Source organism: Triturus cristatus, chromosome 5_1 (genome assembly GCF_964204655.1).
Source record: "Triturus cristatus chromosome 5_1, aTriCri1.1, whole genome shotgun sequence".
Classification (NCBI taxonomy): domain Eukaryota; kingdom Metazoa; phylum Chordata; class Amphibia; order Caudata; family Salamandridae; genus Triturus; species Triturus cristatus.
The window spans coordinates 947,870,454-947,942,542 of NC_140587.1; positions in this window are offsets into that span (position 1 = coordinate 947,870,454).

The following is a 72,089-nucleotide window of genomic DNA, read 5'->3' on the forward strand; positions in this document are numbered from 1 at the left end:
CATACGTACTATGGTCTGGAACGGATGAACACATTGAATGAGTATAGACTCATATGTATTTAATTCAGAAAGTTCAGCAGGAATAGCATCCAATTCTAAATTATTATGTACAGCTCTGGTCGGCATTCTATTTTCCTCTAACTTGTTGTAACAGTATTTACAAATACGCTGATCTTCACCCAATTCAAAACAATTTTCAAGAAATATATATGTGGCAAAATCCATCCACTTATAATTATCTTCATTTTCACTCTTTCTGTAGAGATCAACATTCCTAGTTTGTTTTCTATAATGAGTTCTGCGGCAACAAATACAAGTAACATTTGGTCTTTCATTAGAGACTATTGCAAATTTTGTTATGTGATCATTAAATGTCTTACTTACAGAAGGTTCTACATTCTCTTCCACTTCTGCCTCATTTACTGTGTCCTTCTCTGCACTGTTTTGTTCAGGACCAAAGTAACAAAACTGAATTTCATCAACAACCTTCTCTACATCTGATACCGTTCCTCGGAACAGAGCCCTATTCAATTCATTTAACTTTATTGCTGGACTTTTGGCAAAATACAACCGTCTCACAAACTTTCTCATTTCAGTATGATGAACAGCCAGCATCCTAAAATGATGGAAAACACTATTGCACACTTTTCTAGATAGACAAGCCAGAGAATGACCCTGCAAACCAGTATTCTCTCTCACTCTGCATGGATCCAGACTTTGAAGCACCTTAATCTTCTGTTTTACACTTTTTTTACTATATTCTCTTAGAAACTCTCGTAATCTGTCAATAGATTCCTGACGCACAGTGCAAATACTACTACAATTCCAAGTGTACACTGGGGCTTTAGGACGTCTCCCCATTGCCTCATCTGCCATCACTTGTACCTCATCTCTTGGAACCATAATCTCCTTCTCCATTATGCAACCATTTTTTACTTCGTATGAACGACCTCTGGTGTCAACTGCATGCAGCAAACTATTACTTTGAAAATAGCTCTCTTCATTAAAAAAAGGTTCACTACTTGAACTATGCATCCACTTTCCTAAAAACACTTTACAAAAGTTTGTTCTGTTCACTACTCTTTTGCTTTTGCTTTGTGATTTCAGTACATTAACCATTTTATCTAATGTACGCATCCTATTCAAAATTAATATGAATAGTTTCCTTTTTAATTCTAATGCTTTTGCTGCAATGGCTTCAATTTCTTTTTTTCTCTTGTAATATTTTGCCTTTTGCTTATATTTCTTCACATCCTTTATCAAATTGGACATAACTCTTCTCTGAAACATTTTTCTACGTATCTCTTTAAACGCTGTTTTTCTGTTTATGTAAAACTTTTCAATTGCAGAAGGTATATTTGCATTAACTAAATTCTCATTTTTTTGCTGTTCTCTATGTTTTGTTACATTCTTCCCAGGACAGACATTTTGTACATTTTTCTTTGTTTTGAATATTTTGTTAAGAAATTGTTTTTTCTGCTTACCAGAAGATTTTTTCTTTTTCCCAACATGAGCATCTTCTACTAACTTTGGTCCTCCAGTTGTCTTCAAATATAGTTTTTTTTTTTGCGTTTTTTGAACTCGAGATTTTGTAGGCATCTTAAATTTTGTTCACTGTTCTTCAGCAATACCTGAAAAAAACTAAAAAAAAATCCTTTATTGTATTTAAATATATTACTACATTTCTTTTCACAATAGTCACAAAACAAAATTTCTTTGCCAATTTGAATGCACACAAACTGCTCTTTTTTTTGGGCAAGTGAAAATCTCTTTTACAAACTGTCATATTATGAAACCACTTTTCAGATTTTTTAAAAAGCCCATGTCCAGAGTGCTACACTCCAGCAAGGGCAACCAGCCTTAGTGATGCTGAATGTATTTGCATTACAGACTTAAACCTGAAAACCCCACTGGCTTCTAAATACTGTGCATGACTATACACGGCAAGCACATGGGTGTGTGCTAAGACTCTGCTTCTTCCCCCAAAAATTCGCTCCCCCTTTCCATCTAATGCAACTGTGAAATCACCAGAGCAAGACGCATTAAATCTCTGCCTATAATTCCTCTATGCACACAGAGTCATGTTTTCACATTAGTCCCAAAACGAAATTTCTTTGCCATTTTGAAAGCACACTTACTGCTCTTTTTTTTTCGGGCCAAGTGAAAAACACTTTTTACAATTGGAAATCACTTTTACAGACTGACACATTATGAAACCACTTTTTTTGATTTTTTTAAATGCACATGTCCAAGCTGTTTTTTCAGACCACCACCATGTGTATTCTCTGTGACTGCCTACACTCCCGCAAGGGCAACCAGCCTTAGTGATGCTGAATGTATTTGCATTACAGACTTAAACCTGAAAACCCCACTGGCTTCTAAATACTGTGCATGACTATACACGGCAAGCACATGGGTGTGTGCTAAGACTCTGCTTCTTCCCCCAAAAATTCGCTCCCCCTTTCCATCTAATGCAACTGTGAAATCACCAGAGCAAGACGCATTAAATCTCTGCCTATAATTCCTCTATGCACACAGAGTCATGTTTTCACATTAGTCCCAAAACGAAATTTCTTTGCCATTTTGAAAGCACACTTACTGCTCTTTTTTTTCCGGGCCAAGTGAAAAACACTTTTTACAATTGGAAATCACTTTTACAGACTGACACATTATGAAACCACTTTTTTTGATTTTTTTAAATGCACATGTCCAAGCTGTTTTTTCAGACCACCACCATGTGTATTCTCTGTGACTGCCTACACTCCAGCAAGGGCAACCAGCCTTAGTGATGCTGAATGTATTTGCATTACAGACTTAAACCTGAAAACCCCACTGGCTTCTAAATACTGTGCATGACTATACACGGCAAGCACATGGGTGTGTGCTAAGACTCTGCTTCTTCCCCCAAAAATTCGCTCCCCCTTTCCATCTAATGCAACTGTGAAATCACCAGAGCAAGACGCAATAAATCTCTGCCTATAATTCCTCTATGCACACAGAGTCATGTTTTCACATTAGTCCCAAAACGAAATTTCTTTGCCAATTTGAAAGCACACTTACTGCTCTTTTTTTTTTCGGGGCAAGTGTAAATCACTTTTACAGACTGACACATTATGAAACCACCATGTGTAACTACAACAAAAACAATTCCCATTTCTATTATTCATTTCTTAAGTTACCACATACATACCCTCTCAAACTGTAAACTCACCTTTAAAATTAGTTAGTTGTGAAAGAAATGTGACACTCAAACAGCAGATTATCAGAGCCAGGATCTCTGTTGTGTTCACCTCTCTCCTCTCAGCAGAACCAGATAATGGCAAACTTTCCCTCTATTTTTCCACACATATACATGTAAGTTTCAAATCTCAGTGCTTCCCCCTTTTTTTCAAATGTAATCACACATTTCTATTGGTTGAAAACCAACCCTTTTCCAAAAGTACCCTTCCCCCAACTTGACTTCTGCCTAGTACCCTTCCCCCAACTTGACTTCTGCCTGCTACCATAGCAACAGCTCATGGAACACTGCTGTGTGCAGTTAGGTCAGAAGTTCGACACACAATGTTTCAATTCCACAGAGCAAGAGTGCTTGACTTTTCAAACCTAACAGCAAATCCATAGTACTGTTCTTTGGTTACACATTTTTTTGTACCAATACAAAACATGCTTCTATTAATTTTCACATACAGCCTAGTTTTTATTCTAGAATGGTATGAAACAGCCAATCAGTTCTTTTTGTTTTGAAAAAAATATGTATGCCTCCATTTCCAAACTGTCTTTCTTTTCATATTGCCATTCTACTGAAAGACACCTCCTGAGTGCATCCAGTTCTCCTTTGAAGATGTTCACAGTGTGGATTGTAGGGCACAGCTATGTCTTCTGGAGTGAAAAGTTTGCAGAGAAAACAGATATGGTGAGAGACCTTGCTTTGCCAAATGTAGACATTAAATGGATTGGTCAGAGAGGGTTAAAGTGGCACCAATTGATGCCATTGGTGAAATCCTTCATTCAAATCCAACACCCTGACCTCATAATAGTGCACTGTGGTGGCAATGACCTAGGCACTTTGACTGGGGTAGGTCTGGAAATGCTTATGAAGGACACCTTTGCACAACTGTTTTCACTTTTCCCTAAAACTGCCTTTGTGTTTTCCAACATATGCTAAAGGCAAAAATGGAACTGGTCCAATCATTTCTGTCCGCAGATTGACAAAGCAAGAAAGCACGTCAACAAATCTGTTTCTGCTTTCCTCCGTGACTATGGTATGGGTGCCATTTACCACAACAACTTGCGTTATGACATGCAAGACATTTATAGAGGAGATGGTGTGCACTTCAATGATGAAGGGAACAGAGTCTTCCTCTTGAACCTTAGACTCTGCATCGGTACTTACTTGTAGGTACCACTAAAAAAATGACTTCATAAACACAACGGCTCTTTTTAGAGCCCCCTAATATCTATACACTTAAATCTGATTTTCATTTATTTTTTTATTTTATTTTTTTACCGTACGCTTACCGTAAGCGTACCCCGTGATTTTTTTTAAAAATCAATAAATGTTTTTTTTGTACTTTTCTGTCCTTCTTTGACCCCCTTACAAATGTTAGGGGGTCTGTAACTCTCCTCATTGCCCCCTTTTCTTGTTTTCACTCTTTTTTTTTCAGAGTGAAACACAGAAAATGGCGGCCGCCGCTTCCTGGTTTCGGCCGATTCGAATGTTTACTAAGATCTAAGAGCCAATCAGAATCGCGCTCGCGCACGCCACCGTACGCTTACCGTAAGCGTACCCCGTGATTTTTTTAAAAATCAATAAATGTTTTTTTTGTACTTTTCTGTCCTTCTTTGACCCCCTTACAAATGTTAGGGGGTCTGTAACTCTCCACATTGCCCCCTTTTCTTGTTTTCACTCTTTTTTTTCAGAGTGAAACACAGAAAATGGCGGCCGCCGCTTCCTGGTTTCGGCCGATTCGAATGTTTACTAAGATCTAAGAGCCAATCAGAATCGCGCTCGCGCACGCCACCGTACGCTTACCGTAAGCGTATGGTAAGCGTACCGTAAGCGGGCTCAGATATATATATTGATTTAAAGGCTATTTTCTCAGAATCTACTGAACAGATTTACACCAAACCTACAAAAGGCACTTCCTTGACCTAGGGACTACCTCTCTGCCAAATTTTGAGTAATTCTGTTCAGCCGTTCGGGCTGTAGCTCGTTCTAAAGGTCCTATGGGAAAATGCATGGGAAAAACGCGTTTTGGGACCCCCCTTTTATCTCAGCCCCCGCTTGATGGATCCCCCCGAGACTTTCAGGGTAGGAGCGGAGCGTAGCGCCCCACCTATTTTGAGAAATTCGCGAGGATTCGTCGACCGGCGCCAAAGTTATTCAAAATAGAATGTTGAGGTTTTCCTATGGAAACGTGGTCCTAACTATAACTACCTACTGGCGACCGCCAGTAGGTAATATATATGTATATATATATATATTACCTACTGGCAGTTGCCAGTAGGTAGTTATAGTTAAGACCTATTTTCCATAGGAAATCCGCAACATTCTATTTGGAATAATGTTGGCGCCGATTGACGAATCTTCGCAAAATTTTCCAAACTTTTGGCCAGCTCCAGTCCGCTCCTATCCTGAAAACCTCACGGTGATTCGTGAAGCGGGGGCTGAGAAAAAAGGGTGTAAATCCGTTAAGTAGTTCCTGGGAAAATTAGAGTTAAAAAGATAGATATATCTGGGCGGAGCCTAACCATACATATCATCATGAGATCTGATTGGCTGTCAGTACTTCATCCAAGAAGTGTTGGCAGCCATCTTGGAACCAATATACATGATAGCACCTCATTAAAACGCATTGCAGTTAATAGAAGGTTTTAAGACTTTAGTTACATCATAAATCATTTGTTGATGGTACCATACTCATTTTAGGAATTGTGGTGTGTTCTAAGGTGATTTTACCACGTGAAAAAGCCTTCTGCTGTGATATCATGAATCATGTTTGAGAGAAAACTATTTTCTCATGCTTTTCCCGCAGAGGTTTGGAAGGTGATCTATAAGCTAAACTGAGAGCATATTTTCTGTAAATTCACATTATCTTTCTCAGTCATGTGAGAATGAAGTCTGACATTCTCAGTAAAACATGTACATCCAACAAGGGCAGAGACTGTTAGTTGATTCATTTGTGTTCTATTGCAGCTTCCCAGAGTGTTCTAAAGAATAACTAAAGCGCTAACAGTCCTACTTATGACAAACCTATTGCACACCTGAAGCCATCTTGATTGGAATAAAGTGGTAACTCTTAAAACATTTAATTTAAAAAGGAACAAAATGAGGGGGTTCATTTTGCCATAGAAAGTATGATTAGTGCTGCAGAAAGAAAAATTAGGGCACATTTTGAGTGACTTCTCAAAGCCTCTTCCATTTCATTCAAAAATTCTGACATGCAGACTGAAACATGCACTTTCAATACCAGCAGCAGACTTCCCTGGTGAGCAGTAGCTTTACTACAGTGATCTAATAAGCAGCTAGAGTGCTAACATTCTGAATTGATGGCAAATGTGTGACACATCTGAATGCCTTCTTGATGGAATCAAAGTAAAAAACTGAAAGTATTTCCTACTGAGGAGACTGTAGTAAATGAGGAAATTAGGAAACTTCATAACAAATAAGTCTCCCAAAATGGCCACCATAGACAAAAGAGCCCAGATGTAACCTAAATATCACCCAGATGTAGCCCAAGTATAGCCCAATGACAGAATGTCCCAGAGTGTTCTAACGAACAACTAGAGCGCTAACAGTCTCACTTATGACAAAAGTATGGCACACCTGAAGCCATCTTGATTGGAATAAAGTGGAAACACTTAAAACATTTTTAAATTTACAAAGGAACAAAATGAGGGGGTTCATTTTGCCATAGAAATTATTAGTGCTGCAGAAAGAAAAATTAGGGCACATTTTGACTTCTCAAATCCTCTTCTATTTCATAAAAAACATTCTGACATGCAGACTGAAACATGCACTTTGAATACCAGCAGCAGACTTCCCTGGTAAGCAGTAGCATAGATCACCAGCTACTGCTACAATTCCTGTCTACAATCTCCTCTTTTTCAATGTTAATGGGAAAATCAATACCCCAGTTTTTTTTCAAAATCTCCCTCTTACCAAGTTCAAAATGTTCACAAGTATGGTACATTGGATCATGGTAGGCAGGAGGAATTGGGTAGGGACATGGACTCGGATAACAGAGGACAGGAGGGACATGGAGAGGTGCACCAAACTGACCCTACAGGGCAGGCATCAGGGTTTGCAGCAGCACAATACACCACACAGGGCATGCGGGACAGGAGTGCAGCACAACAATCCATAGAAAGCAATAGGGAGGGGACAGGACCATGCACATGGACAACAGAGAACAGAGGGGAAAGAGGCAATGGTAGCTAGCTGACCATAATGGACAGACAGGAGAGAAAGCTGCAGCATAACAGACCATAAAGGGCAGGAGGGACGGATCAGGGGCATTACAATGGAACAGACAAGCCAGGAGGGAGGGAATAGGGGTATGCACATGGAAACAGAGGGCTGGGAGCAAGAGGGCAGGGCAGGAGCAGCAAGATGACCATGGAGGTCAGGCAGGATGGGCACTAGAAACAAGACACACCATGGAGAGCAACAGTGAGACTATGATGGCATACGCACAGACCATGGAGATAAGGTGGGAGGGGGTCAGGGGCAGCTAGCTGACCACACAGGGAAGGTGGGAGGGGTCATGGCAGCACAGAAGACCATGCATGCCAAGCAGGAGGGTTAGTAGCAGCACAATGGCTACGATGGGCAAGAAGGAGGGGGCAGGGACATGCACAAAGGACCATGGAGGATAGAAGGGAGGGTCAGGACCTGGGCACAGACAAGAGAGTTCAGGGGAATGGGCCTCACAACAGACCGCGTGGGGCAGGCAGGAGGAGCAGTTGCAGCACAACAGACCAGGGAGGGCAGAAGGGTGTGGCAGTAAAATGGACCATGAAGGACAGGAGGAAGGGGATAGGGGCATGGCATGTGGACAGGCAGGGTGGAGGTGGCAGCGACAGGTTACAGTCATCTGACAATGCTAGGCAGGTGGTAGGGGAGTGGCAGCTCAACAGAACACTCAGAGTAGATAGGAGTGGCAGGTCCATGGAACATGGTGGGCAAAAAGGATGGAGCAGGGGAATGCACAAAGACATCGGAGGGCAGGGGGAAGGAGAATAGGGGCAGCAAGCTAAGCACAGAGGCTAAGCAGGAGGTCAATGATGGGCCATAGAATTGGGCAATGGAGGGCAGGAGGAGTGGACTGGTACATCATGCTAAATGGAGGGCAGTGGCAGCACATAAGACCATGCATGGCAGGAGGGAGGAGGCTAGTCCATGGATTCAGACAACAGAGGATAGGGAGGAGGTGGATGGGGCAGCAAGCTAACTGTTCAGAGATGGTGGGTATTTGGAACTTTATTGTTTTTAAAATGTGTGTCTGTGCGAACTACTTAAAATATGAACAAGTATGCAGTATAATCTCACTTTTATTCAGGAAGAAGAGGTCGTTTGTGACTGTGACTCCGGGCTCACTTGGCAGAAACACCCCCTGACCCTCCACCCCATCGCAAAATGTAATGCCTGTGAAAAGGGTAGGTGAACGCAGTGTTATATAGAACATAGTCCTGAGAGCACGATTGAAAATGAAAACTAGATATAGTGTATGGTATAAACTATGCACCAAAAAGTGTGATATAAGATGAACCGGGGCGTGAAATATAATATGCAATACATTGTGCACAATGACAGATTCATTGGAGAGCGCGAGATAGCACAGGCACTAGCGCGTGCTATGCGATATGCACCTTGGAGTGTAATATGCACAGGGCAGTGTTGTGTAACCTAACTAGACTCTAAAGTTGTAATATAAAATATGTGCTGGGGGGTGTAACATTTCATATGCACTGTGACAAAGATATGGATCCCAGATTCTAATATGTAAGGCATAGCACTGTGCGTTATAACATAGGCATCGAGGAAGGCACGTTAGATGGGGCAATATAACCCGCGCGAAGGCAAATGTGGGATGACAGATTCACGGGGTGGTGTTACAGTGCACATGGGCTAGAGAGTGTCATAGGATATGCACTAGCTGGTGGAATACAACACAGAGGTGTGTGGCACTCGGCGGGCACTGGTGGGTGTAACACAGCATTGGGCTCAGCCAGGAGCGCGCTGTGACTCTCAAGTGACGTTCGTCTCCTTTCCAGAGAGTAAAATAAAAAGTATTACACATCCGGCGGTGGATGTGTGTTTTATTAACCGTGAGGGGGGGTTCTTGCATAGTTTTGGTCGAATCCCCTTTGAATGGCTTGGTGTGCGTGTGTATTAAATGTGCCCGTCAATAGCTACCCATGTTTGTATAAATAAACGACAAGGGTGTCTACTTGGAGAGTACCCACCGGCGGGGGCGCCGGGATTAGGCACGGTAGGGCATCAGACACGTCAGAGCTTCACTAGCGGTGTAAATACATTCCACGTGGATTCATTGTATGCATAGTCGCCTTTTAATGAATATCACGCAAATCGTCATGGTGATAGGTACATACGGGTTGTCCAGCATGTCCTAGGTGTTTCTATAAATATATATATTTTTTAAATATTAAAAAACAAAGGCCGGCCCGGGGGATGGGGTCCCCGGGGCCATACGTGGCCTGAGAAGGGGGACAACGCAGTCCCCCTCCTAAAGATTTTTTTTTAAAAAGGCCATGACCCGGGGGTTGGGGTCCCCGGGGCCGATTAAGGCCTTGGGAGTGGGGCCACGCGGCCCCCTTCCAAATTAATTTTTTTCAACAAAAGAAATTAGGGTGACCACACAGCACTCCTTCTAAAAAAAATAAAATAAATAAAAGACAGGCATCGCGCCGGAGGCCACGCCCCCTCCTTGCAGCACTCTGAAAAAGCACCCCCTGGCCAGTTGTAAGTTGGTGATGTCATCAGTGATGTCATTTGAGATGTCATCAGTGATGTCATTAATGATGTCACTGACCATGTCATGAGTGATGTAAAATGTGACATCATCAGCAGTGCATTGCGGGCACGAGAGTTATAGTTAGCTGAACTAACTATAACGGGGGAATTTAAATGGTTTTGTACGAGTGAAAAGTCCAGCTAACTATAACGCCCCTGAAACCGATGTTTTTTTCAGTGAATATATATATACACAAGTAAACAGCTAATAATCAATTTACAAAATTCTTCAAGAAAGGAACATTCAATATAGCAATCATAACAAAATGCTACTGGAAATGATTTCAACGTGCCTTACGCAAAACATCTTTGTATTTGGTAAAGAAATATACTGCCAAAACAAAGGGACCGCGATGGTGTTTTCCTTTAGCCCCAGCTATGCCTGCCTGCCTAGTGATGGGTTGGTGGGAAACAGAGGTAGCATGGCATACACAGAATGATAAATTCGTGGACAAAACAATCATTTGGATTTGGTTTATTGATTACCTTTAAATGATCTGGGATGGTACAGAGTCTCCAGGAATACTTTGAAATCCTAAATACCTGCACAGGAAATTTGAAATTCAACTATACCATCAGCAAGGAGAGGGTGACCTTCCTGGACACTGAAATGTACATCAAAAGCAATCAAATTCAAACGACTCTGCACCGAAAAATGACAGCTAAAAATGCCACATTGCAAGCTACAAGTTTCCACCAACCATCAGTAATTTCCAGCATATCATACGGCAAATTTTTAAGGATTCGCAGAATCTGTACAGAAAATGAAGACTGGCAAAGGCACAGTGCAGCAACCGCGAAAAGAATTGAAGAAAGGCAGTATAACAAAAGCATAATAAAAAGATGTCTAAAGAAATCAAATGAAAAATTAAGTGACACAAGGGTCTGAACCAATAAGTTTAATAATCGATTTCTCTAAAGAATCAAAGGAGATAACGTCAATCCTTCGAATAAATTGGAAGATTTTGCAGGTGGATAATACTGTTGGTAAACTGGTAGGAAAATATCCAAACGTTACCTATCGCAGAGCAAGAAACCTGAAAGACCATCTCATTCATAGCCACAACAAAGGAAAAAATCATAAAAATAATCAGAGCTCAAAACTCAAGGTTTCATCAAGTGCCATAATTGTAAAGCCTGCCAGATTGCCAAACCAACCACAGAAATCAGATTAACCAACAACAAAACTTGGAAAATCAAAAATCTGTTCACCTGCAAAAGCCAATTTACAGTTTATGTGATTGAATGTCCATGCCTTCTCAAATATGTAGACAGTACGATATGTGAACTTAAAAAGAGAATACTGGAACATGTTTGGGCTACAATTAACAAGGACAAAACCGATGCAGGGGCAAAACATATGGAGCAACATCACAGAAGTGATGGAAAACACTTAAATTCTATGGAATAGAAACTGTGCCACTGAATAGTTGTGGCGGAAACAAGGAAAAACAATTGCGGCAAAAGGAATCATACCACATTCTGAATTTAAGAACATTAACACCCAATGGGTTGAATCAGAGCGAGGAGCTTTATATCCATCTTTAAAACATCTACTACTCACCCAAATAAAAAGAAGAAAAAAAAAACAACACCAAAAAATGACTTCCCGAACTTCACTTATAAGGAAAATAAAAGAAGAAAGAGACTCTTCAAAGTAAAGAAAAAGATCACAATCACTGTCAATATGAAATAAATATTATTTAATGGGTCCGGATGACTTAACGAAATAGAAATCACTAAAAACAGAAAAACTAGACCCACTGGAGGGACTTAATGAGACTGAGAAAATAAAACAGAAAATTTAAAAAAAATATTGCAAACTATTTTGAACATTATCCAGATTGATTGACCCATTAGAGATAATAATTGTTTAGTGTTAACATTTCACTGTCACTGACTTTATAATTTTGTTTGTACACATGCACAGAACATTTGTAATTAATGAATTGCCCAAGTGGACTACATCTCCCACGATGCTTAGGAGCGTAGACAAACAAATAGACAGGAAATGACATCAGTAATTTCAAAGTACTTGTACCGCTTTTTGGCAAGCGCTATCTAGGATCGTGATCAAGGTCTTATGCTAAGACCGAAACGCGTTGGTCAGCTGCCTTCACCCTGACGATGAGCTAACAAAAATAAAGAAAAATCGCAAAATACCTATGAGAGTGCAACCCGTTTGTCCTCCCCTGGTGGGAAGGATTGGTGATTGATAGAAAGCGGTCTGGCTCGACCGCAGGAAAACGCACCGTGAGCGAGCGCCAGTAAACCCGAGGAATTGAGCCCAAGTTTGTAAGAGATATATATTATCTACTGGCGGATCGCCAGTAGATAGTTATAGTTAGGACCGTGTTTCCATAGGAAATCCGCAACATTCTATTTGGAATAACTTTTGCGTCGATTGACGAATCCTTGCGACATTTTCAAAATAGGTGGGGCGCTCCGCTCCGCTCCTTCCCTGACAGTCTCGGGGGGATTCGTCAAGCGGGGGCTGAGAAAAAGCATATATAAATCTATAGGCGCGCACCGTGCGCGTACGGTAAGCGCACCCTGCCGTGCACGAGCGCAATTCTGATTGGTTGTTAGATCTTAGTAAACATTCGAATCAGTCAAAACCAGGAAGTGTCGGCCACCATTTTGTCTCTCGCAGTCCGAGGGAGGTGAAAAATAAAGGTGGAGAACATGAAAAGGGGGCAGGGTGGACAGTTCCTGACACCCTAGCCATTGTCAGGGGGTCCCCAAAGGACCCCCAAGGGCCATAAATGTTTTAAATATTTTTACGAAAAATCGCGGAGTGCGCTTACCGTGCCCGCACGGTAGAACCGTGAAAATTACGCGAACGGCGTAACGTGGGCGCGCGGGGCGCGAAGCGCACCGCGCGCCCACAGAGCGCGCACGGTGCGCGGAGCACACCGTGCTCGCACGGTACGCACACGGTGAAAAACCTTACAAAAAACCCAAAATTTAAATAATAAATACATAACTTAGCATTTAAAAAAACGTACAAATTCACTGAAAAAACCATAGGTTTCACACACGTTATAGTTAGGAGTTAGCATTTAAAAAACCTTGCAAATTCACTTAAAAAACCATAGGTTTCACACATGTTATAGTTAGCTGGACATTTCCCTCGTAAAAAACCAATGAAATTCCCCCGTTATAGTTAGTAAAGGGAACTATAACTCACGCGACCGCAATCCACTGCTGACGATGTCAGATATTACATCACTGATGACATATGTGTCTTTCTGTAAAATAAATATTTATTAAATATGTATAGCTAAAGGTTAAAGGAAAGAAAAATGGGTAAATAAGTGAATAAATACAGTGATGTAATATCTGACGTCATCAGCAGTGGATTGCGGTCGCGTGAGTTATAGTTCCCTTTACTAACTATAACGGGGGAATTTCATTGTTTTTTTATGAGGGAAATGTCCAGCTAACTATAACATGTGTGAAACCTATGGTTTTTTAAGTGAATATATATATATATATATATATACACAAGTAAAGAGCTATTAATCAATTTACGAAATTCTTAAAGAATGTAAAATTTAATGTTCAATTTAACAATTTACGAAATTCTTAAAGAATGTAATAATTAATGTTCAATTTAAAAATAATGGTTATTTAATTATTGCTTTTTTAACATGCCACCTTAAACCCCTACAAGCCTACCAACTCACAACTAAAATATAAGTAAAATAAAAAAGCCTAACATATAATTGATCATCAATAAATAACTAATTTACAATGAATAATTAATTGGTAATTAATAATGACTTAATTAACTTCCCTCTTAACAAACCTACAAACCCAGAACCCCACACCAAAATTATAATTAAAATATATGATGATTATACAATTTCCATAATTAATATTTAATTACATTTTGAATTCTACATTAATAATTACATATTTTTAAATATTACTTAATTAACTTCCCACTCTCCAGCCCACAAACCTAGCAACACACAACTAAATGTCAACAAAAATAAAAAAGTATTACACAATGTACATTATTAATAATCATTACAATATTTATTAATACATTAATAAGTATTAATTCATCATTACTTCATTAACTTCGCTCTCCATACTCCTACAAACCCAGCAGCCCACATCTAAAATGTAACTAAAATATGAATATTACATAATGTACATAACTTATCAATTAAATAATTACTAATAAATCACAAATTATTTGCTAATTAATTATTACCTAATTAACTTCCGACCCTATACCCCTACAAACATAGCAACCAGCACCTAGGATATAAGTACATGAAACTAATATTATATAATATACATACTTGATATCAATCACATACTTATTTAAAATATATTAATTAATGAATAATTTATTATTACTTAATTAACTTTCCACCCTATCCACTTATAAACTCAACAACCTGCTGCAACAGTATAAACTACTATTAACAATTACACTAAGATTCTAAATCACATATTATTACAAACTGTATTAAAAAAAAAATAACACGTATACAAAATTAATATATAAACTAAAACACATTAAAATAATAAAAAAATATATTCTTTACAAGCATATAATGATAATATTAATAATAATAATAATAATTAACATTATTATTATTGTAATAATAATAATAATAAACTTTATTCGGCAGTAGATGCAGCCATAAAAGAGACAATAGTTAAAAACTTCAAAATCATTTGTTAGCGGCATATGAACCAAGTGTGCAAAATCGCAAATGTCCATTTAGTTATTGTTCACCACTGGTTTTCTTACATCATTAAAAATATTGAAAATAACTCGGACAAGCCGTAAACGAGGAATACACAAACAGAAAGGCAACACAAGGATACTACAATAGGACCATAAAAGAAGCCATCTATGTCATTAACAATTCATTACATTTAAAATAACATGGCAGTTTCCAATCTCATAAATATCGTTATGAGATTTAGTCACCTCTAGAGCTTCTTGACCTTAATGCAGATTTTAAAAAGTTGGTAACACAAAAGAGTGTGCAAACGTTAGGCAAAAGCTGTAAGTAGAATCGAGCTACACAAGCATGTTTGAATCTCAAATCTTTTAAAACCCCTTTGAGAAACAATCTTCTAGGGTATGTAAAATATTTACCGAGACAAACGATGTGTAGGGTATCCTGTGGAGACCTATTGTTACAACCACAGGGACCTCTATCTTCTGTGTGTGGAAAAAAACAGAGGGGGAGGCCAGTAGATGGTGGAGCTTGTTCAGTCTAAAATGAGTGATTAAAAGTCTATTATGTGGACTTGTTACAATCGAATAATTATGTTCCATGCCGTGCACAGACTTTACTAGGACATTCACTCTAACCAAGGTTTCCTAAGCTCCTTATTCTCGCGGTGAGCCGAGGCATGTTTAAAAAACAATTCTTTGATAATATTCTTGTCCTGTGGCTTCATGTTATCGTGTCTGAAAAACATGTCTGCTCTACCTGGGGCGATGAAGGTTTCCTTAATGCATCCTAACCATGGGATTTTTAGCGCATGGTCGAGTGAGAGGCAGTCCTGAATTACTGTTCAGTTAAAACCTGCCTCCTCGTTGGACCAAATCTTCACCCACCATAGCAGAGGTTTAACAGCCACTGAGTCCATTATGTACTTATTACCTAGTTCATCATGTACCAAGTACGAGGAGGTACCTTGGGGAGCTTTCAGAATTTGCCTAAGATATTTATTTTCTTCAGATTGTAATTTGTTGGCCGCCATGTACACCCATACCTCACTTTCATGTAAAACCTTGGGGATACAGAAGGAGTTATATAACTTTAAAATTATCCCCGGTGACCATGTACCTAATCTATGGGTATAATTTGCAATTGCTCCCAGTGATATTTTCATGTCCAAAAGCTTCCCCTCACACAGATGTCTAAATTTTAGTTTCTCAACAAATAAAATGCCCAAATAAGAGAAGGCCGGAACATTCGCTAAACTGTGGGTGCCTACTTTATAGATATTGTGTCTACTGGCCTGTTAACCAATTTCCATGATATACGATTTGGTTAGGTTCGGTGACAGATCCATCTTGTTTATAAAAGACACAAACCCATAAGGTAAGAACTGCAAACCCCTTGGTGTTCGTGCTAGCAGTACCGCATCATCCGCATGCAGCAGGACAGTGACCGATCTCGTACCTATCCTGGGGGCATCGGCCTGTACGACTGTCAATGTTGAGTCTAATCTGTTAATGTAGAACGTAAATAAAAATTAGGCTAAAATACATCCTTGCCTCGCCATACTTGAACATTTAAAACGATTAGTAATTCCCCATCCTGAGTGTATCTGACTGCAGCAGTAGTGTTGTAGTGTAAAGTCATTAAGACATTTATAATCGCTGGGTCAACCCCAAGGTCACCAAGCGGATTCCTCAATTTACTACAATTTACCCGGTCAAAAGTAGAGTTGAGGTCTATAAAGCCCATGAAGAGAGCTCCAGGTTTAGCTATTGTGTATTTCGTAATTAATAGATAAAGGGTAAGGCACTTGTCTGTGGTTGATTTGCTTATGCGAAACCCATAGTGCACTTTCGAAATAATTTGATTAGTATCCGCCCAATCAGAGAGACTGTTTAATAGGACCCAACCAAAAACTTTCACGGTGGCAGCAACAAGGGATATGGGGCGGTAACAGTGAGGATTGTCCCTTTCTTAAAAATTTGGACAATGGCAGTGGTGGACCACAAGGGAGGCATTACTGTTGTAACTCTGGCATTTAAAACCCTGGTAGGAGCTGGGTCCCATTCATCTATAATGTTTTGAAATAGGTCTGGAGGGATCCCATCGGGTCCTGGAGCCTTATTCCGGGACAAACCCTCAATTCCCACACTAACATCTTCAAGAGTGAAGGTACTAGTAATACATTTCTCTCTCTGAGGGAGATGTAAATCCTTTGTGTATTGCTCGCCGTGACCATGATTATAAACAGTCTCAACTTCCATTGTTCTGGGGTAATATTATGCCTTAGTCCCGGTTTGTCCGGTTCTGAAAAACAGGGGCTTTGGATAACCCTCCATCATTGGGTGCCGTCCTTTTGCTCACATGCCTCTATTAGCTCCTCCCAAGCTTGTTTTTGTAGCAAGCATTTCTGGCCCTTCATGGCCCACTTATATTTAGTACGGCAGGTTTCCCCCCAAGATCTATTATGTGGGGTCTGCTTCAGTGCTCTCTTAAGTTGCTGCAGGACTCAGGAACCCTCGCTATCAAACCATCTTGGGGATTCAGCGTGAGGGATGACAACCAGGGCTATTAACAAATCAGCGACCGTTTGTGCAATTGCCATAATTGCATGGATAGTTTCTTCCCCAGAGGCTTGAGAGTCTAAACACATCAGGTTCTTCAGGTGACTTATTCTAAATAAAGATTTATTAAAAGCAGTAACATCTACCTGTGACCACCTTAAACACCTCCCTTGGTCAGTTGCAGAAATCATACCCACATTTATCATACGAGGCATAGCCTAGGTTCCTGGCACTTCGAGCACCAAGGTCGAAGGGTTGTGGTCACTAAACGGACTGTGTTCAATGTTAAAGGAAGATATAAACCGCCTCAAGAAAAAAGAAATTAAGACAAAATCAATAAATGTTGCACATCCCCTGCCTTTATAAGTCGGAGGGACCAGGAGAATCAGGGGATTTAGCAAGAAAATCCAGAGTGTTTGTTAAGCCATGAGTGTTTAGGAGGGCATTTAATTGCCACCCTTCTGGGGTATGCTCCATATGCAGGCCCTCACTAATTGTACATGTGGACCAATCTTGCATTGTCAATGCTAGGTCGGTACATAAATGACAGTTAAAATCCCCCAATAGAATTAGTTGTGCCTGCGGAAGACCATCCCCATTTATTTGCTCAAGGCGGCCGCTTAATTGTGCAAGGTTTGCAGGCCCATGATTCTTCCGTATCGCATTATAAAAATTAATTATTGTGAAACGATGCATTTTGCTTGTTAATATAAGACCTTGGGTTACTTTAGAGTCCCACATCAAAAGCTTTGCTATACCATAAATCCTGAGGTCTGTGAAAATAATTAAACCACCCTTGGCTCTTCTTGTTCTTAAGCCCCTGTGGGACGAAAAAATGTTTTTATAGCTCTCAAAGAAAATAATGTTTTTAGTCTCCCAGGTTTCCTGAATATAAATATTATGAAAAGAGTCTAATAGATTGAAGCCACCTCTCAGCAGAAAATATTGCAGCTAAGCCTCCCACATTCCACAGGATAATGTTTAATTTATCCCCCCTAACCTGGATCTGGTTTAAAAGAGGGGCAGAGGTACATAGGCCCCTACAAAGGTGGCCTGCATTTTCACCAGGATTTGTCACACTATTCGCTAGCCTCTGAGCCGGTGGTTCAGCAGACTTGTCACTGTGTTTTACTTATGCCCTCAAACTCTCGCTGTCAATCTAAATCTTAAAGGTCGCTCAAACGAGCAGAGGGGTTAAGTGTTGTGTTGGTAATCCCTCACAGGGAAAAGGGTCCCCCTCCTGAGTTAAGAGGCAGTGACTAGTTATGGGGTTGTAGGAGGGCCTTTTAAAAGAAGCCCACTGGGAGTGCCTTTATACCAGATTCAAAAGGGAGGGGCTGAGAGGCCTGGGACAGACTCTTACGGGCCAGTTCTGGAAATCTAAACGTGACTATCACACTGTCACCCTTTAATGTTTTCCTGGACCATCCTATCCAGGACACCCTCCTAGCCCTCGGGACATGCCTGTAATCCTCCACATTGAACCTGGCATGCTTGCTTAACCATAGGGTTACTCTATTAATCAGTTGGTCAGTGGACTCGTTCCTCTGAGTGCCGAGGCCTGGCACCCCTACCAGGACCACAGTTTAGGGACAGCAGGCTGGGGGGAGATCAATTACAGGCAAACCGTGACTAAAGGGGGCAAAAGGGCTATCTGTTATTGTTTCCTGTTGCTGCGTCAGAAGGCACCAATAGGTCAGATCCAGGCCACCTTGGCTGAGGTTGTGGGGGGTGGAATTGGGTAACCCAGAGATCAGGCCTGCGTATTGTGGCCCCATTTACCCTAAAAGTAGCAGTGGGGGTCTGGCTGGTGTTTAGGATGTCTGCTGGGGGGATTCCAGGTTGGGCTATCTGTTGCAGTGAAATAGCCATCTGGGAAACTTGGGTGATGGAAGCCAACACTTTTTCAACTCTACCCAATGTATCTCTAGATTCCAACATTACATTACCGTTTTCGTTACAGAAATTAGTCAGTAGGTCAGTCAATACAATACTTCCACAATATTTTTTTTAAGGGAGCCCATAGCTCTTCAACACCCCTCAAATCAACATTTTTGATGCCCTCCCCTATATTAAACTCTCTGATATTTTGTTGACTCACTGCAACTTCTTGGGAGCTGGAGGGCCACCCAGATCTGCACCTTGAATAGAGGCAGCAGGTGCCCTCTTACAGATTTTGGGTCTGGAGGTAGGATTTCTAGAGTTGATACTAACAACATCTGAGACCACATTTAGGACCACCTGTACTGTACTCAATGCTCCATCCAGTGATTTTTGGTTGGCCATGCTTGAAGGCTCACCTAACGTGGGAAGAGAGGGACCAACCAAGGGACTACCCAAGTTGAGAGAGAGTCGTCTTTCTGCCCTGTCTATTTCTTTTGAAATAGCGCCTACTGCTTTACAAGCATATTATTGAAAACGATATTACCACAACAACATTCTAAGTAACAATATTACTTACCTAAAAAATTATATTCTTGACAATTATATTTCTGTATCATGTTATTTTTGTATCACAATTTTTATTTTATGAAATTTCTGTCTCCATATTTTTGAAACTCAATATTTAGTCCAAATACCAAGAAGAGGGTGACATATTACATGAAAATCAATACGTACTATAAGGGGAACATTGCCTACTTTCACAATTTTGGAAGAGATATTTCTCCAAACCATTGGGTCATCTGCAGTAGGGCCATAGATATTAACTGGATACAAATCACATACATTCATTCTGAAATTGGCAATTATAAAAATGCCATCCACTTCCCAACGTTTACCTACTATTTGAAGCTGGAACTAATTGCAAATTGTGAGAAATTGGCTTGTTGGTTCAGGGGGATGAGATTCAAGCAACAGCTACAATTCTTGCCAGAATGAACAACACATAGTCACTAAATTAACCTGTGCTAAAGCATGAGGTAGCTTGGCACAACAGCAGTCAGGCTTAACTCAGAGGCAATGTGAAAAGTATTTATGCACCACAGAAATAGCCGTAAAGTTAAAACCCAACACAAGAAAAATCAAACATCAATTTAGACAAAATAGAGTAAAATCGAATAAATAATTTGACACCAAAATGACAAAAAAAACAATCAGTAGAACTGGAAATATGCAATTTAAAAGATTTCAATAAAAGCAGTGCCAAAAGGTGCAAACCTCCAACTGATATCTTTTCAAGCTGGACTGGAACAAAGTCACAAATTTAGGCTGACCACGGTAGATCACAGGCCAGGTACAAGATTGTGATTGGCCCGCTAAGAATAGCACCTTGATGTGCAGTCTGCAGGGCTTATTGTCTCTTAGTGTTGGTTCTGATGAAGCTGGCAGCTGTACGAGAAGATTTACAGGGCTTTCCATCACTCTACATTGATTCCAATGAGGCTTGCAGCTGTATGGCGAGGATTTGCAAGGATTCATGTCGCTTCGCACCAGATTTGTTGGAACCTTCAATTAGGCCAGGAGGAGCTCCCTGTGAAAACAAACAAAAGAGCCCAGGACCTGGAGAGACACCACTTGGAGATTAGGAACTCACTAGAGCAGAGTCCAGCAGGGCTCGGGCTGGTCTAGCTGAAGGTCCAGGCAGGTCCAGTGCAGCAGATCAGCTGGGCAGTAGAAGGGAGGCCTCTGGAGCTTGTTGTATACCTTTGGCTCAGAACAGGAAGTCAGTCAGCTGACCCTTGGGGTCACACAGCCTTAGATGAGGGAAGCAGGTCCACTCTTCCTTCTCAGAAAGCAGGGCAGGCCTCAAGCAGCAGAGTGTCCTTCTTCTGTAGTATCCACATGCCCTGGAGTATACTGAATAGTGAGTCAGTCTGAGGGTCCCCTGAGGGTCCTCTTTTTGTGCCAGATGCCCACTTTGAAGTGGGAGAAACATTTGGAGTTCAATCCCCTACAAAGTTGTGGGGATCCCTGATCCCAGTCTGTCTGGGGACAAAATAGGCTAGTGTGAAGTCCTCTGTGTGTGAGCTGAACCAGTGCCTTTGAAGTGCAAGTGTGGTAGGTGACAGCTAAAACCCTCAACCTACCAGTGATGGCCCATTCTGCCAACACCCAGACCCTCTATTGTGATAGTGTCTTGGAAGAAAATACAAATCATGTCATTTTCAGAACAGTGACTTAAAATCCAGCTCGACCATTAACAAGGGTTTTAAATTACAATTCCTCAGACACTAAACATGATGTTCCTATCTGTTCTCAATCAAATGTTATCCTTTTTTTATTTAATTATTTTTATTTATGCAGTTTGAACATACTGAGACAAAACAGAAAAAGAAAAGAACAATTGCAAAAATTTTTGCAGCGATACAGATATTATTTGTCTTCACAAGCTTAACAATCAATCAAAAAAGGCCAAAAAAAAAACAAAAAAAAAAAACATAAGTAAACAATTCACATTGCTATGTTCTCTCCCTCTCTTATTCTAGCCTCCCTCCAGTTTGAAATGGAGGACCAGATAGATTTACCAAAATCCCCAATTTTCTTCCCCTTCTGAGCATACAGGGATAACTCGATATTATGCATACCCAATAATCTGCCAAAAAATCAACAAGAGAGGAAGGGATCTACACGGCTAGTCCCCTCAATAGTTTATTCAAAATCAACAAAGCCAGTGTACATTAAATCAATAAAGGGGAACACTGCTAGTCGAAAGAGCACTGGTCCACAGGTTCCAGACAAACCGGTATGTTTAAGAAAAGAAAGTAGACCTCTATGAAACAATACATTTGAAATGAAGGAGCGTTCGTATCCTTCCAACCTGAGGAAATTAAGATCCGGAGTACAGCTACAAAAATAAATACCAGGGCTTCCTCGGCTTTCCCGAGATTTAGCCTATTGTCTATGCCCAGTAACATCAGGGAAGGGGAAAGATCGATCTTTTGTCCTAATAGTCCCTCCCAAAATTTTCCTATCCCTCCCTGAATTACTGCTAGCGAGCCACAATTAAAAAACATATGCAACAGATCTGCGTGCCCCATATTACATCTGGGACAACTATCGTCTTCCCTAACCCCCCAAGCGTAGAGCTTTGCGGGAGTGTAATAAAGATCGAACAGAGTTTTGTAATGCTGAGCCCTCAAATTCGTAGAGTGAAATAATTTTTTATTCAAATAGAGGGCCATATCCAGATCAACATCAGGATTCCCTAATTTTAATGCCAAAGCATGTTCCATTTTCACCAGATCATCTTGAATTTCACCCAATAAGAGCATATAGATAGCTTTTATTTTCTGACCCCCTTTTACCAACATATCAATCATAGGGGATTCTACCATAAGTGGCATCCTTGGTCTTAATGCCTTCAGTGTGCATACTAATTGGAAATAAGAGAGCCAATGATTTGATGGGATACCAGCGCTACTCTGAAGGACATCGAACCCCCCTATCCCATCTTCCCCTAATAAGTCCCCTAGCGATTCCCAAATCCTTCCAAACCCGAAGATTTCTATCCATCCGCCGGAATAGACTCGAGTTACATAGATGGAGGTATGGGTTTATCTTAGGAATTTTGCAAAACTTTAAGGTCGCCCTCCAAACCCCCCACACCCCTTCCAAGATCTTAAAACGGGCCCTTTTATAATATCTACGATCAATTTCACACATCAGAAGACCTAATGCTTTTCTCCCAACTAACAGTTCAAAAACTGAGGGTGGCAACTGAATATCATTGTTTGCTGGACTATGACATGGCTGTGACTGGAAAAGGATAGACATTTGGGTTAACAAACATGACCAATGATAAAGCCTCAGGTTTGGTAGGGCCAACCCACCCCTTTCCCTAGGAAGTGACATTAGATTCGTAGAGCGCCTAATTTTCCCATACTGTCATATAAATCTTATAAAAAATAGATTCCAAATTTTTGATTATTTTCTCCTCGACTAGAAGGGATATGGCACGAAACATATATAATATTTTCGGGAACATTGACATTTTGAGTACATTAACCCTCCCAATCAATGAAAGGTGTAGAACGTCAATTCTTTTCAAATCGGCTTCTATAGATTTGCTGAGTGGAACAAAATTCTCCGCTACTATTTTCTCCATTGAGGCGTTAATTCTAATCCCCAAATAGCTAGCTGAGTCCACGAATCTGGAGTCAGATTTAACGATATTTTTGGTACATATAATTTGCGTTTTAGATTCGTTTAGTAAGTATCCAGATTGACTACCATATATTTTAGACAATTGAGCCAGGGCCACGAGTGCTTGTTGAGAGTCGGTAGTGATCACTGCCAGATCGTCTGCATACGCCAAAATCTTGCTTTCATAACCATTACACACCACGGGGCTGATCATAGAGCTCTCTAATATCTTCCGAATAAGCGGATCGATGTAGAGGGAAAAGAGGATTGGGGAGCAAGGGCACCCTTGACGCGTGCTCCTATTTATAAAAATGTTATCAGAGCTCTCCCCCATAACCACAATACGCGCCACTGGATCCACATACATCGCTCTCAGTGCTTTAATACATTTCTCACCAAATCCTCTCCCCATTAAAATCCCCCAAAGAAAATTCCAGGCCACTCGATCGAAAGCTTTCTCGGCATCGAGCAGGATCATGGCCATCTCTCCCCCCACAGCAGCCTGAGCATCAAACAGAACTATTGCCCTCCTAATATGGTCCGTGGTACCGCGTCCAGGTACAAACTCATGCTGCCACGGGGAGACGAGATCGCCAATGATCCTGCCCAGCCTTTTAGCCCATATCTTGGAATATAATTTTGTGTCCGCGTTAATTAACGAGATGGGACGGTAAGATCCCGGTTTCTCGCTGGGCTTCCCTTTCTTGTGAAAGACGACTATATTAGTTTCCCTCCATGACTTTGGGACCACTCCTGTACAGATTATACCATTAAAAAGATCAATAAGAAACGGAGTGATCTCAGATTCCACGGATTTATAAACCCCCAAAGGGATCCTGTCAGGACCCGCTGCCTTGCCCATGGCTAGCTCACGCAGGGCAGCAGATATCTCGCTCCCATTGATGTCCATCTCCATCTCTTCCCTTACTAAATCCCCTAATCGAGGGCAATTATCGACAACCTCTTTACTCTGGAGGTCATCTAACTTTTCCTCAGCATAGAGATTTTGATAAAAATTCTTAAAGACCTGTAAAATTTCTTTAGCATCTGTAAATTCTATCCCATTTTCTTCTATCCTAGGAATAACATTTTTTGCTTTCCCCTGCTTAATTTGTAGAGCTAGAATTCTACCAGCCTGTTCACCTGTTTCGTAATGTTTAGCCCTAGACGATTGGTATTCACACATCGCCCTCTGCATCACCAACTTCTGTAATTCCGCTCTTGCTACCAACAATATCCTATGACTCTCGTTACTGTCCCGACCTTGTGCTATATCCAGAGTATGTTGTTCTTCCGCAGCTGATAATTTCCTAGTAAGTCTTTCGACCTCGCACCTATCTTTCCTTCTAAATCTTGCTGCGCAGCTTATTGTTTCGCCCCTAAAGGCAGCTTTAAATGTCTCCCAGACCCCATTCCGTGATGTACTATATCTATTAGCATCGAAAAATTCCACAACCCATTTCCTTATATGTTCAACAAATCGATTATCCGACAATAACCTCCTTTCCAAAGTCCATCTAGTCCGAGCCCTTTCTAGCCCTTCCACTTCATATGTTAACACCAACGGGTTATGATCCGACAAAAACTTCGGAAGTTTGGTGATTTCTACCCTATTTATTTCAGAAGATGATACAAAGAAATAATCCAATTTTGTATACTTTTGGGAGGGGTTTGAAAAATATGTGAAGCCTGATTTTAGGGGTTCCTTGACCCCCCATACATCTACCATCCCATGTGAACCGACAAGAGCCTTAACGGCCCTGAAAACTCTCGGCTTCCGTCCCGAATATGCTGAATTGCTACACCAATCAGCTGAAATGTTTAGATCCCCGCAGAATATTATGGGAGTTAACCAATTCACCAATTCTATTTCAAGGAGATCAAAAATCTCAGGATCATCGCTATTTGACCCATAGACTACACACAACGTGAAACCTTTTACCATCTCCACTAAAACCCATCTCCCACTACTATCCACTTTAGTCCGCCTAGCCCCTCCCAGGGATGTTCTTGCTAAAACTGCAACCCCTCTGTTTATCGATGATTGTGTTGTGCACGCTACCAGCTCATAGCCACTCAAAAGCATAAGACTCCTTCTAGCCCAAGGGAGGTGAGTTTCTTGTAGACAGAGGATGTCACATCTATTATGTTTCACGAACTGTGCCCATTTTTGACGTTTCCTCCAATCATTCATCCCACCTATATTGATCGAACAGACTCTAATGCACTCCATCCCGAGGATCAACTTGCACATCAAGAATCACCTGCACCTTCAACGGATTATCTATTGATATAATCATGATCTGACTAGTAAAATATCCAAAATACTCCAAACTGCATCTTTTTCTCTTATTTTCTGAAATCACCAACACCCCTCCACCCTTTCCAACCCTAAACCCCAACCCCCCCACCCCCACCCCCACCCCTACATTCCCCCGCCACAGCCCCTTCTGTGATGCACTCAGACCTAGTCTGTGTGTGTGATGGAATGCAGAGACCACAGTGAGGACGAGCAATTTAAACGAAAAAAAAAAGATAAACCAAAGCAACTGCAAAGACCGTAACACGATTCAATCCAATATGATATGTGCAACACGATTTCCCTTCCAGAGAACATAACAGTCTAACAGTCTACTAAGCCCTTCTTATCTCAGAGACAAGCTGGAGTAAAAACTGCACCTGACAGCTTGACAGATAGGGCTATTTGCCTAAGGAGTCCTAGTACTCCTTTGCCTTAATTTCTGAAGCAAAAAATACTGTCCTGCCTGCATTAATTTTTTTTAGCTGAGCTGGGTTTATCAAGAAGGCTTGGATCTTCTTATCCTGGAAGGGTTTGATCATCTCCCTCAGATGCCACCTTCGCTCCACTGTCGCATGGCAATAGTCCGGGCAAATGAAGAAAGAGACCCCTTCACTACTTCTCCTGGCATCCGGTCTCGACTTTTCTGCAATAGACTGTCTCAAAATAAAATTTCCAAAAAATATCAACACAGCCCTGAGTTTATCACCTTCCTTGGTGTTCCTACGAAGTTTGAAGGGGGTGCGATGAACCCGTTGTATCTCAGTAAGCCAATTCCAATTAGAGAGCTCTGGAAATGCTTGTCCGAAAAGTTTGATGATATATGCCCTTATATCAGAGCCCTCGACTCCCTCTGGGATTCCCAAAACCCTAAGGTTGTTCCGACACAGCCTGTTCTCCATCTCCTCCATTTTCCACTGCATGTCGACCACCTGTGAACAATGATCGTTCACCTGACTGGTGGCTGCAGCTACCTCGGCCTCCATTGTTACGACTCTCTCCTCCAAGCTCGATACTCTATCCCCCATGTTGGTACAGACTTTTGAGAGTTTCCTAACCACGCCTGCATCTTCCTCATGGCAGCCTGGGCTTTGCGATTGTCCTGGCGGGTCTCTTCTCTATGTGCGATTATCTCCTTATGTATTGTCTCCAGAAGTGAGAGGTGGGAGGTGTCCATATTGGGGGATCCCTGGAGGGCCAGGGCAGGGGAGTGATCCCAACTTAGTTCATACTGGGGGTTACCCTGCTCCTGATTCCTCACAGCCGGACATACCGGAGGTCTTGATGTTGTTGCTGGAAAGTCTGATTCTGAATTACTCTCTGAATCTAAATAGGAGCTGCGCTCATCATCTTCGGACCACTCTACCCCTCAGATACTGAGAAAAAACATTCACTAAAATCTCTTTCCTTTTTGCTAAGAGGGCCTCCCAAGACCAGGTCAACCCCGATATTTGGGAGACCCGGCTGTACCTGTAGATGTTCCTGTAGCTGTACTCTGACATCAGCCATGTCGGTGCCCTGCGCAGAAAGGCCTACTTCGCCCATCAATACTTCCTGGGGGAGTAACAAATTTTCAACCAAAGATATCTCCTTAATCGTCTCACCCCCGGCAGGAACGCCATCCAAGATTGCCTCTTTAGCCAAATATAGTGCAGGAGGACGTATCTGATCAGAAAATTCTTCAGCATTGGGGGAGAGCCCACCCATGATAATATTCCCAGCCTTGGTCTCCTCATTTTGAGCTTTGGCTGTGGCTGCTGGGGAAATACTGCCCTCCAACATTTTAACCAACTCCTTCACCTTCGAACTCTCCTTCTCCTTACCTACTTTAGAAAACATGTCGGCGACTGAGGTGATCGAGGCGGTAGCCTGACGAGTTCTCCCGGTATTCAGCTGCCTCTTTTTTGGTAATTCTGTGGGGGAAAGCGTTGCACGGGGATCATCATTGCCTGCTGAAACACTTTCAGTATCCTCCCGCAAATCTTTCTTCTTTTGGTACGCAGTTTTCAACCCGGCTGCCGCTTTAGGAGCCATAGCCTTCTTCCATCTCTCACCGAGCCAATTCAGTGAGCCCTGGGCGCTGTGAAGAACGCCCTCCGTTTTCAGCCTGGAGCGAGAGCGAGAGTCTGCTCCGCTCCGCCTAGATCCTGCTCCACTCCGCAGCCTTGGGACCCGACTCCGCCTTCCCAAGCTCCCACGGCATCCGCGGCCAGATGAGAGAGCCGCCGCCGCAAGCACCACAGCCCGAGCAAACCGCTTCACGGAGCCATGGCAGGTCAGTAGAATCACCCTCAGCATTCCAAGTTGTGTAACAGTGTTCCGGGCTCTTTAACAGGGAAATCGTATCCACACAATCTATTTCGCCATTAGATTGCCGCCATCTTGCCTCACACACTTATTCCCAATCAAATGTTATCCTATGAGAGTGGTAGGCCTTGCAGTAGCAAAAAACAAAGAGTTGTTCACTACCAAGAGATGTAAAAATTAAAAGTACATGTCCTACTTTTTTAATACACAGCATCCTGCCCATTGGGCTGTTTAGGGCCTAACCTAGGGGTGACTTATGTGCATTAAAAAGGAAAGTTTAGCCCTGTCAAAAGTCTTATTTTGCCAGGTCACAATGGGAGTTTAGAACAGCAAACCCAGTCTTAAATGGCATTCCTTAGATATAGTTAAAAAAGACTTGTGTTTGTGGTACAATAAATACTGCAGACCCACTGGTAGCATTCAATTTACAGGCCCTGGGTATATGAACTATTGGACCTGCAATCATGGGAACACTTCTCCTCACTTGTGGACCCCATCTGTGCAGCTCCTAACCTTAACTTACTCACAGATGCATCCCAGTAGCGAGACAGTACCCCATGGCCATAAACGTGATGTGGCCCATTTCACCACTGGGATCAGACACCTGTCCCCAACCATAGGGAGTTTCTGCCCATAAGGACAGCAACCAATAGAAGCCACTGCCAGCTTTCAGTGTCAAGAGCCAGGCCTCTGGCCATCCAAGAACCTCTGATCTCGGAGGTTTTCACAGAGTGGGGACAACCTACTCCTACTCTGGGGCTGATTCACAGAACTAATCTGAAATAAAATCCTAAACTTACTACTTTTGGTATTCACAAAAGGCATTTCATAGTAGTAAAGTTAGGACTCCTAACTTTACTACTACTAAACTGAGATAAAATCCTAAACCTACTACTTTTGATATTCACAGAAGGCATTTAGTAGTAGTAACGTTAGGACTCCTAACTTTACTACTACTAAATGCCTTTTGTGGATACCAAAAGTCGTAAAGTTAGGATTTTTTCTCATTTTAGTAGTAGTAAAGTTAGGAATCCTAACTTTACTACTATTAAATCCCTTCTGTGAATACCAAAAGAAGCAAGTTTAGGATTTTATCCCAGATTAGTTCTGTGAAGCGGCCCCTCTATTTCCCACCAGTCCAGGGGGTGGTAGTTTGAGACTGGTTCTCCAGCCCCGAGACTGTACCTTGAGGTGGAAGGATTGAGCCTTTCTTCCCCCCCTCTGGGCCTCTGTACCCTCCATTTGGGAGTGGTGCCCCAGAAACCTGGTCTTTGAGGGCACCCTGGGCAGCCGCCCCCAGCTTTTCGAACACCAGTAGAAACTCATTTCCCATGGTGCAGTCAATGGGCATCTGTGGACTAACTATGACCCTCCGCTGTGTCAACTCCCCATTCCATTCCAGAGGTAGCAGAGCCATGGGGCAGAAAAAGTCCTGCCTCTGGAATGGAGTTACCCTACGCACCTATCTGGTGTACGTCTCTGGGGAAAATAATCTTTCCACTGCCATGGTGTGGCTGGCCCCAGTGCCCCTCAGAGCAGTGACAAGGACCCCATTCACTTTGACCTGGTGGAATTAACAACTCACACCCTCAGGAATCACAAATCTACCCTCTGAGTGCACCTCCCAACGGAAGGAAATTAAGGCATGTTCTAACACTTGCCCTTGGGGACTACTTACCCCTAAGACTACTAGTCCCACTGGTGGGACTAGTAGTCCCACCAGTGGGTGGTTTCTTAGGACAGGCAGAGTACTCCTGAGTGTGTCTTAACTCAGAACAATCAAAGCACTGGGGCTGAAAATAGGGTGCCGTTTGCACCACCCAACAAAACCTTCTCATTTCTCAGTAGGGGCATGGGAACCCTTTGCCCCCACCTTATCCTAGGACTTGTCTGCGGTTTTTTTACATTCCCATTACCGTGTTGGGGGAAGCCTAAACCATCATGCTAGTGGTAACTCTCTTATGCCTTCTTGAGGAGCTAGGTGCTAAGCCAGTGGTCTACCTCCTTAGCAAGCTCCCTGGGATCTGTCAGCTTACTTTATACTAGGTGTTGGCAAAATTTGGAAAACAATTGCTGAACATGTGCTCTCTGGCAAATACATTGTACAGCCCTTGGTAATCGTTCATATCACTGCTGTTCAGCTAACCATCAAGTGCCTTGGAAACATACGCCACATAATCCCCCCAGGACTGTAGGGGCAGCTTCTGCCTGTTCTGGGGTAAGCCCATACTTCCTGGTCAGAGCGTCCTTCATGATGGGTTACCTCATCCTGTCCCCTTTCCCTAGGGCTAACAGTACATCACTCAATGCACTGGGAATATGCCTCCAGAGGCTGGCCTCCCAGTCCTCCTCAGAAACACTGTACATCTCTAGGTCAACTTCATAGGTCTCAAACCATTTATCTATGTCATCCCCCAAAACAAGGTTAGGCACCCTATCCTTAGGACTGTGGACCCTCTTTTCCCCAGTGGACGTTGAAGGAATGCTGTCACCATTGTTGCTGTACTCTGCTTGTTGAGATTTGAGGTCCAACTCTTTCATGCTTATTTTATGAGAGGGCAAGATGTTTTTTTTTCTGTCAAGGCTCTCTCTGCCCTAGCATTTTTCTCCTCCATCCTCAGTTTGGACATCTGCAACTTGAATTCACTCTCAGCCTTCATGTGTTCTAAATCCTCTAGGGACAGGCCATTGGGAGACACAACACTCCCTGTGCGTTCAGGGATCTCTATTCCTGGGGTTGCATTATACTCCTTCTCCTCCGGGTGTTGCTGCTCGGGACCAATGCCCAGTTCTTCCTCTCACTCCCCAATAACTTCCTATTCCTCATCCTCTGCTGTGTCCAGCAGCTGGTGGGCCTCCTCATAGGCTCCAAGGGCCTTCTGAAGCTAGTCCTTCTTGGAGCTCTTTTAAGCTAGAATCCCCTTCACCTTGTAGAATCCTTTGAGCTCAACTGCAGTGAGCTCTTCAGGTTACTGATATCAGGCTCCAGCCTTGCAGGTAGCATCAGAGGCACAAACAGTCAGGTAGAATGGGAGTAAGCTTGAAAAGAGCAAAAGTGGCTGTTTGAGAAGAATTACAAAAAAACTTAAATTGGTATAAAAAAAATATATGGGATATTAGTGTTACACTAAATCACTGTATGGCACTTCACAAACACAAGTACTAACTCCCACCATTGAGCACTAATGTGAGAAAATTGGTTATTGGTTGAGGGGGTTAAACTCCTCTCAAGCAACAGCCAAAATCCTTCTCAGACTGAACCACAAACAGTTACCAAGTTAACCTGTGCTTAACCCTCTAGTGTCTTGGCACAAAAGCAGTCAGATTTAACTTGGAGAAAATGTGTAAAGCATTTATGTAGCACACAGGCAGAAATAAATTGAAAACACAGCACAAACGAGGCTTTGCATTTCTTGGCATCCCTGTAGCTTCAAAACAGGAGGTCAGTCAGCTGGTCCTTAGAGCTGCTCGGTCTGGGATAAAGGGAGCAGGAAGCAGGGCTGGCCTCAAGCAGAAGGGGCAGCAGGGTGTCTTTTCTCTGTAATCCACAGGTCTAGGGCTGTACTGAAGTGTGAGCCTGAGGGTTTCCTTTGTATACCTGGTGCCCACTTTGAAGTGGGAGAAACTTCTGGAGTTTCCTCCTACAGAGGTGTCTGGAATTTCCAACCTCCCTGCCCTGGCTCCAGTCTGTCTGGAAACACAATAGACTAGTAGGAAGTCCTTTGTGAATGAGCTGAGCCAGTGCCTTTGAAGCAGAAGTAGGTGACAGCTCCATCCCCCATCCTGCAAGATATGGCCCATCATGTTAACACTTAGACTCTCCTTTGTGAAACTGTCTCAGAAGAATATACAAAGGCCAACTGCTACCTACACCTAGTCATGCGACCTAGGAACCAAAATGAAGGCATCAAATGGTTAGGACAAGAAAATGCGAACGTTCTAAAAGTGGCATTTTTTGAATGGTGAGTTAAAAAAAAGTTTAACATTAAAGAGGGTTTTAAATTACAATTCCTCGGACACAGAAAATTACTTTCCTACCTGCTCCCAATCCAAAGTTATCACTTATTAAATGTAATAAGGTAATCCAATGTTATCTTATGTTTATTTATGTATGCATTTATTTGCACAGTTACTTAAAGCTATTGCAATAATAACACCAACAATACAACCTTAAGTACATTAGTAGTACTGGACTTCACATATATTAGGATAAAATTGTTACTCATAAAAGGCAGACTTACACAATATTCCTACTAAGAATAAAACCAATTGATCAAAGTTAAAAGGTAAAGTGCACTAGCAGCTATTGTTCATCTCTTTCATGTCAGATTGTCAGTGCCAAGGTTCGGACAGTGTCGGGTCAGCTCCTAGGAGAAAGAATGGCAAGTACAAGTTTGTGTCGGGAGATGCCGAGTGCGAAGCTCAAGGGCTGAGGGTCACGAAGTGCCAGATCGAGGGCAGCTCCTAATCAGTTAAGACCGGAATCCCTTGGCCATATGCAGAAGGTGCTATCTTTCGGGGCCCCAAAGAGCGTGGTAGCCTGCCATTACTTCTGTGTTGGCCAGACTGCCCCGGTGTGTCAGTGAATTGCTCAACCAGCGGCAGGCAACTAGCTTTTTCACAATGGTTTCTTGCATAGGTGTTCAAGCTGAGCTTTAATGGAAAGATTAATGCGGAGAGTAGTTAGGCAGCATGAGTGTTGGTGGCAGCCCAAACCGGACTGGAATCCCTTGGCCAATGCAGAAGGAGCTATCTTTCGGGGCCCCAAAGAGCGTGGTAGCCTGCCATTACTTCTGTGTTGGCCACTCTGCCCCGGTGTGTCAGTGAATCGCTCAACCCACGGCAGGCAACTAGCTTTTTCACAATGGTTTCTTGCATACATGTACAAGATGAAGTTTAATGGAAACAGAATAGTGTGGAGAGTAGTTGGGCAGCATGAGTGTTGGTGGCAGCCCAAACCCCATGGACAGATGATGGAAAAGATAAAAATGCAGGGTGTAGAGAATGGTAACCCCATCTAAAAGGATTTAGTGTGTTGATTAGACTCTGGGGCGCACCATGAAATAATCAGTTATCAATTTTTGAACAACGATAGCCAATTTGGAAAGGGCTGGGTGAGGGAATAGTAGATCTTCCAGGTTTCTCACATAGTTGCCACACCTCGCTAGCGTTTAAGTGTCTGTTAGAGAAAAACAAAGTGCTGATGCCTACAGGCATGTCTTGATGCCCCTTTTTAAATAGAGTGGCTTCAGAAGAGATCTCCTGAGGGCATCAAGAGAAGGACAGCAGCACAAGAGGTGGAACCATGATCAGTCTTATAGTTGAATAATCCACAGGCCCCCTCCTTTCCATGTTGGGCCCATTGGATAAGATCAATTGTTTGCAGGACTAAGAGGTGCATAAACATGATATTCCTACGGGCCGATTGGTTTAGGCTTTCTGGGAGGTATAGTTGGGGTATCCCTGGTGGCTAAGAATTCCCAAGCCCCTGATATTAAAATCACCTAGTAGCAGGATTTCAACAGAGGCAAACTCTAACAGAAGATCTTCCAAGTTCTTAGTCAAGAGTACTGTTGCAGATAGCTTTGATATTTTTGCTGTGTTGTGATAATTTATTAAAAGAAGTGGGAGGTCGTTGTTTGGTTTGAGGCCCCTGTAATTAAAACAACTTGCCCTGCCGGGATGTTTCAGTGAAGAGGTGTAGCCATGATCTTGTAAGCGTGTTTAATGAAGACTGAAAGGTCCCCAGATGGATGTCCAAGGGGTTGGACCTGGTTGTCGGTTGGAAAAGCTCATAGTAGCCATAGAGGACTGATGGAGATAGAGCCCTGGTCTCCTGTAGGCAGATGATTTCACTTTCATTTAGATAAGCCACCACAGATTTGGATGAGAGTATTGACTTGAGCCCAGCCACATTCCTAGAAGTGATGATCAGTTTGGAGCCTGCCAACTCAGATGAGCTGTGAGGGTGGTTTTGAAGGCTCCTGCTAGGAGCGGAACCCTGGCTGGTCTCGGTGAGGGAACCCCTGGCGACGCTGACTATTAAAGTGATCTGTGAGGTTTGACTTGCATCTCACCAGACGTGGATTATTATGTATGAGATTTTAAACAGAGTTTTCAGCTTTTGATGTGCCAGTGAGCCAGTTGTGATTTGCTCCCCATGTTCCTTTCAGTAAGCTTATGTGAGGCCTTGACAAGTCTTCCGGTAGTAGTCGTGCAGATATTTTTGTGGGCGGGGGGTCCAGAGCTCAATGCCCCAGTCTTCAAAGAACCTGGATTTCCCGAGGATGATATCCCTTAAAGTCTCTCTTGACCATGTTGTGATGGCTGCTTCTGAAGCCCCTTTTCCTGGTATTTGAGTAAACGTTACTGATGTCAGGTCAGAGGAGGTTATCCCCCTGAGGGCTGGGATATCTTTAAATAGGTGCAGGAGATTGTTCCTGTTAAGAATGTCATGTGGGCACTTGTGTGCATAGTGTGGAATGAGAGCAAGTTCTGGCTGTTCGTCAGTACCTTGACAGGACAGCTCCCCAGCTCTGCGTGGAGGAATTGAGGGGCCTTGGAATGATGGAATGTGGGTACGAGTGGAGAACATCTCTCTCCTGTTCGTCTGCACCGGTCGATCGCCTGGTAAATTTGTGGCTGTCTAGAAGAAGACATTTGTGGTTGGTTGGCCCGGGAGAAATTGAAGGGATCGCATGTCGGCAGCAGCATGTGTGGGCCTAACAGGCCGCTGTCTGTTCAGACATGTGGCACAACTGTGTTAATATTTGCGTTTGCCGTTGGATTAACTTATCCCATCCCTGTGTTTGAAGAGCCCCTTGGAGGTTATGTTTTGATATCTTGATTAGCCGGGCCCTGGATCATTGAAAGGCCCCCGTGAGTTGAGTGGAAATGGTACTGGCCTTGGCTGTGATGATGTGCAGGTCAGGGGCACTGGATTTAGTGACATTGACCTTGGACGCTTCTTGTGTAATTGTTGAAAAATTGTTAGGGGAACATTTGTGGTGGTGAGAATCTCCTTGTATTCAGCAATTTCAGTATTTGGTTTTGGGGTCTGATTAAAGCTGGGGAAGTGGTTCCCCCTTCTCGTCCGGTGCCAACTTGGTGAGGGCTCCTGCCCTTGCGGGCCAATATCTCCGCTTTTCAAGTCATTGTTTTATTTGGGGTTTCTTTTTTTCTCTTCTGAAGGTGATTGGTTTCGTTGGGGGATAAATAGAGGTTTGGTAGTCACTTGCTGCAGCTGGATCATCATTCCTGGGCTGCCTTGGGACCAGTGGGACCAGTGAAGCCATCGTGCTGTGGGTACTGATCGGCTTGATTCCAGCCATTGATTCCCAAGGGCCGATACCTGATGTCTGACCTGCGGGGTAGGTTAATTTTTTGAGTCCTAATTCTCGGGGAGGATGGGTAGCACCTCTGGGAGTAGTCAATGTAACACTGTTTATTGTACACGATGTCTGAGATGGAGACTTCCCATTTTGTAGGTTTTGAGTAGGATTTCCACCACCATGGATGTTATTCTTAACGCTGGCAAGAAGCAAGCATCGGATTTCTGGACGGGACAAAAGTTTGTTGATTAATAGAGAACAAGACTATGGATTGATGGCATTCGGGAGCCTGATGGTCTTTTCCATAATACTTAGCCTGGTGCCCATGTTGGCTAGGATTGAAGCCATTGGTTGAATTAGGTCAATCTGGAGAGCCATCTTCTGTAATTGTCATAATTGTGCTGTAGCGATGGAATCTTGTTTAATGTGTAAAGAGGTCGGTGAGACCAATGTAGGGCTCGGAGGGCCAAGTTCCAGGAATGGTTCGCTGTCTGCTTGTGTTGAGCTGTGGGGACTTTTGTGGGTCCTCATGTTGACCCCGGTGTTTGAGCCAGGGAGGCCTCAATTCAGGCTTCCAGAGTAGCTTGGAACCAATCTAATAGATTTCTCAGTTAACGGGAGCTTTCATTCCTTGTCGTCTTTTTTGGCTTCGGAGAATCAGTTAGGTCAATTGTGCTGGTTCCCGGTTGAGGTCCATCGGGGTTGAGGTGGACTCGAGAGAGGCATAGGTTGTTTCAGGGACAGTCCGGCACTTGTGGAAGTCTGAAAAAACAAGCGGGTGGTTGCTTGCTCGAGTAAGGATATGGACTGGAGATGAGGGGTTTAGCTTTAGAGTTCTTGGCGTAGCCTCTATGACCCAGGGTTTTCCTGGACTAGGGGAACGGTCCCTCTTTGTAACTTAAACATTTTTGAATTGCGTTCTTGGACCCCAGGAGAGAAATGAGGTCGATAAAGAGGCTCCAGGTCTGCCTGAGACTCTGCCTGAGTGAGCAGGGTCGAGAGGTTTTGAGTGAGGCCCGGCAGTGGGACTAGAAGTAGGGGTCAGTGTCTTGTCCAGTACATCTGTGCCTGGTTGTGAGATAGCGACTGGAGGTGAACTTGCCTGAGTCTAGACCTGGATTGATGCCTTACTGAAGAATTCGCTGATCTGCACTTGTGATGTTTTTGAGCTGCTTGACCACCAGGTAAGGCTTGCTGCGGGGCTCCGATGAGGTATCGGCGTGAAGAGTAGTGCCCTTTCTCTGGTTTAGCAGTTTCCTTGCTGACATGACTGCTTGGCCTTCCAAGCAGCTGGCTAGCCTTTTCCGGTGGAAGGTTATGAATATGTTTGATAATGATGGACTATGATGGGCAGAGGAGGAAGAGCACAATGCCTTCTTGATAAACTCCTGAATGTCCGCCTTGGAGCCCCAAGTCCAAGGGTGAACGTTCTTTCTTCACCCTCCTTTCCCCTCCTGCCACTGTTGTGTGCTGCTGTGTGCTACAGTGCACTACTGCACAAGATCCAGAATATGTGTGGGGGGCAGCTGTTAGATGGAGATCAGCGAGGGGAGAGATCCACTAGCAGCTGGAGGCAGGCCACACCGGACTACTGCTGGCCACCTTTGTCCGTAATAGAACGTGGTCCCGAGGCCTAGCCTAGCCTGCAGCCAACGATTCCCCCCCTTCAGTGCTAGGATAGGTGTAGATGGGCAGCAGTGGTGCTGGAGGTGATGGTGGCAGTGGCAGAGGCCAGTTAGAGCTAACAGTGTGGCTGGAGTGCTCGAAGGAGGGGAGGAGGCGTGTTGGCCTCTCTGCCCCACCTCCTTCCTTCTTCCTCCCCGCACACAGTTGCAGTGCCTCTCTGACTTGCGGCTTAGGCTGTCTTCTGGCTGCAGGACTCGGCCCACTAACCCTTGTTGCACTACACATCTAGGCTGATCCCCATGCGCTCACCACGCCACCGGGCTGACCCTACTACTCTCCGGTGCCACTCAGCCTCCCAAACAAATTGCAGAAACAGCTGCCCAAACACTTTGCAGAATTGTAAAGTATGGTATAAAGTATTACAAGTGCTTTCTGTGCAGTGCTCTATTTATTTTTTTATCTGAAAGCAGGCTTGGGGGGTAGGTAGATGGCTTTCTCCAGGAGAGATGAATAAGTCGGGAGGATATAAAATAAGAGGCAAGAGCGGAGCACGGGATGAAAACATCCCTCACCGTTTACGCAAGCTGCACCACCAGCCTAACTCCTGCTGCCTCCACATGGACGGGAGGTACCACAGCACCATCCTCACCTGCCCACCCCAGCAACGCAGCTCACTTGTCTCCCTGTCCACGGGCTCATCCTGGGTTATGTTGGTCTGTCCGTCTGCCTCGGCCTGCCTTGGCTGTCTCCGCTCGTCACTCCTCGCGGCTGGCTCCGCTACTCACGTTATCCTATAGAAGAGTTACACATTGGAATAGTGAACAATCAATGTGATCATTTTTCAACAACAGGACATGCAAAACTTAAAAGTATTCTTTTTAAATACACTGCACCCTGGCGTATGAACTGTTTAGGGCCTACCCTAGGAGTGATTCATAAGTATTAAAAAGTAAGGTTTAGGTCTGGCAAAATGTTTTATTTTGTCAGGTTGAAATGGCAGTACAAACTGCACACACAGGCTGCAAAGGCAGTTCTGAGACTTGTTTAAAAGGACTATTTAAGTAGGTGGCCCAAAAAGTGCTGTAAGCCAACTAGTAGTATTGAATTTACAGGCCCTGGGTACATGTAGTACCACTTTACTAGGGACTTACAAGTAAATTAAATGCAGCATTTGGGTATGTCAATTCTCCCATGTTTGAAGGAGAAAGCACAAGTTATTTAGCACTGATTAACAGTGGTAAAGTGTGCAGAGTCCTAAAGCCAACATAAACAGGTTCAGAAAACAGGAGGGGTGAAGGCAAAAATGTGTGGGTGACCCTGCATAGAGGGCCAGGTCCAACACGACTCCATTCTTGTTCCTAATGGACGGAAAAGATATGGGGGCATATTATCAAGAAACGGCGTTAAAATTATCGCTGCTTTAGCGGCAGATAATGGGCATGATAATATGCGCAGAGAATTCCCATAGAAGCCCATGTTCTGGTGTCAACATGGGCTTCTATGGGAATTCTCTGCGGCATATTATCAACCCATTATCGCCGCTTTAGCAGCAGTTTTCTGCCGCTAAAGCGGCGATAATTTTAACGCCCTGCTTGATATTATGCCCCATGATACTCCTGGCGATTGTTCCCTATAAGGCACACCGTGGGCGCCTGCGTACATATGCTTTGCAAAGCATGCTGCCTCTAGTCTGAAGCACACTGAGATGTCATGTGAGAGAACATCAAAAAGAAAATTACCGTTTTTTGCATCGCTTGTGTTTTAAAAGCAGCTGCGCGAAAAAAGCTGTCATTTACTTGCTGGCAGAAGATCACAAGTTGGCAGCAAGTGGCTCTTGCAAATGCCACTTGCTGCGTTCATTTCAGAACTAGGAGCAGGGCGCCAAGGCACACATAGGCAGCAGCGCCATCTCAAGGCATGACACGCGCTTCCCAGTATTTTTACAGGTCATAAAATAATCTGCATTGTTCATCATTCAAGAAATAACACAAGACTTGCAGACAATATCCTTTTTTGATAATCTGTATTTATGAGTGAACACCAGCTGCTCCTGCAGCAAGGGCTTCTGTTGTTCCAGTTATATTGGTGATAACAAGAGATAGAGATCAGCCTGCTCCCTCTTTGCTCGTCAGGTCACATTCCCCTCACAATTAGGCTGTATCATCTCGATTGCCTTTTCATTAAATAAGCATACCAGGCATTTGTTCATGTTTAAAGACACTGCAATGGCCCCAACAGCTGCTTCAATGGAACTTCATTTAAAATCACCTTTGTTTATTTGTAGCATGACTTTTATGCTTTTGTTCACCTATCAGTCCATCAAACCTCTAGTACAAGTTTTAAAGTGCTTTCTGCATATATTTGCTGTCTGAAGTGTGTATTGACAAAAGGAAAAATACCAGCATCTTGTGATTTTGTCTTTTTTTTTGTAGCAGTTGGGGCATTAAAATTCACATCATGGCGGTAGAAAACCATAATTGCGGGGCGGGGACCTTTCAACTACCTCTTGGCTCATGCACACCTCCTTGGCCACTATTATACTCACTGATCTCCAAAACTTACTAAAGAACAAATGTGTTAAGTGCTTACATTGTATAACTTCTATTCAAAAGATATCCATTCGTTTAAGTTATAAATGGAGTTTGCTTCATAAAAGAAGCAGTAACAGTATATTTTAGTGTGTACGATTTAAAAACATTCTACACCACATACTCATTTAAACAGGGAGAAGTGGAGAACATGGCGGCCGGCTGAGACACGGTCGAGGAGGATCCCGATGAAGCGAGACGCTTCGTTTTCTACACTGGTCCCGCTAGACAGGCAAAGTAGCATGCAGCATTGCGCCAGCAGGAGGCAACACTCCCCACCCCCACAATAGCATGCATGTAAAACACACCACACAAATCTTTGTTTGGGCAAGAAACTGCTGCAGGTTTATTACATACACCGTTATGTAATATGGTGGGTTATCTTACGGGCGATCCAAGGGCAGGCAACCAACTGGGCCGCCTGCCCGCCTGATGAGCCAAGCAGCACTGGGGCGAACCCCGTCTGTGCTGCCCCTTCGGTGATCCTCTTCCCGGATCACGGTCCCTTATTACTCACGCCCCTTTAAGGGCGTAGCGTAGCAAGGCAAGCCCCCGGATGTTCAGGCCCACAAACGCCCGAAGGACTAACGGGGCGCCGACACGGTTTTCCAGGAACCTCCCATGAGGCTCCTGGGCTCTGGCTCTGGCACCCCCTATGAAAGAATATCCCTACTGTTTATCAATGCCCCATCTATATCCCAATAGCCCTAGACGTTAGCTTGGATCAGCTAGTTTCTGATGAAACAAACGCCCTATGCCTGTGAAGTTGTTCAAGCACTAATCACCTCACGCCGCAAAGTTCCACTGCGTCACATGACTCTGCCCTGTCCCACACAGGGCGGGACCGTTTCAAACACCCTGGCTCACGATGCCCCACCTATTTGCTGATCACACTGGATGCCGCCCTTCTGGCACCTTGTGTGACTAGACACATGTGTCCCCGATCTCTGGGACAGCACTCACTTGTTAGGAGACCGTTCCTACCCCCGCTAGCCAACTAGGCTATTAGGGCGGGAAGGAGTATACTTAACCTTGGCACCGTCCCTTTACTTGCTAACTAAATGCGCTCATGAATGTCATAATGGCGTATGAACATCGAGCACGGCTGCACCCCAGCGCTTGCCCTGCATCCCCTATTCTTTATAGGAATTTCGACTGCCCAGCTCCCTCTGGGAAGTCTGCTAGGTATACCCGCTTAGAGAATCTGCTGATTGAATACAGGGTGCACTGTCTGTAATCTAGTGCCTAACCTTAGATATGGGCGATGCCACACACCGCCTAGGTCATGGGGATCTAATGGAGCACACCATTATCCCCCGGGCGTACCTCTAAGTGGGACTGGCTCCACCCAGCTGTAGCGGCAGAGACACACCTCTTAAAAAACATCTTTACTCATTATGCCACTTGGCACCCTTCTGGTTGCAGCTTTGTGTATTTGTAAAGCGTGCATGCCCCCGGGGCATGATGACGCTGCTAGCCAGTGTATGTTACCCACTCGCTTATACTTATCTATCCTAACTGCCCTTACTTGGATTGAAGGGTGCTGGATGCTACCCCAGGACTGAAGACTTAATGCTCCAACCCACTTTGACCCCAGAACTTGGGGACATCCCCAGTGGTGACCCTGCCTTACATGGTACATCTACCCCAGCGCTCGACCATCAATGTGTTAGGGACCCCAAACCCAAAAGATGCCCCTTCTATTGTCTGGTTCTAGCCCGCAGAAGGATAACCCGCGGGGGGGGCAGACAAGTCTGCGGAACCAGGGGGGAAAGTTGTGTGCAAATACCTGCCCTTTCCTGAATTTTGGGACGCCAAAAGGTCAAAAATACCCTGACGCCAATTGGCACTAACGCAGAGTTTACCAAACTTTTCTGCGCCACAGCACACTTGTTAGCTGACAACTACCAAAACCCACCTGCTGCCCTGGTTAACGTGTGGGTGAATATGTCTTACTGAAGCTACCTGATACCGTCCCTTGGCTGCAGGGGACTACCCACCCAGTATACATGGTACCTGATTCTATATGGTGCCCGCAGGTGTTCCCCATGAAGGCCCTCGTAGCCAATTGCGCAATGCAGTCCCAGTATTTCGCAGTGCTTCTCTTTGCATTGAAATTAATTGAGTGAGTGTAAAATTATACTTTCCCACCATTGGGCTGTTAACCGGTGGCAAAGGCAGACTGTTATTTTGCGGCTCCTGACATTGCCTCTGGATATATACCACAAACCACAGTACCTTACTACGCCAGTACCCTTGGTTTTAACAATGCTTGTTAGTTGTATGAGATAGCTGAAGCCAAAATTCTGACTTCCCTGCGTAGCATATTAAGAATGCTTCCATTCTGAACTGGTGGGACTGTCACCTTAACGTGTTGAACATTCATTAAATGTCTCCCTTCGATGAATAGCAAGCTCAACCGCAACTGGGACCATTGCACTAATCAACTTCCGCAACAGCCAGACAGGTCAACTGCACGTAATCTAGGTGCTGAAAGCGGAAAGCGGGAGCCCTTTGGAAATGGAATAGTGGCGCACAATCCCAGCGTTGGAGACAAAATTGACCTTGTTGTACTGCGAGAGAGGCACATGCGGAGACAACACAACTATCCTTTGCCAAAACAGAGCCTGTCCGTAACTTTTGTCTCTATTGGGTCAAAGGATGAACCATGATAATATCACTGATCAAGTCTGTGATGTCCTATACGCTACCTCTGGCATATTTCTCATAATTACCATATACGGCTGACATCGCACTCTCCCCCTGTGCTTTGTGTGATCTTGGCCCACTTTGGTGTGAGCAGAGCCCCGTGAAGTATACTTGGGTTCTAGGCCGATAATGCACAAGTGTTAGGAGAGAAAGATGAAACCATACTTGCCGAGCCCCGGACAAAACCGACAACCATTTTACCTTATGTCAACAGTAGCACATACATCAATAAGACATTGATAAGGGCCACATGCATAACTCCTGGTGGCCAAAGGACCTTGTTGGCCAAGCAGCAAAATCTTAGCCCAATGCAATAATACGAAACAGCCTTCTCAAGGCGCACGCCACCCAGGCGCCAGACAGGACACCGAGGTTTACATCGAACATCCCGTGTCCAAAGGAAAGGCACCACTAACCCAACCCCCTGCGCAAGTCACTCACCAAGGCACCGCAGAAGGATCCACCCCTGAACAACGCCTTCAATGAATAGCAAGCTCAAGTGCAAGTGGGACCATTACACTAAGCAACACCACCCATCAACGGAAATCAACCATACCCCCTCTGCAAAACTGGCAGTGTGTGTGAAACCCAGCCATGGCCAGACGAAACCACGGAAGCAGTTTATCTGGGGCATTGTAGAGACGTAACCGATACTAGACAACCTGTCCCTTCTATCGGAAGCTCGAAAATCATTAACAGAATGCCAGGTGACTTAAAGAAGGCATAACACTGTAACACCTCCCCGCGCTGCAAAGGCTCTTGCTATATGGGGAAACCTCAAATAAGGTGCTTTCTATACCTGCCTACGCATAATCTGCGTTCATGTGACCTTGGCTGGTGAAGAGCTATTCCTGCCTAACAGAAAATGAAAACTCTGGAACTGCAGCCATGAAAGCTAATTAACTGAAGACCAGTGACCGAGGTAACTCCTCAGGAATTTATACTCGCAAAGCTGAAGTCATGAGACAATCGACACGTTTAGGATACCAGGGCATGTCCAAAATGATCCCTTAATATCATTCTTGAATGCTTTAAACCTATGATGCATAAGGCTGCTTAGACCACCTTTGGAATTGCCCACATTTGTGAATGGTCCCTAGGTTGTATGTTAGCCCCCCACCTGTTAGCCAACTCCATGTGCTTGCAAAGAACACAGTCCCTTATCTTATCAAACTGGTGCCAACCAAGAACTAGTTTCTTTTTAATCCTCTCAACCTGTGGGGGCAAAACTAACATCAATGGTCGCACTACCGACCCGCAGCGCTCCAATTACTGACCCCGGTATGCCTACCTGCAAACCTTAACCATGCGCTGCATGGGCCATGTGTTCCACACTTAAAACATCACTGCAAGGTTTCTCTGATAAAACAGAACCTTCTATATGCTGAGTTTGTAGAGTCACCTATAATTTCAGTAATAATAGTGAGCTGCTGCTGTGTAACCGTGTTGGAAACACGCCACCCTCCCTGAATATTGTGTGCAAACTCATTTAGAAATTGGAAGAGTGTACCCGTGCACTGTCAGTAACTTTCCCAAAGTGGGCATAAAAGAGCTGGACTGTATCAAATCCAACGCTGTTCGAAACAGGGGCCCTCAAATAAGTGTAGCTGCTAATACTACCGCATGTGCTGTTGTGCACAAGTAGGCATTCGTGACCTCAAACCTTCAAATGCCGTTTTAAACATGCCAGAGCCAAAGACAAGTTTAGTTTTTTTTATTTTATATATTGCCCAAGTAACTGCCTTTAGTCGTTCTTTGCACTGTGGCGAATGGCCAGTTCAAAGCTGCAGCATACATTAAGGTCCCTGACTGGAACAATAAAAACCCCTGCATTTTATAGGTAGCATGTATCCACTATGTGCTAGCTCTGCCTTTCATGTGGGCAGCTGGGTCACTGGCTCTTTGCATGCCATCAGGGCTGGACTTAGAATATTTATTTATTTAATTTCTTTATAGAGTTTTTATATGGCGTGAACTACGACCCGGGAGGTCAGGTATCCGAGCACTTTACATGAGCACCACTTCCGTAACCTGGGGACCCTACAGATTGTAAGGCGTGGGGAGATTAAGTGATTTGCCCAGAATTCCAGGATGTTGAGCATCGTTGCCGAGACTACAAATTTTTAGCTAGGTTTTGGCCCCAAACAATGTAAGTATTCTGTCCTGTCCTCCTAGGAGCAACACCTTGGCCTTTGCTGACAGTGACCCTCCCGGTAACCTCCCTAGCCCCTTGTTGGCCCGCTGCAGCCAGGTGTGCAACTATATGCCTGCACACTCCTCATGAGGCCACCTCCGTTTGCCCCAAACCTAGCTCCTGCCGTGCTGCCAAGCAAAGTAGCATCCCTGCTGTTAACCCTGATTGGAAATTGGACATCCAGGCTATGCCAGGCCCATGACACTGTGAGCGTAGCTTGTGCAGCAGGCAATCGGAGTTCACATAATAAGTTGATCGATGCCTGTTGCTGTTGACATCTCTAAAATGGAAAGCGCCCCTTGTGGCAGGCAGTCCGGGTGCCAGTGGAGGGAAAACTGAGGCGGTGCCGTGCACCTGGATCCCCCGTCAAGTTGTAACCAGGTAAACTTGCTGCTGGGTATACATTAATGGGCCGTGCAATGGATCCTTGTTTTGGCCACCCCCGCCTATGATCCCCAGTGATAGCAGTCACTGACAATGCACAACCAGGTGCAGGACCCTGAAACAGCACCTAAACGCTTGGCATTACTGCACACTTATCTAACACAATGATTGCAGGGACTGAACCTGCACACTTAGCCTCCCACCGCATTACATAGCACCTAGGCACGGGAGATAAGTGATTGGCCCAGAAGCCCCGACGGTATTGGCGTGCTAACGTGCGTGACCACGTTACAATGCAAAATCGGGCACCGGAGTCAGTATGCCACACAGCACAGTACGGCCTAGGAGAGCTAGCAGTGCCCCGCTTCTATTGCACAGGAGGCCCGGGAGAAAAGTGAATTGCCCGGAAGTGCAAAACGGCATGGGAGCGCTAGCATGCGCTCATCTGTACACTGCCCGCACATGCACGGGAGAAATTGATTTGCTCAAAAGCACAGGTCGGTATAGGTGCGCACCGCCTTACATAACATTCAGGCACAGGAGATAGGTGCCTCGCCCCGGAGCACAGCACGGTATTGGAGCGCTAGCCTGCTCAGCGCTTGCTTAGTACATTCAGGCATGGGAGATAAGCATTTGACCAGAGGCAATGCATGTGGGCGCAACGCATCTCTTTCCCTACCAAGAACACACTTGTAGAGCCTCGCCTTCTGCTCCTAGTAACCCACGAGCAATCGTGTCACCTGCATCCATCCCGCAGCGAGGGAACTGAATTGAATCACTACCCTCACTGGATAGGGGGTGCACCCACAACTCGCCGCACTCAAGCTATTCTGAGTTATGGCGGCAGGCAGAGTCCAGCACACGGGCACTCATTGCCCCAACCCCCCCCCCCTTCTGGGCCAAGCCCACGACATGGCTGAAAACGTATACGATGCAGGCCACGCTGACTTTAAATAATACCACCCTTGCTTCAAAAGCCACCTGATGGAACTCCCGATGGAGAAAGGCACGGCGGAAAGTGTCCCCCCCCAGAGAACCAGCTACACACATCACCTGACACGCTTTTGTAACATGCACACATGTCACTTTTTGCTTTTGTAACGTATCGTATGCTACCTTTCGTATTTTGTATGCTCTTGATACTTGCACAATTGACACTATTAAAAAATTGATACTTGTATAGCGCACTACTCACCCACAAGGGTCTCAAGGCGCTTGTACGAATACTGCTGTGGAACCCATCCTGGCTTTCCCTGTGAGGCATCCACTCCTGGGCACCCCCAAGGTGGAGGCCAGGCATCCTTAGCATTGTGGGGGCGTTGTGGAGATTAAGCAAGCTATTGCCCAGAGTTGCAGAGTGGGACTCCATGATTGGAATAGGCACCGAGGCGAGAATTATCAGGTCCGTGGAATTTTTGAGCCCAAGACCCGCCGAGGCAGAGAATTGAACCCTGGTCCCGGGCTAGACCTCTGCAACAGGGTCTGCCGCTCTAATCATTGAGCCACACTTCTCCACGCCTATTGCCTCATGTGACGTAACGTTTGCTTCTGTAACATGCTCACTTGTGATTTCTCCACATGTATCAGTACTATTCATATTATGAAGCGCTCTGACACCTACGGGTAAAGTCAGCGCTCTATAAAACGCATATGCTCAGATTTGCTCATTATAGACCTGCTAAATTAAGTGTGAGGTCTCAAGATCTGATATCACTTTATGGGTTGTAATGCCACTTCCTGTGATGTCATTTCCTGTAACACCACTTGCGATGTTACGCACTGTGATGTCATTTGCATAGTATCTAACTTGGTTAGTCCCCCTACTACTTTTCTTTGGACTTTTGTGCCCTGACTGCACCCTTGTTGCCGTGCCTGCTTCTTTCTCTATCCAGTTTTGGACGCTATTATGGTGCCCGACCCATCCCCCCTTCCAATCCAACTTCTGAAAGTCAGTTGCTCATTTGGTATGGCAATGGCTAACCAGTTCCAATGAACACTAAAGCATATATATCGCGATTGGCCTGCATTTTGTGTGGGAGAAATGCGTACCCCCTAATTTGCAGTTGAACTATGATGTGCTATTTAGCAGCTGCCCAATATACACCCGGTTCCGATTTGCAAACTTGATAACGAGAAATAATAACTGAATATTTGCGCATGAATTTATCCATTACTACTGGGTTTACGAAATGTAGTTTTTGTTGAATTTACACTGTGATCCGGGCCTAATTCATCCAACGTAAAAATCTCTGCAGTAGAACAGCAAAGAATGCAGACTAGAATTTATCTTCACTTTTGCGCACCCACAGAGCGGTAAATAATGGCAGGTTTCATCAGGACGGAAGTGACTTCCTACGTAACAGCAGACAGCATTAGGCCCCGCATACCACGTGAATTTTGGCTGCCCTGGGGGTGGGGGGGTCAGACCACTTATTTCACGCCGATCCTGCCCGTGAGGAGCCTGCACCCCCAAGGGCTTGCGGGTCCCGTGAAGGCCTAAGAGGGACCTGGCCCGCCTCACAGCTCCCGCAGCATGCACAGTCTCCCCACTTGCAGCCGCAACATCAGAAAATGCCGCCGTAGCAACCTAATTGCTGGGGCGATGCAGCCTCTCTTCACGTGTGTACACCACCGCTGCCCTCTCCCCAACCCAAAGTGCCTCCAGGTCAGCTGGCGGGAAGGGGAGGTAGCTGCTGGACTTTAATGTTCCAGGCCCCCCCTTCCGGTTGCCCGATGCCGTCTCCCCCCGAGCAGCATTCCGGTGCCAGATTCTCACCGAAACCCTCTCCGTGAGCTGTTCCCCACCCCCTCCAGCGGCGGACCGGGAATGGGCAATGGCCGATACCGGCCGCACAGACTAATGAGGGGAGGAGGGTGGGGAATTGGGAATACACTCACCGGAGAGTTGGATCGGGCACGGACTCGTGGAGAGACGTGGCAGAGGGGGTGTCCAGGGCGTGAAAAGAGGAAGGTCAGAGGGTGGGGGAGGCCTATATACCCCCCGTTCCTCGCGCCCTGGAAGTGACACGCCCTGCGCGCCGCAGCCACTGGCTGACAGAGTGGGGGGACTCCTCCCCGAGGGGTCCCCTAGAAGAAGAGGGGTGGGCTGGTGTCTTGCTGGCACTAGAGGCCCGCCTTTCTAGGGCACCCTGCGGGCGCCAGGGCAGCCGCAGTTGTGGGCATAGAAATATACAAAAAATGCCCTACCGTTCGTTTTGCCTCGGTATTCCTGTTCATGACTGGATTAATGGGGCCCTGAGCGGGCAAGCGGCATCAGTGGAGCCTGTGGGGTTGTCAGGCCAGGACTCCTGCTGGGCTTGTGAGCTCAGCAGGGGTCAGAGGGTGGTCGCCTAGCGCTCCATCTGTGGAAATCCAGGCAGAGGCAGCACAGAGCTGGAGGCGCCTCACTCGAATGGAACTGATGGGAAGCAACAAGGACTTTGGGGCCTCTGGAGGCTACAGCCCAGAGACCTCATGAGACCACTGGGACTCCAGGAACCATACAACACACAAGTCAGAGCCTTGGTAAGGGGGGTGCTGCAAGGGGGGCCCTGAAGGGGAAGGAGAGTAGAAAAGGCAGTACTAATGCTAAAAGGCAGGCATCTTCATTAAATAAACAGAGAGGAGGTATTTCTGTTAAAAAAGAGGTAGTCCAACAAAACACAGTGGCCTCCCAAACATTAGATAACGGGGTGGAGGCATTGGAGGTATTGGAAAAAAGTATTCCCCAAGCTAGATACCAGCTTAGAAGCTCAGCAGCAAGAGGTCCCACTGGCGGCTCACAGTTTAAATTCTTAAAGGGCAAAATGAGGTCAGAAGCTACTGTATCAAAGCTGGACGGTACAGCTACAGAAGAGTGGGTAAGCCTTAAAAGAAGGATAGAGAGGGGAAGAAAGGTGGATGCGCAGACATTAAATTTGAAGCTCACGCCCTCACTAAGGACATTTTTTAAAGTGGTGCCAAAGACTCTGATATTAAAAAGCCCACCTTTGGCTTCATCAATAAATGGGTCGCTTTTGCCAGAAGGTAAAGATTTCACAAGTCCAAATAGGTACCAGGTTCTTGCAAACGTCCCCGAGTCCCTGGAGTCCCTGGAGGTAGCCGCCTCAAGTGTATCTTGGTTGGAGAAGGAAAGGAGCTCACTGTCCACCAGAGATATGGATTCTTCACCCCTGCAGCCAGAAACGTCACAGATAGAGCCAACATCGCACGGCAATCTGCTCTCATCGTGGGGAGGGTGGGGGGTTGCTCAGCTGCCACTACCCAATACCGATCCCATCTGCAACCCCAACCACAGCTTCAATCAGTCTCAGATTTAATCCAGCTGTTAACTACCGAGGTTAGGAGTAGATTTGAAATCTCAGAGACAAATCAAAGAGAGATTAGATCAGCCTGCGACAGCCTGGAAAGGAAGTTAGATGACCTTGCAGCTAGGACATCACAGCTGGAGACTTCAGTGAGAGCCCTAACGCTTCAATCAGAAGCCAATAAAAAGGAGATCATGCTCTTAAAAGGGAACAAGTAGGTTTTAAACAACCAGAAAAGAAATAACCTCCATTTGTTAAAAATCTAAGAGGGGGCGGAAGGGGATGATGTGAAGGCATTTGTGGTGAGATTGATTAAGTTGGGAACTCATATTGACTGCACAGAACAAGACCTAATAAATGACATACAGAGGGTCCATAGGGACCCATTCAGGCCAACCCAGAATAAAACGAAACCAAGGAAGATTCAGGTTCATTATCATACTTATAAAATTAAGAAGGAAATTCTTACAAAGGCATTAAAAAAGAAGACACTGGCAGTAGACAGTATCAACTGTGAGATAAGGTCGGACGTCTCCCAGATCACAACCAACAAACAATGGGAGTTGGGGAAATTAATTGAACTGCTTAAACAGTTAGGTGCTACAGCGCAGCTGAGATTCCCTGCCAACCAGTGGGTAATGCATAATAACAAGATACATAATTTCCGTCGAGTAGAGGAGGCTGAAGAATTTCTTAAATCCCTATTAGAAACAGGAACAAATGAGGGTTGAATATATTGGTATGAGTATTTCTTAATCTTTGCCCCTCTCAACCTTGCCCCTATATTTGCCATTATATATCCTTTTCGCTTTTTTTTGTATCTGTCTGCTTTGCCTACTTTTATCGGAGAATTGATTAAAATTTTCTGATAACTTTAGCGGGACAAGCCTTTAGTTATACAGTTTCTCTATTGTCTCTTGTCTCTGGGGGGGGCTTCCTTAGGCTTAGTCCATGAAGAAGGAAAGGGAGGGTTCTCCAGGGAGGGAGGTAAGTGGGCCACAGGCTGGGTTAGGTGTACAGGTGGGGAGCAGTGAGTTAAAAATGAAAAAAAAATCTATCCTCATCGAATAAATAGGGACTCAGGTTCCCGTATGGCAAAAATTCTAGGGAGTAAAAGATGAGCACTAGTCAGAACGTGAAGATAGAATTTCTGTCATGGAATGTAAGCAGGATCAGAGTCAAGCATAGGAGGGAGAAGATCCTACAATACCTGAGAGATGCCCCCACCCAGATTGTAATTCTCCAAGAAACCCATTTGACTAGTCAGGAGATGAAAGAGGTGTTTCAATCTAGGAAGTGATTACAGAAGGTTCTATTTTCTGACCAGCAATTAACCATAAGAGGGGTAGCGATATTAGTTAGAAATAACCCCCAAGATCACAATAGAGGATAGTAGAGTGGATAAGGCCGGAAGGTGGGTTATCGTTAAATTAAGATGTTATAGCCAATTCTACACTGTGGTCGGATATTACGGCCCCAATCTAGATGATCCTGTACCATTCAGCAATCTACTCTCAGAACTCTTAAACTTTCCCAATCCCTTCATTTTAGCTGGGGATTTTAATGTTGTGCTGGATGGAAACTTGGACCTCTCCTCTAAAAGTAGAGCTGTAGAAAATAATAAGACACGGTCCTTGATAAAAACCTCTATCACGCAACTAGGATGGTGTGACATCTGGAGAGAGAGGAAGGGCACCTTAAAGAGTTTTACTTTTAACAATAAAAAAACTACGGCACCCTTCTAGAATATATTTATTTCTGATCAATCAAAATATAAAGGAACAGGTCCGAGAAGTAAGTCACGTAGGATCGCACCTGTCAGAGCATTCGGCTATAACTCTAGTGCTGGCCCCCTTAAATATCGTGGTGCACAGGATATGGACTATAGATTGCACTATACTATTGGATGATAGTATTGTAGAGAAACGTGGGCTGGAATCTCAGGAGTTTTTTACAGCCAACAGAGATAGTGCACCATTAGAAGTGGTTTTGGATGCATATAAGGCATTTCTGAGGGGTAAAATAATGTCCATACAATCTTATAAAAGTAAGCAACGCAAGGCGGAGGTAGCGGAAATTGAAAGTGAGATTCAGTGGCTGGAGCAACAGCTACAAGAAAGTGGACTAGAGTGAGGGTCGCAGCAAGTCTCTCTCGAGGCCCTTAAAATAGACCTCGCAGGGGTAGTCGAAGAGAGACTACACCAAAAAAGGTGGCGAGCTAGTAAACTTGGCCATTTTAACTATGGAGAAGGCTGTGGTAAGCTACTTGCGTGAAAAGTGAAAAATGACCAGGTAAACTACTTTATAAAAGGGGTTAAATGTGAGGCCACTGGAAACCCTATTCCAACCAGGGAGGGCATAAAGGAGGCTTTTTTAAGCCATTTTGGGAACGCATATCTGGAGGATTTAACAACAACGGGGGAAGAGGTGGTAGGATGGTTGGGTCAGGATGCTCCCCATGCAGTCACCTAAGTTCAAAGGGAAGTAATTAACAGCTCTATAACAGAAGGCGAAATCAGGAATTCTATCAGGGCAGGGAAACCAGGAAAAGCTGCAGGTCTAGATGGCCTTCCCACAGAGATATATAACAAATTAGGGGAATATCGTATTCCGTTGATGGCAAGACTGTTTTCAGATATTTTTGAGAATGGAAGGGAGATTCTACCCTCTCGGAATGAGGCTACAGTTACCCTGATACTAAAACCAGATAAACCACCAAATTGTTGCGACTCCTATAGGCCCATTTCGCTACTGAACACTGACTACAACTACTGAACACTGACTACAAAATCTTCGCAAAGGTACTGGCAGATTGGCTTAATGGAGTTGTGGGGGACCTCCTTCATGAAGTTCAGAAGGGCTTTGTGCGGGGAAGGGGAATTAAAGATCTCACCTACAACTTAATCGGAGGCATAAATATAGCATATGTCTACAAAGTGCCCCTGGCAGTTATTACCTTGGATGCAACTAAAGCCTTCGATAGGGTTAATTGGTCCTATTTGCAAAACATCTTAAGGCTATCTAACCTGGGTGAAAACGTTTGTAGAGGTATAGAGTTAATCTATAAAAATGCTACAGCCAAAGTTTTGGTAAATGGGAATCTTTCAAGGTCCTTCAATATTTCGAGGGGAACTAGGCAAGGGTTCCCACTATCTCCTCTCCTATTCAATTTATATATTGAACCCTTAGCGGTGAAGATCAGGAATCATGAAGGAATACTTCCTTTTAAGTTACGGGATTGGGAGAAAAAGTTGGGGTAATATGCAGATGACCTAGTGGTATACACTCCTGACCTTAGTACTTCCCGACCCATTTTATATAAAGTGTCATCATGGTTTGGGCGCATGTCAGGCTACAAGGTGAATGAGAGCAAAACGGTTGTAATGACCTGGTACAACAATTCGCAGCTGGAATGTATTAAAAAGGAAATGAGATACATAGGTATTCAAATTGTTCAGAAGATAGAGAAAATCCTGGAAATCAATTTTCAGAAGGTCAGTAAGGAAGTTGGGAGGCAATTGTTGAGCTGGTCCTATCTCCTCTTGACAATATATGGTAGGGTAAACCTAGTGAAGATGACAATCCTTCCTAAGCTTACTTTCCTTTTTCAGAATATTCCCATGGCCTTTAAGGAAGATTAGCTTAAAAGGGTGCAGTCTAAAATCAGTAGCTTTATTTGGGCCTCGTATGGGATCCGAATTGCATGGAAGAAGCTTAGACGGCAACACAATAAAGGGGGCCTACGGTTGCTGATTACTCAGATACCGGAAAACTGTTTAGGGTGATGCTCTGGGATGTGAAGGGGGGTGAACAAGGTTTTGTACATAAATTTGGGGACCCCATATTCTTTAAAAAAAAGTGTGACTTAAGACCCTGCAGTGCTTTGCATCCACGTGGCATAAAATCAGGAAAGACCTAAAACTTAACTATTACAGCGGATTGGCACCAATCTGGGATTCCCCTGGATCTCCGGAATGGTCTAAAGACAGCCTGGCTCTTCCACTCAGAGAAGCAGGGATATCAACTTGGAGTCAACTGGCAAAGAATGGAAACCTGATTCCTTAGACTAGGGGGTAAGAGATTCATAACAATAGCCTGTCTAGATTTAAATATCTTCAAATTAAGAGTTGGTGTTTCTCTGCTGGACCAGGCATGGGCTTATCAAATGAATTAGAATCTCGGATGGGTAGCAGTGATACCAGAAAAAAGGAAGTGGAGACTTGGTACTGGCTTCTAGTGGATCTATCGGATGGGGACTTCAACCTGCCAATGACACTGTGGGAGAAGAGCTTGCTGGGACTGCAGCCAGTGGATTTATGGCAAGTATCTTGTGATATTCTATACTCCACGGTGCATACTGCAAATTTCAGGAGAAACCATCTTTTCTGTCTCCACAGGGTCTATTGGACTCCTCTTAAACAAACTCTTTAATTTGGGAAAGTCTCCACGTTGAGATGTTCAAAGTGTGGCAAGGAAAATGGGGATGACATTCACATGTTTTTGGAGTGTCCCGAGGTCCAAGGGTTCTGGTTGGACGTGAGTAATACTATATCTGTAATACTGGGAGAGACGCTCCAGGTAAGCAAAACTCTTGTTTTTTTAGATCCCAGAATGTCATGAATCCCTTCTAATTAACACTAAAAAGCTGATCTTCTACCTGATATTGCTTGCCCGCAGGGAGATTTGTAAGAATTGGATAAAATCTACCCCCCCCCCAACTAAAACAGACTGGATGACTTGTATAAAATACATCATCCGGTGAGATAGGGCATCTGAAAGCAAGAGGAATGAGTTTTGGCTTCCGTATGAGAACTGGGCGAATTCCTCTGCCCGTATATAGTCCAATGATTATACCTTTACATCATATTGCTTGAATATTCCGGCGACAGCTCCACAGACCGCTGTGTTAGACTAAGCTATTTACGGTTGGAGAAGCTGAAGCAAGATGTAAAGTGATCCATCCTTGGCTCTGAACAAAGATCTCTGGCTGGTGCTACAATAAGGGACACCCCAGAGTATGTTCTTTCATATCTTTTGTTACCCAAGGTTGAATGAGGAATTTAAAAAAAAACAACAAAAAAACAACATACTATTTAAATGCATGTGTTTTGGAAATACACAACACACACACTTTCATCGGTTCTGTGTTAATTATACTGCAGTCCAAGTGATGTTCAGGATTCTACAAAAAGACTGTCCAGGCTGTTTTGCATTTTAAAAGAGATCTTAACAGTATCATTCTTCAAGCATGTGATCTGCAAGCTGCAGATCTCCACAGTGGGTACACTAGGCGTCTGAGCTACCTTACAAGTTTACTAAGGTACAAGCATGCAAGTGATGAATGTGTGTAATTTTTAACTGAGAATCACCAACATTTTAGATCAATTGCTCAAAGCACTTTATTTTCTTTAGCACGCTGCACAGTGCTCATCAAGTTTTGCCTCGCCATAGGAACAACTGTGATTTGTACACTGCTGCATGGCTTCTGTCATCCCATTACCAGTGCATTTGAAACAAAATACACAGAGGAACATGGATGCTTCATGATTTATTTTATTATGCATTTTAAGATTATTTGCACTTTCCAGATGATGTGGATATGTAGATGTTTGTGCACCATATGACTCATATACAGTGCATACTGTGAACTGAGTCGCATTCAGATGTCTTGGAATGCATATTGGTGATACTTCTTGGTAAATTAGGGGCATACTTGACATTTTGGTTTGTACCCCATGTCTGTCAAAAGTTCAGCCTGGCACATTGATGGTAATTAATGACATATTGGGGTCATCACCAATATACTGGTCCTGGTATATTGGTTTTGGTTCTTGGCCTATTGGGGCTATGCATGGCGTGATGGTGTTCACTCTAGGCAAAACCTTAGCCATAGCAAATTGGTTGTAATTCTCGACATTCATAATACGAAAGTGCCAACACCAAAATAATCGTTGTAATTATGGCCTCCCTTTTAAGTATTCGGGGGCATATCAGCAAGCAGGCAATAAAAAATTATTGCCGCTTTTGCGTCCGTTTTCAGACGAAAAGCGGCGATAATTTTATCGCCTTATCAGCAAGGTCACGCTATCACGTGAAACCTTGCCTTATCGCCATTTCCCTTAACGCCCATCTTTGCATCTCTAATGAGATGCAAAGTGGGCGTTCCTCCCCAGGATAACGGGAGAAATGTCGCTTAGCGACATTTCTCCTATTATCAAGCCTCACGCAAAGCAGCATAGCGACAAGAAAAGTAGCGATAACCTCTGTTATCGCTACTTTCCTTATGCCTGCTTTGAAACTGACTTAGCCATGATATCCTATGGAAGGTGGATATCATGGCTAAGTATGTGAGGCCCTATCAGCAAGCTATTGCCAAAAGTTTTGTGATTATCGCTGGATTTCCAGAGATAATCGCACATTTGGCAGCTTGCGCTCTGAATTTTATCGCTTTGGAGATAAGCTTTGCTAATAGCACGCTATCTCTGCGACAAAATTCAGAGTTGGCCGGCGATAAATAGCCTCACGCAGAGCGCTGAGCGATAATTATCGCCGGCCCTTGATGATATGCCCCAGCGTATGATGCTGTGCACTGTTGGTTTACGGCTAGACCAAGCATTGGAGTGCTAGTTCTTGCTTGCCATATTCTTGACATTGCGGTATAAGGTGGTGAACCTAGGACACATAAGGCAAAATCTATCCATGTGTGACAATACTATATGTATGAGTTGAGATCTCGAAGATGCAGAATTTCAGGACAAAAATGTATTTTCTCATGAAAATGATAAGCTATTTTATTCAAAATATTATTTGCGTATTTGATGGCAAAATTCGTGTATTTTACTAAACTAACTAACTGGTGGTTTGGGGCAACATTACTGCTTTTCCAATTATTTTATTAAAGTAAATATTTCAGTGATAGTCACTAGTGTTTCATGGGACAACAGTACTGCTGTATTACCTGAAATGTTAAGTATGTTAACACCCTACCTCTTCCAGCGAGGTTCTCGGTCGCAACACATAATGAGAAATCTGTTTTGAAAGGGCAAAATGACAAGTGAAAGAAGTGAAATCTAGAAGAGTAAATAGATGTTATGACAAATGATAGGGTACACAAAAGTGCACTTTGAGAACCAAATGTATCACCTATGGCTTTTTACAGATTTAGAAGAGAAATTGCACTGAAAAAATTACTCAGTTGCAATAATATTCTCATAAGGATCTTAATGTCGATGAGTCTACAACTCCTGGGAAAGGACAGGCTAAATTGGCACAGCATGAAAATACAGGAATATTTTGTGGGCACCCAGAACTAATAGCTTTTGAGCAATTGATGTGCAAAATGCCCTCTAAAAGGTATTATCTGACCCATTGTTTCTCAAAATTTTTGGTTGGATAAACCTTCCAAGTCCTTTTGAGAAAATGGAGCCTCCTCACTTTGCTTATTTGCTGGCTCAAATTCATGGCAGTTATTACGCCCTACCATTTCCAGAGATCGCCAGCAACTACTGGACAGCTTGCAAACTAAGGGGCACATTTACAATAAAGTTAGGGAGCGCGGGTGGGCTTCAAAAAACTAACGCCATGCTCCGTCACTTTAGAAACACAGGAATGCGTCGTATTTACAAAAATATGGTGCAACCCTGCGTTTTCCCTGCTCGGTTGCTAAACTAAGCTGCCTAGCACCTATGCAGGCACCCATGCACCAGAGTGCAAAGGTGCCTGGGTTGAGGGAATGATTGTTTATGTGCAGGAAGGTGCCCTTCCCACGCATAAACAATCCAGAATTGCGATTTGTGACTTCTATGTGTGCTGCATTTAATGATTGTTTATGTGCAGAAAGGGACACCTTCTTGCACATAAACAATCATTTACAGCAATTTGCTGTTTCTGTGCGTGCTGCACAATGCAGCACACATAGAAACAGCAAAAACAAGAAGAAATAAAGCATTTCTCCACGTTTCGCCATGTAAGAACAGGTTTTCCTGGTCTTCATTTTGGCGCTGCCTCCTATTTATGCCACCCTTGTAAATAGGGGGAAGTGTCAAAATCAATGGGTGTTGCGGCAGAACGCCCACAGCAAAACCAATTGCCCATCCCTTTCATGCTGCATAGCATGAAAGGGTGCCTTATTTATAAGGAGGTGTTAAACCACATTAAGAGCCTTAACGCCGCCTTATAAATAAGGAAAAGCCCTTATCGCCACAGGAACATCCTGCGGCAATAGGGTCTTATAAATATGCCCCTTAGCCTCTCTGACAGTGTCCTCTTCAGCCCTTTTTCTGTGCCCACTTTTGTCCATCCCAGTCTCTTCTCACTGCTCTTCTACTACTATCCTTCACTTCTTCACGTCCTTTCAGATGTGTCAAAAGTCCATGATTATTATGCACTCAATACAGATAATTCTGAAGTTCACTCCTTTGTCCACCATTATGGACAAACTATGGGCTCAAATTCTGAAGGACGGTTCATGCCATTTGGAAGTTAACCTGAAGTAAAATGCTTATTATGTAAAAACTGAGAGCGCGGGCTGCCTTTGCTGCTATTGACTGCTCCTTGTAACTGGGTTAATGGTCATTCCTCTAATGTGAGGTAGAAAATTAGAGCAATGTACCTTAGCATTGGAGGGCCATTAATAAGCAGGTCTTGGAACAGGAAGCACTGCTGGTATAGACAGTGTCTTATATAATTTTTTCCTGCACACTTGCATAGACAGTGAGTGCAGGTAGAAGGAGGATGAATACACATGTGTGACGTTGAGTTGAGTGAAGGAACAAGAAATTACATAAAGCATGTGCACCCTTAGTCTATGTGTCTGAAGAGGCATAGAAGCACGTGACATGGCTGCTTGTACCTATTAAGATCCAGGATGCGCATTAAATGGCTTTTCAAAATATAGACGTCCTTCAGATTTAACATGGGCTTCAATTGGAATTCCATAGAGCATATTATCAAGCCCATTATCTCCGTTTTAGCGGCAGTTTTCTGGCGCTAAAGCGGCGATAATTTTATCGCCTGGCTTGATAATATGCCCCTAAATAACAGTGAACAGGGATAAAGCAGGAGTAAAAGAGAGCCTGCAGGAGTGAGATGAGGAGACAAGGGGGCAGATTTATGTTCCCTGGCGCATCCCTGCAAATCAGCATGGATGCGCCAGGGAAGATGCGTCACGCAAGTTTGCCCTTGCGCCACCGCAGATGCGCCGCATTTACAATGCGGCGCATCGGGGCGCAAGGACAAGCAGATACGTGACGCATCTGCCGGCGTAAGGTTGGCGCAGTGCTGAAGTTGCGTCGCAAGCGCGACACAACTCCAGCACTGTCCCAACCTACGCTATCCCTAACATGGTGCGTCAAGCCTTACGTCTGCTTCAAGCAGGCGCAGGGTTTTGACGCATCAGCGTTGGGAAAGTGACTCAGTGAAATCTTATAGATTTCACTGAGTCACTTTTCAGGGGCGTTCCTGCGACGGAACGCCCCCCCTGAGTAGCAACGCCCACATGAAACCTGACACAGGTCTCATGTGGCGCAGGGCTTTACACCATGACGCATCTCCATAGATGCGTCACGATGTAAATGGGGCGCAACATGGCGCAGGGTTTACGCCGCCGCTGCGTCACAAAAGTGACGCATCGGTGGCGTAAAAGGGGCGCAAGTCCCTCATAAATCTGCCCCAAGGAGTGTAGGAAGGACGTCAGAACAAAGGAGGAGTGAGGTGAAATAAAGACTAGGCAGCCCTGAGTCATCAAGCCTGGATCACACTGCAACATAAAATTTGCGTTTGTTCCCTGCAGGATTGCACGAACTGCTGCACCAAACGTTTTGCTTGTGGTGACTTGTCTTTCAAAAATTCCCTTTAGAACCCCATCACGGAAAACACCCTGACCGACACCCAGTGGTAATAATGCACGTTTACTGAGATTCTGAGTTTTATGAGTCGACATGGGGAGTAACTTGCCGAATACGGTGCAGCACCAATATTCACATTCTCCCCAAATTCCAGTCCCTTTTCTGGACATTTTTCCACCGTTTTTATTTTTACCAGCTAAAATGGGTCTTTTGTAATTCCGTTTTACTTAAAAGAGCTATTTTTCGGCTGAAATGAAATGAAAATAGTACTTTTTAATCAAGTGGCGTAGCAAGTGTCAATCACCCTTGTGCAAGCAACAACACTTGCCCCCTCAGGCCCCCCTTTAGGTAGTAAAATAGCCGTAATTTGGGTTGCAGTCAGCCCCTCACATCCCTAGGCTCCGGTGTCACTGCACTCACTGCCCCAATGCTAGTTAGCTCTCTGCTCTTGCAGCACACCCTTAGATGGCATAATGAAATAATGAGACAGCAGTCGCTGATGTTTCTGCAGGCATTTTCTCTGACACTACAGAACGCATTCACATTGGCAGTTCATGGGATGAACAGACATTGAAAGCTGCGCACTACTCTCACAGCAGACCACGTGACTTTGAGGCAGCATGAAAGGACGTCTGCTAGATAGAGAATGAGAAGGAATGGAGGTGAGATCAAATGGAAAGTAGGAGGACATTTGAAGGGTCATTAATGCATGTTGCAAGGTAGGCGAGGGTGGATTACAACAAGATATCTCTGGTATTTCATGGCGTCTGAATCTGGGTCAGGGAATTCTAACAGCACAAGAAGTGTGATCAGCTACTGCCTGGTACCACAAGAACAGACCTTGAAGTTTAAAGCGAATTGTACCTATTAAAATTGTTTGAAAGATATGCAGCGCTGGGGCTGTGCAAGGTCTATGCACTGTGCTCATGTTTTTGTACAAATTGGGGGCGTATGTGTGGAAAAAACAGCTTCTTCTTTAAATACATGGAGACATACAAATATTATCCATTATTCAATTAATAATATATATATATATATATATATATACATATATATATATATATATATATATATATATATATATATATATATATATTATCTACTGGCAGTCGCCAGTAGATAGTTATAGTTAGGCCCTATTTTCCATAGGAAATCCGCAACATTCTATTGGTAATATCTTTGGCGCCGGTTGACGAATACTCGCGAAATTCTCCAAACTTTTGGCCAGCTTCGCTCCGCTCCAACCCTGAAAGTTTTGTGGTGATTCGTCAAGCGGGGGCCGAGAAAAAAGGGGGGTCCCAAAACGCATTTTCCCCATGCAATTTCCCATAGGAACTGTTGTCGCAGCTACAGCCCGAACCGCTGAACGGAATGACACCAAATTTGGCAAAGAGGTAGTCCTCAGTTCGGACTCATGCCTTTTGCATATTTGGTGTGAATCTGTTCAGTAGTTCCTGAGAAAATTAGGGTAAAAAAGTTAGTGATATCAATGGCCGCGGAGGATCTGCGGACCCTACCCGCACCGCACGCAAACCCTCCCCGAACCGAGCGCGCACCCTCCCGATCGCGCGCTGAATGCTAATTGGCTGTCGAGCGTCTCTCTACATTCGAAACCAGGAACTGTTGGCGGCCATTTTCTGCCTCGGTAGAAGCGAGGCTGAAGAAGCATGGGGAATAAGTGCGTAAAACATATAAAGGAGGCAGAGTGGAAATACTCTGACCCTCTAGAGGTGCTTAGAGGGTCCCAGAAGGACCCCCTGGGGCCCTCCTTTTTAAAAATAAAGAAAAGCGGCAGAATGTGCGCACGGTGCGCGCATCCTATCGCTTTGGATGCACGGATCCTCTCGCGGTGGGTTCGCGGATCCAAGGGAAAAAAACATGAAATTGTTGGGAGATAAAGATTAAGCTTAAGTGTTTTGTTCTTGAGTGGCTCTAAAAAGAGCCGTTGTGTTCATTGAGAGTTTTTGGTACTTATAAGTAAGTACCTATACAGAGTCTAAAGTTGTTGAGGAAGACTGTTTCCTTCATCAGTAAAGTGTACTCCATTTCTCCAATACATCTCTTGCATATGAAAGCGCAGATTGTTATTGTAAATGGACCCCATTCTGTAGTCTCGGAGAAAAGCAGAAACAGATTTATTCACATGTTTCCTAGCTTTCTCAATCTGTGGAAAAAAATGATCGGACCAGTTCCATTTCTGCCTTTGGCATATGTTAGAATACACAAAGGCAGTTTTAGTGAAAAGTGAAATCAGTTGTGCAAAGGTGTCCTTCATAAGCATTTCCAGACCTACCCCAGTCAAAGTGCCTAGGTCATTGCCACCACAGTGCACTATTATGAGGTCAGGGTGTTGGATTTGCATGAAGGATTTCACCAATGGCATCAATTGGTGCCACTTTACCCTCTCTGTCCAATCCATTTAATGTCTACATTTGGCAAACCTAAGTCTTTGTGAATGCCTTTGTTTTCTGCATACCTTTGGCTCCAGAAAATGTAGCTGTGTCCCACAATCCACACTGTTAGCATCTTGTAAGGAGGTCTGGATGCACTCAGACGGTCTCTGTAAATGAAATGGCAGTTTGGAAAGTAAGATGTTTCTAAAATGGTGGCTAAGATGCAATTTTGAAAAAAGACAAGAAATCATTGGTTGTTTGACAACCTTCTACACTGCATATTTCTGTTTTTTAAACGCTTGATTCTTATTGGTTAACAAAAACAGATTGTAAGGAACATTACATATGATAAGCTGATATGTTGAGAAGTCAAGCACACTTGGTGTTTTGATTAGCAACATTGTGTGTGCTGAACTTGTGACCTGTGTGCTCAGTACAATGTTCCATGACCTGTTTCTATTGTAACGGGCAGAAGGCAGATTGGGGAAAGGGTTGAAGTTTATGTCATTTGGAAAGGGTTGAAATGTTTAACCAATAGAAATGTGTGTTTGCTTTTGAAATTATGTGGGAAGGAATGTGATTTAATGTTTACATGTATATGTGTGGAAAATGAGAGGGGAACTTTGCCATTATTTGGTTTTGCTGACAGGTGCACAGTGCAGAGATTCTGTATAAGAAAATCTGGTGTGTGACTGATATCTGGTGTGTGACTGATATAATTCTTAATCTACAAAACATCTTGAAAGGTGAGTTATTTAATTGTGAGGGGATGTATGTAGACTATTTTTATTTTAATCAGACTAATGTATTTTTTCTGCTAAAGTGTAGGGAGTGTTTTTTTCTCTACAATCTTATTGACAGTGTGTGTGCATCTAGAAACCATTTTGTGATAAGGATTTGTGTTTTTTCATGTGTTTGTAGACAGATAACTATGCAGTTCTTATATTTTGGTAGATTTAGAAACCACTGATTGTTTATGAATTTGTGAAATGAGTTATGTTTCTGTAGTAAAATGTAGTACTCCTTGTAGATGAAGAAATGTGTTTTGGTATAGTGTAAGGGATAGTGTTGTTTGTCTAGAATCACACAGAGAGCCTGTGTGCATTTGGGAACCACTGTGGAGAAGCGTTTGGTAACATCGTGCATTTGCTGACAGATAACTGTTTTGAAACCTGTCATGTTGTCAAGTTTTAGAAGCATTAGAAGACAATTATGACTTATGCTTTCATTAACCCATTCGATGCGCATGACAGAGCAGTTCCGTCATGCGCATCGGTCGCGCTGTGCGGATGATGGAACCGCTCCGTCACGGCCCTGCCCGCGCAACGAACCTTCAGCACGGTGCGGTAATCCGCGCCAAAGGGGTTAAATGAGTTAGGTATTGACAGTAAAGTGTAGTTGTGAAATATGTAGATTGTGTGCAGTTCCCTTACCACTTCCAGTGTAGTAAATGAGTTTTGGTAAACTCCTAGGAATACTGGTGCTTGTCTAGAATCCCACTGTGAGTCTGTGTACATTTGGGAACCACTGTCAGAGAAGCGTTTGGTAACATCGTGAATTTGATGACAGAAAACTGTTTTGAAACCTGTCATGTTGTCAAGTTTTAGTAGCATTAGAAGCCAGTCTTTGCCTATGTGTTGATTAAATGAGTCAGGCATTGACACTAAAGAGCAGTCGTGAAATATGTAGATTGTGTGCAGTTCCCTTATCACTTCGAGTGTAGTGAATGAGTTTTGGTAAACTCCTAGAAATACTGGTGCTTGTCTAGAATCACACTGTGAGTCTTTGTGCATTTGGGAACCACTGTGAAAGAAGCATTTGGTAACATCGTGTATTTGCTGACAGAAAACTGTTTTAAAACTTGCCATGTTGTCAAGTTTTAGTAGCATTAGAACCCAGTCTTTGCTTATGTGTTGATTAAATGAGTGAGGCATTGACACTAAAGTGCAGTCGTGAAATATGTAGATTGTGTGCAGTTCCCTTACCTCTTCCACTGTAGTGAATGAGTTTTGGTAAACTCCTAGGGATAGTGGTGCTTGTCTAGAATCACACTGTGAGTCTGTGTGAATTTGGGAACCACTGTCAGAGAAGCGTTTGGTAACATCGTACATTTGCTGATAGAAAACTGTTTTGAAAACTGTTATGTTGTCAAGTTTTAGTAGCATTAGAATCCAGTCTTTGCTTATGCGTTGATTAAATGAGTCATGCTTTGACACTGATGTGGTGTACTTAAAAAATGTAGATTGTGTGCAGTACCATTAACTCTTCCAGAGTAGTGAATGAGTTTTGGTAAACTCCTAGGATAGTGTTGCTTTTCTAAAATCACACTGTGAGTCCGTGTGCATTAGGGTAAGGATTGTGAGAGAAGCATTTGGTAACATCATTTATTTACTGACAGATAACTGTTTTAAAACCTGTCATGTTGTCAAGTTTTAGTAGCATTAGAAGCCAGTCTTTGCTTATGTGCTGATTAAATGAGTCAGGCATTGACACTAAAGTGTAGTCGTGAAATATGCAGATTGTGTGCAGTTCCTTTACTAGTTCCAGTGTAGTGAATGAGTTTTGGTAAACTCCTAGGGATAGTGGTGTTTGTCTAGAATCACACTGTGAGTCTGTGTGCATTTGGGAACCACTGTCAGAGAAGCGTTTGGTAACATCGTGCTTTTGCTGACAGAAAACTGTTTTGAAATCTGTCATGTTGTGAAGTTTTAGTAGCATTAGAAGCCAGTCTTTGCTTATATGTTTATTAAATTAGTCATGCCTTGAAACTGATGTGCTGTACTTAAATATGTAGATTGTGTGCAGTCCCCTTACCCCTTCCACAGTAGTTCAATGAGTTTTGGTAAACTCCTAGGATAGTGTTGCTTGTCTAAAATCACACTGTGAGTCTGTGTGCATTTGGGTAAGGATTGTGAGAGAAGCATTTGGTAACATCGTTTATTTACTGACAGATAACTGTTTTAAAACTTGTCATGTTGTCAAGTTTTAATAGCATAAGAAGTTAGTCTTTGCTTATGTGTTGATTAAATGAGTCAGGCATTGAGACTAAAGTGCAGTCGTGAAATATGTAGATTGTGTGCAGTTCACTTACCTCTTCCACTCTAGTGAATGAGTTTTGGTAAACTCCTAGGGATAGTGGTGCTTGTCTAGAATCACACTGTGAGTCTGTGTGAATTTGGGAACCACTGTCAGAGAAGCGTTTGGTAACATCGTGCATTTGCTGATAGAAAACTGTTTTGAAACCTGTTATGTTGTCAAGTTTTAGTAGCATTAGAAGCCAGTCTTTGCTTATGTGTTGATTAAATGAGTCAGGCATTGACACTAAAGTGTAGTCGTGAAATATGTAGATTGTGTGCAGTTCCCTTACCTCTTCCACTGTAGTGAATGAGTTTTGGTAAACTCCTAGGGATAGTGGGGCTTGTCTAGAATCACACTGTGAGTCTGTGTGCATTTGGGAACCACTGTCAGAGAAACGTTTGGTAACATTGTGCATTTGCTGACAGAAAACTGTTTTGAAACCTGTCATGTTGTCAAGTTTTAGTAGCATTAGAAGCCAGTCTTTGCCTGTGCGTTGAGAAAATGAGTTATGCTTTGACACTAAAGTACAGTACCATGTAGTATTGTCTTTCCTGCCTCAGAACTGAAAATGTAATATTTTTACCCAGGCACTGTCCTAGAAGTAGTCTGATGTTTTAGTCAGTTTCTAAGTACTTATGTTGTGAACCATTCATTACCAAATAGACTGCTTCAAATGTCCATGCAGTATGCATGTAGTTCTCTATCCACCTACACAGTTGTTTTCACACCTTCAATTCTCTAGACAGTTTCCATACACTTCCAGGAAACACCCTATCACTATCTTTGTAGTCTTCTAGTGACCCATTCAGCACCATGTAGTAATTCATTCACTGTGCCAAAACCCAAACATTTATAAATTCACTAAGACACTCTCTTTCCAGTACTCTAATGATTCAGTTACTGTCTAAGTATTCATGCACTGAGCCAGGACTTAGCACATGGACTGCTTCAAACCCCTATGCACTATACATGCAGTCTTTTAACCACCTAGAGATTTGTCTTTTATACTTTCAATTCCCTAGTCAATATCCATATAGTCCAGCAAACATCTTGTCACTCCCTTTGCAGTCTTTTAGTGACCTTTTTAGTACCAAGTACTAATTCATTCCCTGTGTGAAAAGTCTACCAGTTATAAATTCATCCAGGCAGTCTCCTTGCTATAGTCTAATCATTCAGTCAGTACCCAAGTACTCATGCAGTGAGCCGGGTCTTAGCACATGGACTGCTTTAAATGCCTATCCAGTTTGCATTCAGTTCTCTAATGAGCTACACAGTTGTCTTTTGCAGCTTCAATTCCCCAGTTAGTATTCATACACTTCTAGCAAACACCCTGTTACTCACCCAGTGTGTCTCTTTTTAGTACTGTAATCATTCAGTTAGTTAGCATGAAGTCTTTTAATGAGGTAGGCTTTAGGGCATGAACTGCTTCAAAGTAGTATGCATTATGTATGTAGTGTTTTAATCATCGTCACACTTGTGGTTCAGGGCTATAGTTTTTTAGTCTGTTTTTATATAAAATGTGTTTGTACAGTAATGGAATATTGTAAATTTGAAAGTTATTAATATACATTTATTTGTGACTCTTTTTTGCAGATACTGTTTTTCAACGTTAAAAACGAGAAAGTATGCCAGAAAAAAAAGAAAAAGAAAAGAACAGAGACAGGAGGATTATTTGAAGAAACATCAACCACAAGTATTGAATGAAAAAGATAATGTGGCTAAAAGGAAAAAATCTTCTGGAAAGATCACGAAGCAGTTTATTAAAAATGTTTGTAGGAGCAAACAGAATGTAGAGAATGCTGCAATTTCAAATAATTTTTTAAGTAAAAAAAAACAAAATAAGAGGAAAAGTAAAAAAGCAAAAGTTCAGTCAAAGGAGATAAAGTATGGTAAAAGAAGACAAAATCAGTATAAGGAATTACGCAAAAAAATATTTTACAAGAGAGTAGTGCATAATTTGCTGAAAGATGTAAAGAAATATACAAAGAGAGCTTTATTTTATACAAAGAAGAAGCATATTGAAAGCATTGTGGAAAAGGCTTTTGAAGTAAAAAGGAAACTGTTTATTTTAGTGTGAAACAGAATTCGATCACTAGATAAATCAATATATGTAATGAAGGCCAAAAGTAGGAGGAAAAGAGTTATTAATAAAAAAAAAATTGTGATGTTTTTTTGGGAGAATGGAAACACAGTTCTAGTTCAAAGCCTTTTTTTAATGAAGAGCGTTATTCACTAAGTGAAAAATTATTGTATGCAGTTGACACCAGTGGTAGAGTTTATGAGGTTAGTGATGGTTGTCCAATGGAGAAAGAGAAAATGGTTGAAAGAAATGCAGAAGAAGTGATAGCTGATGAAGTTTTAGGGAGACGAGCTAAAAACCCTGTGTACACTTGGGATTGCAGTAGTGTTTGTAGTGTACGACAGGAATCTATTGAAAAATTATGTAGTCTATACTAAAAAAAAGTGTAAAACAAAAGATTAAGCTGTTGCAAGGACTAGACCTTTGCAGAGTGAGAAAACATACTGGTTTGCAAGGTCATTCTCTGGCTTGTCTTTCTAGGAAAGTTTGTGAAAGTGTTTTTCACTATTTCAGAATGCTGGCAGTACATCATACTCAAATGCGGAAGTTAGTGAGAAGGTTGTATTATGCAAAAAGTCCAGCACTAATGTTAAGTGAGTTGAACAGTGCTCTTTTGCGTGGGTCAGTTTCAGATGTGAAGCAGGTTTGTGAGGATATTGAGTTTTGTTACTTTGGGCCTCAGCAAGAGAGTGAGAAACTGACACATTAGTAGAACAAAATGTTGAAGACAATGTAGAACCTGTAATTACAGAAAAATTTGAGGATGAAATGACAAAGTTTAAGGTAATTTCAGGTGAAAGACCAAATGTTTCTTGTATTTGTTGTCGGCGAAGTCTCTATAAAAATTAGACTAGGGGTGTCAATCTGTATTTAAAAAGTGAAATAGAAGATAATGATAAGCGGATGGAATTTGCAACTTATTTGTTGGTAGAGGATTGTTTTGATTTGGGATGTGAGCAGCGTATTTGCAAATATTGTTATAATACATTAGATGAGAATAAAATGCCTGCTAGAGCTGTTCATAATAATCTAGAGTTGGTTGCTATTCCTCCAGAGCTGATAGATTTAAATACGTATGAGTCTATTCTGATACAATGTGTTCACCCATTTCAGGCTATTGTTCGTATGGAGCCCAAAACAAGTAAATTACCTCCATCAGAGTTGCAAAGAGGATTGAAAGAAAGAGTTGTGTATTTACCATTAGATTTAAGGAAAAATGTTGAAACTATTGGTGTAGATCATGCAGAAAATGAGCCACTAGTCATTCTAGTTAATGGTGTTCCTACTAAGAATAAGAAAATCTGGCAAGAGTTAGTGGATGTTAGAAAAGTGCAAAAGGCATCATTGTATCTGATAAAAAATAATGAGTACTATAGAAATGTGTTTGTTGGAGAAGAAAAAATAGATTTAGCAGAAGATAGTGAAACATTAAGTGGACAAATTGAAAAAGTGGACATGTCCAGATGTGAAGAGATCTATGAACATTACAGTGTACATCCACTTCATTCCAAAGAGGTGATAGGGAATACAATTGAGTTGTTTCAAATGAAAAAAGCAACAGGAAGTCCCATGAGTGTATGGGAAGAGAGTTTGGAAGCTCGTTGTTTCCTGCAGTTGTTTCCAACAGGAAAAGGTGGACGATATGATGAACGCCCTGTGCAGATTCCTGCATCTGAATATCGGACAATAAGGTTATATGCAGAAGATCCAAGATTTCGGCAATGTATCCCTTATATGTTTCATCTTCTGTTTGAAAGTGATTTGTCTGGACTTTCATATGCAGTAAATCACATTTTAAAAACTGGAATGCATCTGCAAAATGTAACTGCACAGGATTTTATGGATAAAGTGCATCAGAGAGATGATCATTTAGAATCTCAGTTGATTAATCTGATGGCATGTCAGCGTGGGACTAATGAATATTGGTACCATCGACATGGAGAACTGAAATGCATGCTACGGAACTTGGGAGCTCCTACATGGTTTGTTACACTAAGCTGTGCTTAGTATGCTTGGGATGATTTACTTGAATTTCTTCGAGAGGCAAATTCCAATATAAATATTATTGAATACAAGACACCTGGAGAATTGTGCTCTTTGGATCCTGTCAATGTATGCAGATATTTCAATCATAGATTTGAAGCTATGATGTCTTTCATCTGCAATAAAAAGAATCCTCCTCTTGGAGAAGTTGTGGATTTCTTTTGGAGAAAGGAGTATCAAGCAAGAGGTGCTCCTCACATACATATGTTGTTATGGGTCAAGGATGCCCCCAAATTTGGAACAGATTCAGATGAAAGTGTTTTGTCTTTCATTGAAGATTATGCTACATGTGCTGTACCAAATAGCAGAGAAGACAAAAACTTAAAAGAACAAGTCTTACGATTTCAAAGCCATAGGTGTGGAAAATACTGTCGACGAAAGTACAAGTCAAAGGATAAGTTCTATACCAAATGTCGTTTAGGATTTCCACGTCCTGTATTAGCCAAAGGAAAAGTGAACAGTTTCATGTCAGCTGTACGACATACCATCACAAGAAAGTCTCCGAAAAACACCTACAACTTAAGAAGAAGCGAAGAATCAAAATACATAAATGACTACAACCCAGTTATTTTATCCATGTGGAACGATAACATGGATATTCAGTATGTTGCGGACAATTCTATTGCTGTTGCTCGATATGTAATGTCTTACATTACTAAATCAGAAAAGACTGAATTGAAAGAAATGTGGGAAGAGATTTCTCATGAGAAGAGTCTAAGTAAGAAATTATACAGTTTCAGTTTGAAAATGTTATCGCATCGTGAAATTGGAGCATATGAATGTTCAGATCGGTTATCATCTGCAAGTCTATATTCCAAAAGTAGAAGAATCATTTGGGTGGGTCTAGGTCTTGCAGGAATTCGAAATCGGGTACTGAAATCTGTTCAAGAAATTGAATATTTAGCAGAAAATGACCCTGAAAGTACAGATATTTTGAAAACCAATATGTTGGACACATACTATCCAAAGAGAAGTCATCATCTTGAGAACATGTGTCTGTATGAAGTGTTGCAAAACTACACTTTTAAACGGAATATTACAGAGAACATCAAAGATGGAAAATATGGAGTGATTGGTTCTGAAGGATGTCTGGTGAAACAAAGGAAAGGACATTTAATTAATCACAGAAAACTGAGTTGTGACACTGCTGACAAAAGGGAATTTTACTATTTAGCCCTTTTACAAATGTTCAAACCATGGCGTTCTGAACTGGAATTACTTGGAGATTTTCCCAGCTATGAAGATTCATTTAATTCTTGTAAAGATAGCATACAATGCAGTGCTTTCGCAAATTATGTGAAAATGTTGAATGATGAAATTGATCAAGAAGCTACAATTGCAGCTGAGATTGCTAGAGACAGCTCCAAAGACAGTCAAAGTTCTGCTGCACTGAGTCAAGATCCACTTGGACAACCAATTGTTGAAAATGAAGCAGCGATTGCCATGAATGAGGTGGAAACAGCAATGTATCAAGCACAAGAAGATGCAATACAGTTAGGGAACTTGGAAGAGCAATTAAATGTTGAACAGAAACAAATATATCAGCAAGTAAAAGAGCAGATTGACCATGGATTACTTCATGAAAATAAAGACTGCTCATGTGCATCATTTCAACCTATCCGAATGTATGTGAGTGGTCAAGCTGTAACAGGAAAGAGTTTCTTAATTAAAGTATTTACAAGTTATCTGCAAAACACAACTGAGTCGCATTTGTCTTGTGTTGTCACTGCTCCAACTGGGTTGGCAGCACATAACATTAAAGGAATTACTTTACATCGTTTACTAATGCTGCCAGTAGAGCATGAGAACAAAGTGGAATACCACAAGCTATCTGGAGAAGCTTGTTGTGAAGTTTCAAGAGTGCTGAAGAAAATGAAACTTCTCATTATTGATGAGGTGAGCATGGTTTCAAACTTGATGATTGCCTTTGTGCATTTAAGAATGCAGCAAATTCTTAAAACAGAGTATGACGTGTTATTTGGAGGAAAACACGTCATAGTTTTTGGAGATCTACTGCAACTGACACCGGTAAAAGGACAACCGGTATTTAAAACACTTGCCCATGAAGATACTAGAAAGTCTCTTGGCAGTGTTGGTAATGTGAACATTTGGAGTAATTTTGAATACAAAGAACTGACAACAAATATGCGACAGGCAAATGATGCTGAATATGGAAGTATTCTTCAAGATATAAGAATTGGAATTCTTTCAAAAAAAGGGAAAGAAGCTTTGGAGAGTCGATTACTTTGCAATGTTTTTCCAAATGAAAATGCAGTTGCTGCAAAAGTGTACGTGGAAATTGCTAAAAATAAGTCAGTGATTTGCTTAATGCCAACACTGCGTGAGTGTTCAATATTCAACGAAGAATTATTAAAATTGGAAAATGAAGAAATTGTCAAAATGGAAGCCATCGATAAAATACTACATGAAGGAATCACTATTATTTTAACGGGTAAGTTGAGATCAAAACTAGATTGTTTAGAAAAAAAAAATATCTAAAACTGCTGGTTTGGAAAAGACACTGTATGTGTGTGTAAACTGTCGGGTAATTTTAAGGCGTAATTTGGATGTAGAGAAAGGTTTAGTTAATGGTGCAATGGGCAAAGTGGTGGATTTTGTGAATTATCAGAAAAATTATATTTGATCAGATTGATGAAGTTAAAGAAATTGGTCGTTGTTCAGTTCGATTTTTGCTTGTTTAAGATTTATATGTCCGTAGGAAACAATTTCCATTTTCTCTGGCATATGCAGTGACTATTCATAAATCTCAAGGATTAAGTGTAGACAGTGCATTGGTGAACATTGGATCTACTGTATTTAAAGAGGGTATGGCATATGTTGCTTTGTCGCGAGTTAGAACATTATCTGGTTTGTTTTTGATTGATTTTGATGAGACAAAGGTTACTGCAGATGCAAACTGTGTAAAAGAGTATAATAGGTTAAGAAGGGTGTATGCTCCAAATTTAGGTCAATATCCTGTATTTGAAAAGCGTGTGGTTGGTCGAAAAAGAAGGTTAGAGAATATCTGTTCTGAAGGTATCAAGAAAAGAAAAGAACAAGATAATGTTGTGATTGCAGGTAAAAAGAAATTGGACACTGTTGAAGAGATTGTTGGTTATCAGTTTGAAAATAGTTCTGGTGTCAACTGCTATGCTAATGTAGTGGTCAATGTTGTTTTTTATTTTGAAGATTTGCAAGAGCAAATTATGGAGAATCGGCAAAAAAGATTTTGTTCTCTGTTGCACTCTGTTTATGAAAAATTGACAACAGATAGAAGTAAAATACAATCTGTTTCAGATGTTCGTAGTCTTTTGGATGTGTGTTCTGGTTCTACACAATTTACACAAAATATCCAACAAGATGCTCAGGAATTTTTAATGTATATGCTTACCATTTTTGAAAATGAAGGTGTAGAAATAGAAAATATTTTTGGCCTTTCTTACAAATGGGAACATCATTGTGAAAATTGCACGTATACATGTAGAACCAATGTAGACACTGAGAGATTTCTGTAT